Raw genomic sequence first — 72,089 nt, forward strand, 5'->3', positions numbered from 1 at the left:
CATGGAAATGCAATTATTTTAGTAAATATAAATAGCTAAATACCTTTTCTCATGAGCAGTTAGAGCAGTCTTGTGTCTTCTATCAGTGTCCAGCTAAGCACTGGTTAAAGCTTGTAGGATGAGTTTTCATTCTCCTCTCACTCTCCTATGAGACTGCAGGTCCCCTGACCCTCTGTCTGGGCAGTGCTGATTGGCCCTGTGCTGATCACATGCACTCTCCCAAGAGAGAAAAACTCTCTAGCAGTACACACCAAAATGAGCATGTGCAGAGTGTCCCCGAGGCTGTGTTCAGGAGATGAAATGGGGAATGTGGAAGAAGGGGAGACAGTATCAAACAACCTTTTTACACAATGCAGAGGATTAACCCCTTAGGTTCCACAGTGAGTATAACCAGCATGCTTTACTGCATATACAGACTGATTTTACTGTTGTGAGTTCAGTAAAACTTTAATTGAAGAATGAGTGCATACTTTCAATTTTAAGAAACATAAAAATAAGAAAAATAAAGAAAACATATAGTGGCAATTGTAATTAACCACCAAGTAAGATTGGATGTTGAAAGGATAAGGGAAATGGAAGAAACAAAAGAGGGGAAAAAAGGAGCAGGAGAGGGGTGAGGAGAAAAGGATAGACAAAAGGATGGACCCCACCAACTCAGGTCCAAAAAAACATGTAAGAGAGGGTAGTCCAATTTATGTTTTTATATTCATTAGACTATAGGAATTCATGCCAATAGAACCATTTTTTCAGCAACTTTTCATGAGAACCCTTCTCATTAAAGACAAGGTCTTCCATTTTACTTGTCTCATTTACCTTGACAATAGAAGGATCTGGCGTTGTTTCCAACAGTCATGAGTCTTAACAAATGTGGCAAGACAGACTGTTTGTAAGGCATAATAGGTATAATATGATGGTGTAAGAGCAGGCCCAGACTGGGACGAAAAATAGGCCCACACATTTTTGACTGAGCAGCCCCAAGCCCGGGGACCCTTTACTCGGAGTCCGGTAGTGGAACACCAAGGTCTGGTCGCAAGAGCAACCTTTGTGACCCTGGCAGTTCAGCCACTAGTATCAGTAGGTTTTTATTTTTATTTTATTTTTTACAATTTTATAATTTTTTAAATTTTTTTGTTCCCTCAAATCTTTGGTGGGTGGGGGGGGAACTGTCAACACTGGGCACAGTCTTTCCTGACAGATACTCCGCAGCAGCCACAGGGAGGGGGGAACCCGTGGCAGCGCTGCAGGAGATGAGAAGGGGCCAGCCGCAGGGGGGAGGGGGCAGCATACAGGACCCCATGGCAGCAGGAGATGGATAGAAGGGGCAGGCGGGAGGCACATAGAGGAACCAGCATTTCTGTCCTGCTGCCACTGAGTGCCTGTAGGAGGGAGAGCAGGAGAAGCGGGTATTCAGTGGCTGCAGGAGAGAAATGCACGGTCCAGTTACTCTATGTGCGTTATGGCCACCCCTCCTATCCAGGAGTCCCCTGCCCAGTGTGCCCTATGGCAAGGCCGGGCCTGTGTAAGAGAAAGAAGGCAGTGTAATGGTAACACGTACTCAGCCCTCACAAAGTTGGGTGAAAGGGCAAGTGCATTATGTTGTTCAGATTGCAGCCATGACAGTTTGTCACACATGGTGGTGAATAGCAGCATTAGTTCCCTTCCTACATTCCCCAGGAAGCCATCTGGAACAATAAACAACTGTTAACTGTTGCCAGGACTTGCTTATCAATCCACTGATCAGACACACAGACTTCTCCATTAGCTCAATCCCCCATTCCAGTTTGTAGACCCTAATAAATCTGTCATCCTCCAAGTATGAGCAATTAAGAGAACTCATAGATACACAGTCGTAAATAGCTCAGCAGAAGAAAAATAGCCAATACACATTGCTGATAGATAGTTTATAAGCCAAGATTCTAAGACTTCAGAATATTTTAAATTTCTGAAATTATGACAATCTAGCCGGAATAAAGTCATAGTCATCTTCATCAGCTATTGGGTAGCGATTTGAACCCACATATTCCTATACTAGGAGATTCCAGGGTAGATTAGGCCTCCACACCACTCCTGAAAAATAGATATCCAAAATCTGTCATATCTGTATCTGTTTCGAAGCTAAATTCACGCTGGAGAATAATCTGCATGGTAGAGTGTAAATGATCGATATCCAGAAATATGAATATGTAAAAGAAATTGTATTTGGAAATTGGTCATAAATGTGGTGGCCTCCCAGTACCCATCCCTTAAACCGGATTATTGGTCAAATGGTCTCAGGCGACACCCCTTTGATATCACAGAAAAGGGACTGATAGGACCTGTTAAGGAAGCTCTCAATTTAACATCAACTAAGAAATACCCAAGAGAGCCTCGGCAACGATTTTGCTTGGACAACTGGACTCTGCTAAAATCAAAGACAAGTATTCTTCCTTCTCAACTCCTTTCTTTTATTTCTCTGCTGCTTTATGGTTTCTTTATTTCTTTGTAACGTCTTTTCTGTAAATATTTTAATTGCACCATTTGACCTTTTCATTAATAAACCCTATTTTGAAAAGTGTTAAAATTGTCTCTAAAGCTTTTAATGAAAACAAAAAGAATCCCTGTCTCTGGAAGCATGCTACTGTAAAACAATAATCCTCTGAATATAATCAAATAATCAAATAAAATATTGTGAAACAATAAACTTCATACAACATGCATATTCACTATGAAGAGCCTCATGAAAAGCAATCAAAAACAATAAAGACAAATAAATAAATAAAATAGTATTGTGTAAATTTCACTAATCATATGCATACATATGAAGACACTCAGATCTGTGAAATGTGATCAAATGAAAAAAATAAAAAAAACAGTAACATATTGTCCATATAAACATATAGTAAAGTCCATATGAAGATGGAACTCCACAATCAGTGATAATGTTGTATATCAATGCTGCAGGTGCAATATGAGTAATCTTCCTTCAGATATTCACCAACGTGTACACCACCACCAAATGATTAAATGAAGGCTTACCAGAAATATAGACCCCTTAATTATAGGGGTCTCAACCATCATTGCAATGTAAGATATTAGCAGATTCTTCATGCCAAGCCCGGAGCAGAGATCTTCCAAACCTCCAAACCAAAATGTGAACTCCAAAACTATGCCAAATAATATCATGAAAGAAGAAACATGCCTCTCATAGTCTAATACATATCAAAATCCTTTATTTGCACAAGTAAAATCCTACTTGCAGACTGTAGAACAATTAAAAGCATTCAAGAAGACCACTTCCAAGATGTCCGACAGTGCGATGATGTCAGAGGGAGGCTCCGACCTGACGCGTTTCGTCATCAAAATATGTCTTCTAGGGGCCCTCTGAATATACCTGTCTGTGGCAACAGTGTGTGTCGCAGTCATAGTGTTATTGCTGAGATTGTGAGTTTCCTCCTTCTCTGTAAAAAAAGGCGGTGGTAGCAGTTTAAAGAGTTATTTGCTTAATTGATTAACTCAGTAATAATTGCTCTCAGGCTGCTGGCACATAGATTGTGGTCCCACGAGCTGGAAAATCTTTGTGCAGGGTGCAACTGAGAATGGCATTGTTATGCAAGTGACAGAACGGTGTAAGATTGGCTGGTCCTTTGTCACGAGTTCATGAGAAAGGAAGGGGTTGGGCACCACATTAATCACAGGCAGGATCTAGGGGAATCAGGAAGTCTGATTTTTTTTGGATTATATGTCGTACCGTAGACCATAAATTACGAGGTTTGTCACAAGTCCAGAAGATATGCAGGATGTCTCCTCTGAAATCACCACACTTCCAGCAAAGAACTAAGATATGTGGAAAAAGTTTGTGGAGTCTATGAGGGGTAAGATACAAGCTCATCATGATTTAAACATTTTATTCTTGATGTCTGGTACAAATTGAAGCCTTGTGGGTTAAAAAGAGTATTTTGTCAATCTGTCCGGTAGAGAAGGTTATTTGAAGGTCTTGTTCCCATTTGGATAGGCATGCTGGCTTGTAGGCCTCAGAGGGGGCATTAATTAAGTTGTACATAAGACAGACTGTATACCTGAGAGAAGTTGAAGGTCTGTGATACTGTTCAAATAGTGTGAAGTTACGAGTGAATGGAGGGAGACACGCAAGGAAATGCAAAAGGTGGCTTTCTGGCAAAAGCCCAGGGCATGTAACTTGGGTTGTGTGTGCAATTGCTTGGGCCAGAGATGACTGAGGGCAAAGTGATATGCTGTGAAAACCTTGCCTTTTTATTAACTTGTGGAAAAAAGGACCTCCCAGTCACAGTCTAAAAGAATGGTAACCTAAAATTGGGTAAAGGAGGAGATGGGGAACGCGAGATACCTGTATATGAAAAGAGTTTCATACACAGTTTCCAAGTGGGGTCAATGGTAGGATAATACACAGTGGGACATTGTTGAAGTAGCAAAGGAGAGCGGGAAATGGACCAGTGGAGCCTGCTTGTTCAACTGTTATTCACTGTTTTATAGAGCCATGACAGCCCCAATTGATAACCCTGGTTAGATGTCAAACTGCTTTATAGCAAAACAGGTCTCGGAGAGCCATACCTCCATGGATTTTGGCAAAGTGTTAAATCTTGTGAGGGAGTATTGGGGGTTTATGGGCCCAAAGAAATTGTGAAAACAGGCCTTCATGCAGGAAGAAGGAATGTGGATGGGTAAAGCTTGTAAAAAGTGCAGTATGCATGTCATGATGCTCATTTTCAAAAAATTGCATCTTCTAAACCTGAAGAAGGGGCCAACATGCCAGATCTTAACTATCACTAGTAGGGCAAACTGCTGAAATTTTGTTCATTTCTGAGGGTTACAGCATTTAATTATTTTTTACACAGTATTTAAAATGGGGTAATTGGAAACATATGGTAGTAATATAGTGGATGGCGGGTGGAACCACATTGCATCAAGGGCACAGGCATTGAACATACCTGGAACTGTGTGGAATGCTAAAATTCTTCACCTGTATAGCTCTGCAAGATAGCAAAGATCTGAGACACTTCTGTGGGACCGCTAAATATCATACTAATTTTTTTGCAGAGTGCATTTTTAAGGGCTAATGCACACTTTCAAGTTGGATTAACGTTGTGTCACTCACCAATGTATGTCGGGTTAAGGTAGCCCATTCATGTGAAAAAGGCTACCAACACACTGGAACAGACCAAAAAAAAATAGACTTAGCTGTTTCTGTCACAGCTCAGCACATCATGGGTTGTGGTGAACTGCAACATACAGTATGTACATTGGAGATGCATTGCTATACTGATACTATTGACTGAAAGGCCACTTTAGTGTGCTGTACAAAAGGGTGACCCGAGGTCAAATGAGGCATTGGTCCTTGGCTTCAGAGACACCCCCTGCTGGGGGACTACAAAATAGGCTGTCAGGCCTAAGAGAAGAAGTTGAAGAATTCTCCCGTTTAACATCAGAGCAAACTTGGGAGATGCGCCCTTTTGCTCTGAAACTTGATCTGCTTAACCCAAGGCTGATTGGCAAGTACTTTAAACCTTTAACCTCCTTTCTTTTACCTCTTTGCTGCGCTGTTGTTCTCTGTATATTTATATATATCTTGATTACATCTTTTTTCTGTAAATATTTTTATTGCACCCTTTTGACCTTTTAGTAATAAATCTTTCTTTCTGAAAGTGTTGAACTGTTTTTATAGCTCGTTAATGCAACTTACGAATTCCTGCCTCTAAAAGAGCGCTACTGTGTTTGTTTAACCCTCTGTATAACCTGTCTGCGGTGACAGTGCTATACAGACGATTATCTCAACCATCATAGTGTTATTGCTGAGTTTCCTCTTTCTCTGTATAAAAAGGAGGTGGTGGTAGTGTGAAGGGTTAATTGCGTAATTAACCTGACCCAGTAACAATCGCATTCAGGCTGCCGGTACATCGATTTGTGGTCCATTAGCTGGAAAATCGTTGTGCAGGGTGCAGCTGGGCGTGACATTGTTACGCACATGACATAGCGGCTTCAGATTGGCTAGTCCTTCCATCACGAGTTCGGTGAGAAGGTCAGGGGTCTGACGCGCAATCGTCACAGTCTGTGTTTCTGTTATGATAAATGTCTCTTTCTCTCATATATATATATATATATACACACACACATACACACAAAGTATTAGGACACCTGCATTTACACACTAATGAATTTTAACGGCATCCCAGTCTTAGTCTGTAGGGTTCATTACTGAGTTGACCCACCCTTTGCAGCTATAACAGCTTCAACTCTTTTGGGAAGGTTTAGGAGTGTGTCCATGGAAATGTTTGACCATTTTTCCAGAAGCGTATTTGTGCGTTCAGGCACTGATGTTGGATGAGAAGGCCTGGCTTGCAGTCTCTGCTCTAAGTCACAAATCGCGCGATTTCAGGTGCGATTTCTGAAGACTTTATATCTACTTGTGAAGATTTTCAACAATTTCTTCCAATTTGCAGTGCAATTCCCATTATATTCTTTATATGTGAAATTGCAACAAAACTGCATAAAAAGTAGTGCAAGAACTACTTTAGAAATCACACTGCACTAATTCAGCCCATAGGTGTTCTATCTGGTTGAGGTCAAAACTCTGTGCAGGCCAGTCAATTTCCTCCACCCCAAGCTCACTCATCCATGTCTTTATGGACCTTGCTTTGTGCACTGGTGCACAGTCATGTTGGAGCAAGAAGGGGCCATCCCCAAACTGGGAGCATGAAATTGTCCAAAATGTCTTTGTAAGCTGACGCCTTAAGAGTTCCCTTCACTGGAACTAAGGGGCCAAGCCCAACCGCTGAAAAACAACTGCACACCATAATCGCCCCTCCACCAAACTTAACACTTGGCACAATGCAGTCAGACAAGTACTGTTCTCCTGGCAACTGCCAAACCATACACATCCATTGGATTGCCAGACAGAGAAGCATGATTCGTCACTCCAGAGAACACGTCTCCACTGCTCTAGAGTCCAGTGGCTGCGTGCTTTACACCACTGAATCTGACACTTTGAATTGCACTTGGTGATGTAAGGCTTGGATGCAGCTGCTCGGTCATGGAAACCCATTCCATGAAGCTCTATACGCACTGTTGTGCTAATCGAAGTTTGGAGGTCTTTAGCTATTGGCTCTGCAGACAGTTGGTGACTGCTGTGCACTTCAGCATGTGCTGACCCCGCTCTGTCACTTTAGATGGCCTACCACTGCATGACTGAGTTGCTGTTGTTCTGAGCTGCTTCCACTTTGTTATAATAACACTAACAGTTGACCATGGAATATTTAGTAGCAAGGAAATTTCACGGATGGACTTATTGCACAGGTGGCAACCTATCACTGTACTACACTTAGGCTATGTTCACACTAGCCTTGTGTGCAGGCAGCAGAGAGGCGTTTGGAGTTTTTACCGCTTCCCAAACGCCTCTGCCAATTCTGCACATTGCAGCACATGGTGCTGTTCTAACGGGAGCGTTTGCGTCGCGGCAAAACGAACGCCTCTGGTCGAGTCAGGAGGCTTTGAAGCCTCCTATTCTCATCTATGGTGCCGCTCCGCAAACGCCCGGCTGGTGTTTGCGGTGCGGTTGCGACGCGTTTGCGGAGCGGTAACACCACTCAAACTGCATTATAGGCGTTTGTGGGGCGTTATTAACGCTCGCAAACACCTAGCAACTGCCGCTCATGTAACGCCCCTTGTTACCATAAAAGTACAATTGTAATATTAATGTGATACCTATGTAATCATGTGTATAAAAAACTTCAAACGAGCAGAATAAACAGAACAATGATTTGGAAAGATGCTGAGTGTATCTTTTTGTTCCCTACTGCAGTAATTATTATTAATTTGGAACCACTAATCAACATGAGGATAGGAGTTGCCTATCTATAAAATTTTCTGTATTAATGTCCAGAAAAAAAAAAAAAAAATATATATATATATATATATATTTAATACAATAGGTTGAAAATATACTTCTTGTAGAACCATGACTATTTAAATAAATACCCTGCCCCTAATAAAGTGCATTCTCCACATTTGATGGTTTGTTGGTCACATAGCAAAAAAACAGACATCATTTTTATGAAATGTTGGCAACTGTGCACTGGTCTCATGGCTGAAGGCAAATTGGGGTATTCAATTTGGTATCTAATTTTTAACAGAGAAACCAGCAAAATTGGTCAAACAGAAGTAACAGTCTGTCACATGATCATTCTGTTCTCGCAGTATCATTGGGACAGCAAACAGCACTGACTTCTGAATATTTCTGGGCTTACCCAGGGCTTTTTTTTCAGCGGGAACACAGGGGAACAAAGTGGCAAGGGGTGTTGGGGTGTGCTGGAAAGGTCTATTGATGTTGGCTTCTGGGGGAACTATTTTTGCATGGAGGCCTATTGTTGCTGGGGAGGTCTGTTGCTGCGGGAATCTATTTTATTGCTTTTCTTGTTATGATTAATAAATTCCATACTAGTTTCTTAGCACCACACAATGATACTTGACTCTGTATTCTCTAAAAGGAGCAATACAGGGAGGTGGGTAGGGGGTGGAACCAAGGGACGGTGCTCAGAGGTGGGGGGCAGACAAGAAGTGACTCAGAAGGGGGAAGGTCCTGTACCTATTCTCTGAGAAAAAAATCCCAGGGCTTGCCTGTAGGTACTAGACAAAAAAAACCTTTACTACCACTTTAACAACTCCAGTCTTTGTGCATCTTTGAGGCTTGTGTGTGTATGGACCACAAATGTACCAGTCACAAATACAGCAGGGCGTATCACGGCTGTTCTGACATTGGTGAGACATTTCTGTTGTCCCCAATCATCCTATAGCAAGTCTAACTGGCTTACTTGTTATGTAAATTACTGTATATTTACATGGACAATGCTATACCTTAAATCAGTAGCATCAAAATACACGGAAACAGATATCAATGAAATTAGTACCATCTGTATACACAAGTTGCTTTTCCAGGCAGCATCCATCCTGCCTAAGCAAGCCCAAACTATACCAGTTCCATAAATGTTATGTAATATGCAATGAGTGCATGCCTGGACATACATAAGCTACACAGTGCATCTTATAACGCAAAATAGTAAAATCACAATATGTATATAAGAAACTGCAAAAACAGTATTCTGTCAACGTATTCTGTCAAATGGTACGTGACTGGTTAAACTATGGGTTATTTTCGTGATTACAAGCCAAAAATCTACACAATACCAAAAAGTGTTCAGCACTGATGAAACAAAAGATAAAAAGGGTAAACACCCCCACCCACCACCAAATTCCCTAAACACACTGCATTTTGACACCTACGTGACATTCAGAAAGCATTTATATCTACTTTAACAGACAGACCTGAAATCCCTACCCTAATGTTTCTCTATACAGTCTCAGAAGCACTCCCTATGCTTTCCTTATTATATATAAAGCATATCAACAATACAGTTGTTGTTCCCTCACCCTTTTATCCAAAATCCACCTTATTGCCACTTCTAAGCCAACTGACCTAAGGTTAAAGGCCAGACAATACATTATGATTACAAAAATTCAATCTGGCAATTTTTTAATTCTCTAGTACCACAAAATTCAAACCCAGATGAACTCATGATAGCAGCAACCTAATCCTCATTCCTACTCTTCGGTATGAAACATTTCCAGGATTGTCGGATGCTGTGTACCCTTCCATGCATGGTGTTTCCATCCTCCAGCCACTACATGACTAGAGAACAAAGCATTGGTGTTGGGGTCAGAGAACTGAAACGCCACACGCGGCAATTACCAATTACAGTTAATGTTTTCCAAAGTGTTGATTATTGACACATGTCACTATTCTTCTTTAACAGTCATTTTATTGCTGAATCTGTATATGAATCAAATGATATATCAGCTAGTATATTTATTAGGTCCTGATTCGCTGCTAGGCATGACCATGCTGGCCAAAGCCCCCACCAGCCTCCTGCTTAGTAGTGAGATACACTAAGCACACACACTCCTGAAATGTACAAAATCTCTGCCATCTTTGGTCACTCACATGCTCCAGGCCTGAGGCCCACCTCTCGAAATAATGAATGTCTCCACATCCAGCTTTTTAACGTTTTACTGTAGCAGAAGAATAATGAGCAGTATACAACTTCCACCTCCTCTCTGTCAGTCCTGAAATCATGGGGTTTATTTACTAAAGCTGGAGAGTCCAAAATCAGACTCCCTTCTGCATAGAAACCAATCAGCTTCCAGGTTTCATTGCCAGAGCTTCATTGAACAAGCTGAGGTTAGAAGATGATTGGTTTCTATGCAGAAGGGAGTTTGATTTTGGACTCTCCAGCTTTAGTAAATAAACCCCCATAAGTCTGCACAAATCTAACAATAACAGGATAGCTGCTCAACACTTCTATGGTCATCACCGTAGGTACCTCATAAGTGAGTTCTCCAACTAAGCCTGTTACGGGCCTTCCCCAAAGGGTTCACTTCCTAAGGCTACAGATCAGTATACTAGGGGTAGCCTTGTCCCATCACCCTCTGCCCCAGGCTCGTTCTGGCTCAACATAATAAATGACAGCCTAGCCCCACCCACGAGGTCCACCCAGAGGTGGTGGAATTTACTTTAGCAGCACTAGTGATGCGAACTGCACTCTCAATGCATGGCCTGCTGTCCATTGAAAGAGCCGTCTTGCATTCACTTTGGTGGTAATCAGAATTTCACTCACTTTGGCATTATCTCTCATTTCCTGTTTTGGCTATGGAACAGAAAGTGAAGGGAAATCTACCTAAGAGGACACAGATGACAGATAAAAACTGACAGGGGTTATAACACTCCCTTACTCTATCCAAAATTTTTAATATTTTTTCTTTTAGTTCTACTTTAAAGGGTAACTCCACTTTTGTGGAACTTTCCTTTTCAGTCTGCAGCCGCATTCATTTCTGTAAAATGCAATGTAATATGGCTACCTGTAGGTGTTCTGTACACAGATGGTGTACATAATGCCCCCTGAAAATGTCATTTGCCTGTGTGATTGGCTTACTGATTTTCCCAGAAGTCTGCAATAAGATACAAGTCTGATTTTTGGCATCCCTGCAGCAAAAAATATCCTTTTTTGGTGAGATACTCCCTATAGGAATTCACATCTCAAGGGATGCAGACCCTGCATTTTCCTCATTAGAGCTCTGCAGGTGCTGATGGATAAATATAAAACCACTCCCATACGGATTCACTTTCCACATGGACACAGACCAACCAAACAGCTGTTTCTTCAGAATGACAAAAGGTAGGAATCTGAAACAAAGTTTGTTGAAATACTTGCAATGTACAGAGATCACCCAGAGGGGAATGTTTTTTCTCAACAAAAGTGTCTTTAAAGATCAACAACCTTAGCTGATAAAAGTGCTGTCTACATTAACCCCTTTGCGCTGGCAGCTCCCAGCCCTTTGAGGGGTTTGTGATGCTGGGAGGCGGGGTGGTGTTTAGGGTCATGTGACCGCCATGATTGGCTGTCACAGTCAGGGCTGCTGTTATAAACCACGGGGCCCCATACAGCCAACCTGACATGCCCCCCCCCCTCAAAAAGAAAACACAGTTACTATGCTAATCACTACCAATCGCTCATTGTGTTCATTCAGGAAAGAAAGGGGCTGGCAAATGTGACATATTTACCGGACTCTTTCCCCACTCTCCATCCTGATGGATCCTATTCTGCGCTTGCAGCTGCTAGTGGGAAGGAGAGGAGGAAAGCTGGCAGCACTGCGTGGGGGGGGGGGGAGGGGAGGACACTGGGGGGACCTGGACAGCAGGGGGAAATATATGAAGCACAGGGAGGGTGGTAGGTGCACCAGGGGGACAATTGCTAGAACTGATTCCCTGTATGGCTCCCGCTGCAGCAGCTGAAAGCCAGCAAGAGGGAGAGGAGAAGAAGCTAGCTTTCAGTTGCTGCAGAGAGAGCCATACAGTTCCAGTAATTGCCCCGCGCAAATGCCCACATTTGATTCACCCATCTGCCTGGGCCCCCCTGCTGGCCTGGGCCCCGTACAGGAGGACTGGTGGTACCCCCTTACCCACAGACCTGGTCACATGATAGGAAAGCTCCGATTGCAAATAGCGATCGATACCTTTCTGTGAAGCGCTGGAAATGTGTGTAGTGTGCAGGGCACATGCTCTCGGCACGTTGTTTATATTGGGTGCACAAATATGCGGCCTCTCTGCATCAAGGCCCAGCAGCTGAGAGGCTGCATATTTGCATACCGTCAGCGCCAAGGAGTTAACTTGGCATCTCAGCGCTGAATCCCTAATGTGAATGGCAATGCCTTATGATTACAAAGAATTTGGTCTGGCAAGTTTTTATCACCTGGACTGGGAATTTTGGATCCACAGGATCTGCCATGAACCCATTCTAGCAGTCAACCCAAGCTAGGGTTGCCATCTCATCCCTTTAATCACTTCCTGTCCGGACCATGTATATAAAGGGCTGCACAGGAGCAGTGCAGGGGTGGGTTGCCGTTCATAAACAGCGCCAGCCATTTTAGCCTGTGCATGCTCCCTGGGAGCGAGCGGCGCCGTGATCCAGTGCCCGCTGTGTCCAATCGCTGTACGGGACCTCTGCGTAAAGTCCCAATCATACGATCACTGATTAGCCAATCAGTGATCACATGAATAGTAGTACGCAAGATGTCACTTCTGACATCATTGCTTACTACGTGTGAAATCTGTGAATGATACCAGAGATCACATGGTACAAGGCTATTCACAAAAGTCTTGTACCATGTGACAAGCTGTGACCAATCACAACTCTCACAGTATTTCTCAATGGCTGCAAGAATGCAGCCAGAGAGAAAGAGAAATGATTTATTTTTACACCCTTTATGGGTGTAAAAGCAATCAGTGTAAAAAAAAAAAATCTTCATCACCACCCACAAGTAGTACAGTGTCGCTATGGTGACACTGTACTGCTAAGGTTACAGTATGTTAAAAAAAACATAAATAATGGTATAAAAAAAAAAAATGTAAACAAAATTTTTTAAACATAATTTTTGGTTCTAAACTAATTTGGGTTATTTTTTTTGCTAAAAAGATAACTGAATACATTTTGGCCAAGATTTATGAAGAAAGATTATTTATATGCAAAATTTTATAAGAAAAACACTTCTTTTCAAAATTGTTGGACTTTTTCATTTATATAGCAAAAAAATAAAAATCCCAGTGGTGAATAAATACCACCAAAATAAAGTTTTATCTGTCTCAGTGTTGCATGACTGTGCAATTGTCATTCAAAGTGTGACAGTGCTGAAAGCTTAAAATTGGCCTGGACAAGAAGGGGGTAAAAGTGTCTGGACTTGAAGTGGTTAAAACCGAACACATTACTGACACAGGTTCTGAGGCTGATTTAATACAGATAAAGCACTAAGTGAGTTTAATTACCACCTTAATCAGCCACAGAACCTGTGTAATTAATATGTGTTCAGGTTTAAAGGGATGAGGTGGCAACCCTAGCTTGGGTTTGCTGCTAGAATGGGTTCATGGCAGATCCCGTGGATCCAAAATTCCCAGTCCAGGTAGGGGAAAAACTTGCCAGACCAAATTCTTTGCAATCATAAGGCATTGCCATTCACATCAGGGAAGAGGTGGCAACCAGTGGTGTATTTAGGTTTCGTGCTGCCCTAGGCAACACAAAAATCATCCTCCCCACAGAGATACCCTGACACAGACCAACACCCCCTCCTCCACAGAGGGAGGCTGACATTGACCAACAACACCCCGACCCCATCCAAGAGAGCCTTCCACTACCACTGCCCCCCATACACTGGCAACCCCCCCCCCTCGGCAAGAGAGAAGACACTCACCTTCACAGCTCCGGACATCCCCGGGAACAAGAATCAGGCTCTGGATACACCAGCAAGCAGCCCGCAGCCTCTCTCAGATCCCAGCTGGTCTCCATGCTGCGTGTGTCCCTTCTTCCATCCCATCTTTCAGGGGGCGACACTGCCCCCCTGAAAAATGCTACCCTAGGCAAGTGCCTTGTTTGACTTGTGGTAAATACACCCCTGGTGGCAACCCTAACCCGAGCTCATCCCTACTCTACAGCATTGAACATTTCCGGGAGTGTCCTATGTAGTGTGCCCCACCATGCACTGTTTCCATTCTCCGACCCCTACATCAGTTCAAGACACAGTAGTGGTGTAGGGGGTCGGAGAATGCAACCATCACACAGGGCAATTGTGGATTACTGTGAATAAAGCAGTCAATATTTTCTAACTCATTGATTGAGAAATACATTATTGTTATTCTACAATCATTTTATTGCTGACTTTTTCTTAGCATCCCCTGACAAATCGGTAAACATATGGACAGGGGCGGACTGACCACTCATGGGGCCCCCGGGCAATTGGGGATCATGGGGCCCCTGTGTCCTTGCCCACACTCAAAACACACCCAAAAAAACCTATAAAAGGTACCAGGGGCATTTTATGGGGCCCCCCTAATGACCCCGGGCAGTGCCCGAGGGCTTCAATGGTCAGTCCGCCCCTGCATATGGACACCCTTAAAAGCCAACCACTGAGGTTGATAACATTGCTATCTTTACATTAACTTGGCACCTGTTAGATTGTAAGCTCCCAGGATCAGGGCCCTCCTAACCCTCTTTTATTGAACTGTGTTGTTGCTGTATTGTCTCCCTTTACATTGTTAAGCGCTGAGCAAACTGTTGGCACTATATAAATCCTGTATAATAATCTCAGCGATGAATTCCTGCTGTGAATGGCGAGGATTAAGAGGGATGTATAGGAGGAATGAGTGAATCAGCTGCTGCACAGGAGGAGCCCAGGGTGTGTTGGTGTGTTTGTGTGTGTGATGGGGATGGGGGGGGAGGAGATAGGTTTTGAGCAGTGGAAGTAGGGGAAAGGTTACCTCCCTCCTCTCTCATCTTGGATGTATTAGCAGGCTCAACACACCCAGAGAAGGATGCAGAGTGCACTGGAGTATGCCAATGTCTTATCACCCAGGGCTCTAATAAGGTGAGATTCTCAATGACAGCAATCTAGAAGCTGTACTTTGGAACATTTGCAATGGTGTTCCTTATTACAGCCATGATTATTTTATCGGGTTAAATATATTACGTTAACTATACCTGATATTATGGTCCTGATGACCATTTTTATGCATTGCATCTTGCTGGTTCCTACTGATAAACACAAATTAGGGGTGATGTATGAGATGTGCGCGGACTGCATAATCTCTTGTTGCTCATAGCAACCGATTGGAATATTTGTTTCATGCTTAAACCCCCCTAAGCAGCTTCGTCTGGGCAATAAGTTTCCCTTTTGTTTTTTTTTGTTTGTTTTCTTTTGCTACAGCAGCTTTTCATGCATGAGCCTCCATTGTGACCATTCCTAATGAGTCATTTAATACAAGAATGGAAGCTTTTCAGCAACATTTGAATGAGCTTTGTAAATATGCAGTCATATTTGCAGGACACACACAGGTGGAATGGCTTATTTAAAGTGAACACAGGTTTGCCTTATTTAATAATGTTCTCTATACTCTGTAAGGCTAGGTTTACACCTATGCAAGTTGCATTTGAGCCGTTTCTGCATTGCGTTGTGTTTTTGCAGCTTTTTTTAATGCGTTTTTTGGTTTTGTTTTTTCCTTGTTGCTAGGCAGATTTAAAATGCATAACAAAAAAAGCTGCAAAAACACAATACATGCTTTTTTGCAGCATTTCCATTGAAGTCTATAGAACCAAAAATGCAACTTTTTGCGTTCAAAAACCGCACCAGGTGAAACCGCACAGGTGTGAATGTGCCCCATAGGAAATCATGTTAAATGGACTGTACTGCGTTTTCTAAAAACGCTGCACCTAGGGTAAGTGCACTCTATTCCTTAGGAAATCAACTATACACAGAGTCTGATTTAAGAGCAGCTGTTCATTGCAGCCAGATGTATACAGTGAATGATTCCAGACCAATTTAACCTCCCTGGCGGTATGATTATTTCAGATTTTTGGTGCTGAAAGCGGTACCATTTTTTTGCATGGAAATATGTATTTTTTTTATTGTAGGCTGTAATTTTTAGGAAAAACTCACTGAAATCTGTCCGAACAAGAGTCTAGTAAACATCCCGGGTATGATAAAATTTGAAACACAAAATCATAAATTATAATTTAATAAATAATCATAAAAATAATATAAAAATAATAAAAAATTTAATTCAATAATATAATCAAACCAAAAACACTGAAATGTGAAATAGAGCGCCAAGTTCACACATTGCTGAGCTCAGTCGCAAAATCGTTTTCAGTTTCTGATGACAAATTTCCCCCACGAATCATTATCACTCAATTCTGTAAGTGGTTCTGATTTACCATCGCTTTTCTCTAGCTGATCTAAACTGCTTTTGACCTAAAGGGACACTTTTTGGACGCCATGGACATTTCTCAGTTTCCAGGCAGAAAGAACAGACAAAATGCAGGCAGGGCGCAGGACAAAGCACTAGGGACAATATGTATGTGAAATAGGTTGAAACAGCAATGTTTTACTGTGTAAAATGAAAAAAAAAAAAAAAATGACATTTTTTAAAATTTTTAAATTTCCCGCCGCCGGCGGCGCCCGTACGTCCCGACGTCACAGGGACAGGACACAGAAGCCGGATGCCGGCATCGGCCGGAGGAGATGGCCGGGGACGCTGCAGGGGACACATCGTGGGAGCGCAGGGTAAGGTAAGTGAAGAACACATGCCGGAGCAGCGCCGCATGGTATTCCCGAGTGTAGCTCGGGGTTACCGCTTTTGGTACTGAAATGTTACCCCGAGCTACACTCGGGAATACCGCCAGGGAGGTTAAAGAAGCTAAAATGTGATAGGTTGCTACAGGTTAAATCCCTGATTTTTATTTGATCCAGTTTTCATCAACCCATAATTGTACAGGTGTGTTCTCGGCTTGCTGTCTCTCATTGTATTATTATTATACAGGATCTATATAGCGCCAAAGGTTCACTCAGCGCTTTACAATATAACAGAAGACAATACAGTTCAATACAAGAGGGTTAGGAGGGCCCTGCTCCTTGGAGCTTACAATCTAAGAGGGAGGGGCTAGTGGTACAAAAGGTAATAACTGTGGGGGATGGGCTATACATTACATATTTACTGCAAATAGCAATGCAAATGACAATTGCCGTAGGTGTTGTTAATTACAGATGTCTTGATCAGCTGTTCTCAGTCCAGTACAGGTTCTTACTGGCTGGTAATAAGAAACCCTTTCCACTGAAGCCTCAGGGAAGAATTTACTGGTAGGATCGAACCATGACACAACCATAAAATTTAGCATACAGTAACCTATTTGCACACCTGTATTTAGGCCTGACTCTGCTCTAGATCCATCAATACAGAAAAATGCTATAGATGTATATTCAAAATCTGAAATACAAACATAGATTACCATATGTGCACTTGTTACTCTGGAGTCACCAAATCACAGGTATCTATAAATATCATATGCTGTCTTGAGTATTGTACCCACCAAACTTGGCTGTGACAGCCTCCGCATTGAAGGCTCAGTGATAAAATAAGGTCACCTATAAACCTACATGGGCATTTGGATATTCATACAATCCATTGACTCTTTGGCTACAGGTAAAGCCATTGGATCCATGCAGAACATTGCTAATTGTGTCAATAGAAGGGTGAGGGAATGGCCAATGGGGTGGTGGTGCAGGTAGGTTTTTTTAACCTATTTAATATATGGTCCAAATAGCAGACACTTTACAAGTGACAGCACATAACCCCAGTTCTTGCAAATTATATTCCCGATTTAAGCATGCTTGTAATTTGGAATATCTTCGATATCCTTAATGATGTTAATGTTACATGTACTGCTTCCATTGGGAGTTATACTACTGTCAATATGGCTGCTGGCTGGTTGCGGGTGCAGGAATTGCATCTGTTTCTGCAACCACGACGCATTTCTCTTGCGAGACACTGGGGGGTTGCCATTCATTCTGAATAGCACTCCCACACATCTCATTCTGCAGCTGTTTCCATGCATATGCGTTTTGGAAAAGGTGCATGCACTTTTTCCTTGCGTGAAACGCTGGCACAGCAGCCCATTCAAATGAATAGGCTGCTGTGCCCATGCAAATGCGGTCTGCACGACCTGCACTAGTATGAACCGGGCCTAAAGGTAAGGGAGTAACAATTGTGAGTGCTGCTAATTTCTGTCAGCAAAGTTGGTGAGCTGGCCTTACATGGATAGAAATTTGGCAGAATTCCTTACATGTATGGGCAGCATTGATCAGTGTATTCTGACAGTGGGTAAGTCTCTCTTCCATCAAAACACAATAGCTCATTGGCAGTGATTCCCTCATCCACCTTGAATGCGTGGATGGGGGAATTAGTCGTTTTAAAAAAAAATTACCAAATGTATGGGCTGCCAACTACCAGAGGCACTGGGATTCATTTGAGAATGTATTTCACAGGGAGACATCTGCCGGCCTATGACCAGCCTGAGGGTCTATGTACCCAGGCTTTTGTTCACATCAGAACTGCTTTTTATCAGAACAGCTCAATGAAACGAGCATACTACTTCAAATGAGGTCAGAAGGGTCTCAAAAGTGTCTGACACCTATTTCAAATTCAAGCATAAATATCCCTACAAATGTCATGTATTTGCCGATCTGCATAAACATATAGAACCTGGCCATAGATGGGTTGCAATTCAGTCAGTTCTGCAGGGACTGGACAAATTTCAATCCATCTATGGCCTATCCCATTCCTGAGACGTCAGTCTAATGACTAACTTCCCATGAATGGGCTTGCTTGAAATTTTTTTTGTTCAATCAGTTCTGCAGTGCCTTCCGACAGCGGTGTAGTCCCCACTGTCAGAATACAAAAACCATGCAGGGAGTATTCCTATGTCCACCTCACTTGTGTGGATGAGGAATCCGTTCAGGATTTTTATTCGGCGCACTGGCTGATCGAAAAAAACAAAATAACAAACTGTTGTATGGCCAGCTTAAAAGAGAAGTATGACCAAAGCTACTGTGGCCATACTTCTCCTGTGGATCACAGTAGTGCACTCCTATGACGCAGATATATCAACAGCAATCTAAAGTCCACTGTCTGCTGACTACAAACAGGGGCGGACTGACAACTCATGAGGCCCCCGAGCAATAGGGGATCATGGGGCCCCTGTGTCCTTGCCCAAACTCAAAGCCTATGAAAAAGGTACCAGGGGCATCTCATGGGGCCCCCTACTGACCCCGGGCCCTCGGGCAGTGCCCAAGTTTCCAAATGGTCAGTCCGCCCCTGACTACAAAGCAGTTCCAGGCTCTGCAGGGATCCCGACAATAATGCTCAATCTCCAACCTGGCACTCCAGTAATTTTGTGGAGCAGAGAACCAATGACTGACAGTCACCTCTCTATGCTCAGAGTGGACCTGAGAACTTAGCAATCATTGGTCTTTGGTCAGTTCTTGGTGTAGAGCCAGTGGGTGACAGTTGCAGCATTGGATTGATGCTGAAGCCGTCTAGGTGAGTATATATGGGTTTTTTTTGTTTTTTTTTTTTTTACATTCCTGCACTTATCTTTTAGGTTTCATTCACACTTCTTGATTTATAATCGCGTTGTAGATTCCAAATCGCGTGGCAATTGCAGTACAATGCACGGCACGCTTTTGGTTGCTAGTATCCTTCAATGGCACCCCAAATGAGAAACGATTCTGCTGCAATTGTCACATGAAATGATTGCTCGGCAAACCACACCTTTAAAAAACAAAAAATATACTGCAGTTTACCAGTTCTTAAATGTGTTGGCTACTTTTGTTTTGCATTGCCGGTCTGAGAAGAGGGTTTTCTTAGATTCACTAAGAGATATACAGTATATGGGCTTGACTAGCAAATTAAAGTAGAGCTGCTAATGCTTTTTAAACAGTTACAGCAACAGTTTTTTTCCTTTTGAAATAAAGATTTTACATAAAAGAAAAAAAAGCTGACCATAGTGGGTACCCAGTCAGTATTAAAAAATTTGTTTCAAACCTCTAACTGCTAATTTTCCTGGACAGCTTGGTCTCTTTACAGGACATTGAAAAATAAGAAACCTACTGGCTGGATCACCGGGTGAAAAAAAGAAAATAAAAGCAGCCAACACATTTAAGAATTGATAAGCTGCAATATCATTTAACAGTGCTAATAGGCATAGATGTGATCAATATTGCTGTCCAGGGATAGTAACACATTTCACTTTTCTCTATTTCTGATATGCATACTGTGCATCTTTATGGTAATAGCATCTTTCTGAAAAACAGACAGATGGTAATTTTGAAGATTTTGCTGGGAGAGATAGCTAAGAAGATTACACTTTTCTGATCTGGAATATTGTCCTTGGGTTACTGAATAATGCTTCAAAATTGAGTGGTATAAGCGATGGCCTCATTGACCCTCATGCAGAATAATTATTTATTTCAGGTACTTATATTGCGCTGTCAATTTACGTAGCACTTTACATATATATATATATATATATATATATAATTAGTACATTCACATCAATCCCTAACCCTCAAGGGGCTTACAATCTAAGGTCCCTAATTCACATTCATGTATACACATACTAGGGCCAATTTAGACGGGAACCAATTAACCTACCAGCATGTCTTTGGAGTGTGGGAGGAAACCGGAGTACCCGGAGGAAGCCCACGCTGGCACAGAGAGAACATGCAAGCTCCAGGCAGGTGGTGCCGTGGCAATGACCCTAGTACCGCCAGGCGGAAGTGCTAACCATTTAGCCACTGTGCTGCCTCCACCTCCTCCCTCCTTCATCTCCATAGCACCTACTACATGGATAAAGGCACACTTTACACATAAGATAATTCTTGTTCTAGGGACCTGATCATATCTTGGAAATGCTGTTTGTGTACCCAATACTCATAGGGCCTTATTTACTTAAATGAGAGGTGAACCTAAAAGTGTAAAGTCACTTGGAAGTGACCCAGGGGTTGCCTTGCCAGGTCTGATTTTCCACAGAGGCATGTATCATGATGTAACCAACAATGATATTAACTTGTACAAAAAATCTTGGCTTACATAGGGAAACAATCTCTCGCGTGCACAATTTTCTTGCCACCTTCTTCCGGGTAGTTCTTTTGCTTCTGATCATGCATGTTTTTTCTTTTTCTATTCGATTACTTCCATATGATTACAGTACACCATTGAATGAAAATCAGACATGGTGTTCACATACAATAAAAATTTTCTAGCTTTTTTTTTTTTTTTTTCATCCAAATGGTCAGAATCAGCTGTCGAATGCACTATACTAATGATCAGATAATCAACTGATCATTACTCATATGGAAATTTTGGTACTGTTTTTCTATCTTGTGTACGGTCCTTTAGTCAAACCCAATTCCTTCCTAATATAGGAGCATCCTAAAGAGTACATATCACCATACCATTCATTAAAGGTTATGGGGTGGGGGGTGTAAAGGAGCTTGGCCAGCACGAATAGTAATTGGGTACTTCCAGAAAAGGAGAGGGCTAAGGGGGGGCTGTATGAAGGTATTCACTCTTCCTGAAGTCGTTCAATTTGTTAGCGAGTTCAGTGGCACATTGCAAGTTAACAAAAAAAATTGATAGACATTAAAAAAAATTCTTGATTCCACCCCCCCCCCCCCCCAACTCCTCAATAGCCAAGCTAAAGATTAAAATCCTAACCCTCAGTGGTTTACCCTGATTGAGATACAGAATTTTTCTAATCCAAAATCGGAGCACTTCCCTTGATTACTTCTGGAATACCAAAGAATATTTTCCACATACCTTCTGTTTACGGTCTGTCATGAAACAAGATTTAAGTCCTTCTCTATGTGATCACTTAATTAGTTTGTGTCCATTAAAGTGACTCCAAGAATTAGATTATGGGATTAAAATTAAACCTGGAATGAGATGTAGTGAGGATTATCTAATTGCAATGCAACTCCATTAAAAAGCCACTGTTATTTTCTAAAGTAAACAATGGGGAGGAACCAAAACCTATATTTAGCAATGTAAGTATAATGTAGCATTTTTCATTTATTTTTAGTACCTAACTTGTGTTTTACCAGCTGTTTTTCTGCACATTTGACTGAAGCTCATCACTGACAAATAAGGAGTGCAGATCTAATGTGTAGTTTCTCCTTTTGCAGTTTCTCTTTATAGGTGTGTGTGTTTAGCCTTGTGAGTTGTAGATTATTATTATTCTTAAAAATACAAATATATATATTCATTTTTTTAATGTTTTTTTTCTCTTTAAATTGTAGATCAGTTACTACTGCAAGTGCTTCGTTGACACGAAAAGTCCTGTTCCCACCTCTTCTTCCTCCACAGCGACCCTTTCGGGTATCTAACAGTGATAGGAGCCGACGGAAAGGTGTTGTAGCAAGTACATTAAAGGAACTTGTCGATAAGGTGTGAGTTTAGTGTGTTCTTTTCCATAAAAGCTACATTTTGACATTTGCTAATTGTAGATGTTGAAATGTACTTGCAGCTCATCTTGTTCTAAAAATTATCTGATTATGGTATATTCAGTTGTTGTTTATTTTATGATTCCACCCAGTATTTCATACACATTGTTTGTTTCATCATTTCCTTTTCCTTTTTTCACTTTTCAGTTGTCAGGTCATTTGTTGTTACCCAACAATATTTGCTATAATCTATTTTGTGGTCCACTGGCACTGTTTTTACAATACACTTATGGTGACAGCCAGTGTTCACCTGTTGCCAAGTGATGGTTTGCGATCCCATTGGACTGCCTGGGGAAGAAATGACATTTGGCCGATGCACAGTCATCCATTTCCAATTTTGTTGAAGAGTAAGCCACAACAATGCCTCTGGCTAACAAAGCGCATGATGCTAATATGTATGTCTCCATTTTCTTTCCTGATTCCAGGGCTTTCGCGGGTTAGGACAAGGATTCCTTCTCTTCCTTAACAGAGGTCTCATATTTCTTACAATTCTCCCAATTCTAGTGTTCCCAAGAGATTGAGTGAGTTTTTCAGTTATTTAGAAGATGGTGAGCTGGGATGTGCCTATAATAGACTGAGGTCAGATTAGGGCAGTACATTTATGATTAGGAGCCATGGGTTCCATTGTCACCAAAATTGTTTGTTTCAGGATTAGATGGGCTTTTGCAGACATTCATTTGTATGTGGTATGGCCATTTAGTATTTGGATAACTATTAATAGGGATGGGATTTCCTTTCACTTTCATCATCTCTCATGATAATCTAGCTGCTATGAAAATGTTGGTTATGACGGATTGGTACTCGGTGGGCCATCTATCAATCTCTATACCCGTTTAGCAAGTCTGGAATTAGGTGTATTGGAAATATAAGTGACAGAGGCAATAAACCAAAAATTGTCTTTCCAGAAAATGACCAGATGTGGACAAATATGTGGTATTAAGGTTCTAGTGTGTTCCTTGTCTTCCACTTGGCATAGATGGCCAACAGGATAATTTTGTCTCATCCCAAGCAAACTCTTGTAATACTTAGAAAAGTATTGGCAAGCTTCTTCTAAGCTTGTGTACATTCAGATGACCAATTTGAGAGTCCCAGATATGAGAGTTTACATTTTTATTGCTTGTGGTATTATTATTATTATTTATACAAGTATATGCATGTAAATTGCCCTCTCTGGGCACTAAAAAAAGCAATTTTAGTACACTGCCATTTTAGACCCAAGAGCTGACAATTTATTTCCAATATCAAAGTATTTTGTAATCACAAACTTAATTTTTTAACAAAAAATACTGCTTTTAGCAATTGAAAAATGGCAGCATACTAGATAGAATGTAATATCCTCAAGCAGCTTGATTAACAGGTTTGCATGACTCTTATGTAAGGCTTCATGCACACTAGGGGTTTTTTTTTTTTTTTTAAGTTCTAAAAACACTGGATAAAAAAAGCTGGTAATAGCGTTTTATAGTAGCATTTAGGAGCGTTAGCATTTTTACAGTACATGTAGGAAAAAGAGTTTAGTAGCATTTAGGAGTGTTCAGCTTTCTGCTCCTAGAAGCTGAAGCTTACAAAACACTTCTAGCCTACAATCTAGGATAACACCAGGCCTAGGCATTTTAGACTGAGCAGCACTTTTTGTAATTTATTTATTTATTTTTGTGGCTGGTGAGCTATGAGCTCACCAGCACCCTTGCAGTTCATTGAGGACTTCAAGACGTCTGCCGCAGTTGTAGTCCATTGGAGCCTATTCACTCACAGTTCGCTGTGAATAAATGGCATGGCTGTTCTGGTTGACAGTGGGTGCAAGGTGAAGAATGCCCACCTGCTGTCTTCGGGAGGAATGGGAAGGAGGGGGGGTTGGGAGACTGTGTTACACTCTAAATATGGGTATAAGGTTTAACATTCTCCCAAAGGTGAACGTATCCTTTTAAATGCAGACATTTTCCTATCAGATTCTATTTGATCTAAGTATTTTCAAGTTTAAGCTTCTTTAACACAGGCAGACTGATTGGGTCCATCTGTCAGTTTTTCAGATGGACCTGATCGGACCACCCATTGCCCTCTATCGAGCGGCGGATGTCAACAGAGATGTACGTGGATACCCACCAACGTCTAATCCAATCTGCTAAAGAACAAGATGGATGGGGATCTGTTTCCCATCTGTCTGGCGGATTGGATCACAGACAGGCAGTCTGTTTCCATCCAACTGGCCATAGTGGAAAGTGAGCTGCGTCCGTGTTCGCTAGTTGCTCATCTGGAGGGACATGTAATGATAGTTAGTTAGAAAGCCACCTACATCAGCACATACATTCCTCCTAACTCTCCAGCCTCACTTCCTCATCTTCCACCCATACTCACCTGCTGCTGAGCAGGCTCAATTACTCTTAAAGGCTGTCTTGGCTCCTTGCCAAGTCTCCTGCTGGGGATTGGTCAGGATCCTCTAAGAGTACAGACCAGCCACTCCTCACCTCCGCCCACTGCTTCTGGATCTTTCTCCAAAGTCCTAAAGCAGGGGCAAGTCTCAGAGAGCTGATCTGCAGAACCTCTCAGCTCTGACCACAATTTGACCCACCTGGCTATCGCACCCAGGGTGCTACTCAGTCCTCCTCTAACAATTATTTAGAGCCCACCCCTAGCTGACTAGGACCGTGCTACATGAACAAAGCAATGTTTTTGTGAAAACAAACCTTCTTTTCAAACTTTTAGAATACTGAAACCGCGATCTCTATCTTAATAAAACAGGCTTTTATTTATTTTATTTTTTTTTGTTACAAAAATACAAGTAGTCAGAGTAGGAAAAGATTGCCGATCTGTCACTGAAAGGGATTAATGGCAGAAAAAGGTTCTTGACAAGTAGGGACAGGCTAGAGACCCTCAATCCTTCACAGAAGCCTCCCCACTGGGACTGGATTGACCAGGCCATAGTCCGCCCTCTAAGATAGATACTGTCTGTGCATCTTCCCCGCTGCCTCTGCACTGAACTGTGTGTTTTTTACTCAAATGGTTGTTTCCCGCTCAGATTTTGTAGTTGAGCATACTCTTCAATACAAGTTTTGAGATACTGTGTATGCAACTGGGCTTTGTGTCATCACTGCTGCCACCTACCCACAAGTACATGTAGAGCCAAACTATATATTTTTTTCATTTTGCATAGAGTAGGGGAGGGTTAAAACTGCTTTTATTTCTCATCACGTCCTGTCCTGTAAATTTAACAGGAAGTGAGAGGATATCTTTACAATGCTAGGGAAATCCCAGTTGTCTCAAGGACAAGTGGGCCCCTTTGGATGACTTCCCATCTATTCCTGTTCTGGTGTCAACTCAAAAAATTGGATTTACTGTATCCTCACTTTTATTCCTAGTGACATTGGTGATCAAGACAATTAAAGAGAGCAAATCTCCCTAACGGATACACAGAAATAGAAACCTGGCGGGCTGAATTCCCCTAAAATTCTATCCAAATCCCTTAAAAAAAAAAAAAAAAAAAATGTTTTGACTATAAAACTTTAAAACGGCAAACCTCTTTTTCTCTAAATAGACACTGGATTGGAAATAGTCTGTCAACTTTAGGAGCTTGAATCCCTGGGCTTTTTTCTCACTTAATCTTCTTTGAGTTCCAGTGTTTATACCATTTTGTTTTTGATTTTGTAGTCTATCCAAATGTATTAAACCGTATAGTGTGTTTGTTGTGGTGTGGGTTTTTTTTTTGTTTGTTTTTTTTCCTTCAGAACAGATATGACTTTAATTTTTCTAGCAGATTTTGATACATATATAGAATAGACTTTTTTTTTTTCTGAACGTGCAGTTAAAGTTTTGAAAACCGTTAAAAATTAAACTTCGTACCAACACAGCATGTACGTAATCTGTTTATTCCCAAATATTTATCCCAAAATATAACCAACACAGACTGCCGAGTATAATTATATCCACAAAGCATGATTCTTGTGTAACACATACTAATAAAGCTCAAAGTTAACATTTTGCATTTTACTTTGAGACCTGCATTTCCCCCTCCACGCGACATTGCAACAATTTAAAAAAAAATAGTTTGTTTAAATTGTGAGAGAAACATGAAGATGAAATCATGTTGGATTGGGGAGGACACAAATTGGTATGCAGCCACTAAACACCTAAAGAACATTGCATTCTCTAATGTGTGCATTTGACGCCTGCGTAGTAAATGTTAGTCCCTTTTTTTTTTTTTTTTTTTTTTTTTTTTTTTTTTCTCCCTTTGTATGGGGGTCTAGATCAAAGTCAGTGAAGACCTGATCTAGACCCTCCCCCATACATCTCCGCAGCAACAGATCACAGCTAACATTGATCTATTACTGGCTGCAATCAACCAGCAATAGATTAATATCAGAGTGATCTGCTGCTATAGGGAGAGTCAAGTAAGGGATGCTTCAGCTCTGCCCAAACCTCCAAAATAGGAGCAAGTGCTGTAATGTCATTTACGTCGACCTCAGCCTAAACCAGGAGTAGGCAACCTTACCCCTTCATGCTGGCGCCTCCTGGCCCTTTAAGAGTTTCAGAAGCCAGGAGGCGGGACGGGGTTTAGGGATAATGTGACGCGTCATCACGGCAGTCACATGATCGGGAAAGGTCCCGATCAAAAGAAGAGACCGGGACCTTGTGTGCTGGGAGCGCGAAGGGCACACGCTCCCAGCGCATGTTTTTATTTTTATTAGAACGCAAATATGCGCCTGCTCGGTGTCTAGGCCCAGGCGCCGGGAGGCCGCACATTTGAGTGCGGCCGGAGTGAAGAGGTGGAGATCTACCTGAACAAAATGGCAGAAGTCAAAGATCACCGGGCACATTGCTGCCTCCTCATATTTGATTTAAACTTCTAAATGCCATACTACTGTGTCACAATCGTGCATTGCACAGCAATCATGGGTTTAAATCAGGTGTTAAAGAGGCAACATATTGCCTCCTCATCATCTGTCAAACACACTCTGATTGCTTTTCAGAGGAGCAGCAGTGTCTGCTGCACTTGTGAATGAGCCCTTAGTTGCATTCGGCAGTGGCACTTTTAGGGCTCGCTAACACACAAAGCTGGGGGGTGCAAAACCTTGCGTTTGAGTCGTGGTTTTACCACCCTCAATCCCTACCCTCTCTAGCTTCTACCTAGTAAACCGCCATTTATTTCCTCCATCAGCTCATCCACCCCACAGCTATTACCTTTTGTATCACTCAACCCTTCCTCCTAGATTGTAAGCTCTAACAAGCAGGGCCCTCTGTCTCCTCTTGTACCAAATTGTATTATAACTTTAATGTCTACCTTCATTTTGTAAAGCGCTGCGCAAACTGTTGGCGTTGTATAAATCCTGTTTATAATAATTTTACATAGTGCTGTAATTAAAAGGTCTGTGTGACAGGTTTAATACAGTGTAACATTTTGGACCGTTAAAGTATTACCCCTACTCTATAGAGGTCCACACATCTTTCCAAAAAGAGGAACAACTGAGGTGAGAGAGGGATTTGGCTCCAAGAGGGGGACATTTTTCTGCAAATGGGGAACAGTTGGGAGAAATGTTTTTATATTATTATTATTATACAGGATTTATATAGTGCCAACAGTTTGCGCAGCGCTTTACAATATAAAGGAGAAACTAGTACAATTATAATACAATTTTAGTACAGAAGGAATGTGAGGGCCCAGCTCCTGGAGATTACAATCTTATATGGGTAAGGGCCATCTTTCCACCCCTCCTGACTACCTGCAGGAGACAGCGAAGCTGCTTTCAGGATCACGGGAAACCCTAGGAAATATGGGGAAGGCTGCCAATACAATGACATGCTCACGTGCTTTAAAAATGAGGGTCATGCAATTTAAAGATTGCTCAATCACAAAACACAAATCTTTGTGTAAAACAAAAATAAAACAGACTTGCATATGAACTCACAGAAGGCATGCCCTTCTTCTTTTTTTTTTTTTTTTAAAGGGCTGGAACGAATACATTCTATGTAATCATTAGGTTGTTTTTTGGTTTTGTCGTCCCCCCCCCCCCCCCCCCTTTTTTTTTTTTTTTTTTTTTCCCATGTAGGTTATCCCACAAATCAATTTTTTTTTTTTTTCTCCTTGTTAACAGGCCATTGATACATTATTGATAACTGCTGGCGTGGTAACACTTGTACTAGAGGAAGATGGCACTGTCGTTGACACGGAGGAGTTCTTCCAGTCTCTGGAGATTAACACAAACTTTCTACTCCTTGAAGGAGGTCAGAAGTGGACACAGGTGTGTTTTTCAGGTTTTAGGATTTGGGTAGTCAGTGGTGTACTATCTGATAACGTAACAGATGGTGATAGTATATTGTGTGTCCATACACTTCCCTTGGTGTCTGCATTTGGACACCAGCATCTTCACCAAAGCTGTGCAAAGAGCAATCGGACATGAGATGCAACTTTTTTTTGTTTGTTATGGGGGGTTTTTAGTCATGTGAAATGCTTTCTGTTTCTGCCTTTTAACTCTGCTTGCTGAAAATATTCATTATGGTGCCATTAATTTTATTACATTAGGAAATCCTCTAGATTCATTAAATGATCTTGCAAAGAATTTTAGATTACTGCATTTGTTTTTTCATTACCTTTCTAAGCTGCTAGGTTTCAATCGCTTCTCCATTCTTCATGTCCTGTGTGCATCTCTTGTTGATCTGCCTTATGCATTTAGCGTATATAGACCCAAAAAACAGAAATTATGTTGTAGCTTACCAGGTGCTAGACTAGGTGGATGATTTAGTTTTTGTTTTTTTGTTTTTTTCTTTGTTTGCCTGGTGTTCCTACGCCTAAGGGTTCATGTGTACTGATAAACTCACGTTCAGGAGCTTTTCTGAATTTTTTTTCAGCAGCCCCTGAACTCTCCCTAATGTTTTCCTATGTATCCATGTACACTATGTTGTTTACAGGCAGTTGAGTTTACAGCCATATTTTTTGAACACCCCAAACTTGCGTTCAGGAGTAGATTTTATCAGCGTTTCAAATGCCAAATGCTTGTAAACACGGCTAACCGCATTTATAAGCGTTTGCATTTAGAAGCATTTTTTTTAACTGTTCCATACCCAGATGCTGTCCAGAGCCTTTTTCATCATCAGAAATGCATGCAAAGTGTTTTCCATGTATTCAAATGGACCTAGCACACCAGTGCAGTCAGTTCCAGGTTTTGTGTGAAGGAAAAAATGGTAGAACGTGCTTAATTATGCTCATGACCCATCATAGTGAATACAACCATAAAAGACAGGTAATCTCAACAAATACTGCTCTCTCTGCTTCTGCTCTCTCTTTCTCTCAAAATGTCTGAAATAGTTAATTTTTTACTGTTTTTCAGTGCATTCTGGGCATTTTGGAAGGTCCCCTGATGATGTTATTTTTAAAAAACGCTTCTAAACGCGGTATGCAAACACGGCTAAAAAGACGTTTTTTAACCTACGTTTTACAGCAGTCAGTTTCCATCGTTCAGAAGTGTTTTCCAAATGTCCCTTGTACATGGAGCCTAACAGGCTTCCTGTCCCTTTTTGTGGCTACACTCATTTCTCCATTGTATGTATGGAGACAGGGATGGTTGTCAGACTGGACTTTAAATGTGTCTGCCTTTGTTCATCTCTATTAAATGGTCAATAAATGTAACTACCTGTAGTTTTATTTTCTTGGATTGGAAGCTCCGTGAGCAGGGCCCTCCTATTCCTTCTGTATTGTAATTGTACTGTTCCACTTTACATTGTAAAGCACTATGCAAACTGTTGGCGCTATATAAATCCTGTATAATCATAATATTTCTTTGTGATTTTGTTTAAACTCACAAAGTGACAAGGACACTACATTTATGGAAAGATCAGCAGGTATTTTCTTTACTTGCTGAAAATATGCTTAGCCTGAGAAAAGAAAATTAATGTAGCCACCGCTTCTGAGGACTGGTAAGCTTCAAAAAAATTTTTTTTTTTTTAGGTTTAGGTAAGCTATAAAGTTTTTGCTTCTTAATTTTTAAATGTTTGCCACTAGGTGGCAGAGAAAGACTAGTAAATATTTTCGCAGACTGTTACATTCATGAACATCCATAATTTATAGAGGACCATTAGCACAATTTCCATGCATTCCATCACGTTCTTTTTCATGACCTTTTTTTGCTTTTCTATAAAATGTATGTAATGGAGACGTATAGGCAAAACATGAAATTAATTACATATTGTGTTCATTAATAAGTAATGTAGACTGAACTTTGAGTAATGCTGTTTTTAAATCCATAGGAAAGAAAAGCTACACGTTCAACACCACAAACGCACAAAAAAGGAATCGCAAATGTTACCCTAGACTTATACAAGTTACATCCTAGGGATTTTATAGGCTGTTTGAATATAAAGGCAACATTTTATGAAATGTACACGGTGTCTTGTGATATCCAGTGCTTGGGAGCCAAGAAGGTTCTACGGTGAGTGGCTACATAATATCAGCTAACCTTTAATAGCAAAATGTAAGGAAGTCTGTACAATGGGCTTTACATGAGATATTGGCATTTTTTTTTCTTTTTCTGCAGGGCTAAATAAATATTATAAGGGCCTTTTCAAACCTGTCCACTCTGGTGTGCGTACCATAACGTGTTCTGTATCGTGTATTGGGTGTTGTATTAAAGCAGCCCATTCATTTTGAATGGACTTTCAACTCACTAGAGCATACAGAAAAACATACCTGCCCCTTTTTTTCCCAACACAGCTCACCACAATGCTTGCTAGTGGGTCTACTCGTGTTGCAGTGCGCTGTGGTAGTTCATAAGGCCACCATCCAACATGTATAAGTTGCAGTTACACGCACTTTATAACATAATGGTGTAAATCCAACCCAATCCAATACAAATGTGCACCCATGTAGAAATATTTCAAACAAATGAGAAGTGGCTTATAAACTGTCATTCCGTGTTAGAAAGGTAACCTTCTGTGGACACCAATTTTGCTGGCTGTCATGCTGACCCAGTAATGTCCATACCTTCTGAGCCACAGACTTGCAACAAGCATGCAGATAATGAATTCTGATGTCATGGTCAGTTTTCTGGTCCATATCTGTGTTCCAGGTTTCTGTTTCAAAAGTACGAAAGCCAGAGACAGTCAGGCATCTAGTATTTCCAGAAACGTGCCAGCATTTGTAGCCCCATTATTTTTCAGAGTACAAGTTTCAAAAACCATCTACTTGCTTGATTTTATAAGAACAACACTTTCAATGGTATATTGGTTGTGTTTTTTTTTTTTTTCTTGTCATTTTTACTTTTGCAGTTTTTTCCTGGCTAGAACTTATTCATATTCGCTTATGAGAAAGTTTTACTGACAGGTTGACAATCAACAGAAGTGAATAGAACAGATTTGTACAAACTGAAGGGAAACAAAAGATGTCTGAGCTGACTTTAACTTGAGTAAAAAAAAATACACTTGTACACCAATGGTTCAGCTGCTAGAAGAAGAGGGAAATATACTTACATGTATATACGCACCAATCAGTCATAGCATTATGACCACTGACAGGTAAAGTGAAAAACTTTGATTATCTCATTACAATGGCACCTGGAAGTGGGTAGGATATATTAGGCACTAAATAGACATGTTGTCCATTAAGTTAATTATGTGTTGAAAGCCAAAAAATGGGCAAGCATAAAGATTTTAATAAGTTTGACAAGGATGAAATTGTAATGCCTAGATGACTGGGTCAGAACATTTCCAAAACTACAGCTTCTGTGGGATGTTTCAAGGAATGAAGACTGGGATGCGGGGAGTGAAAGTTGGCCTATGTAGTATGATCCAATAGAAGAGCTACTGTAGCTCAAATTGCTGAAAATGTTAATGCTGGTTCTGAAACAAAGATGTCAGAACACACAGTGCATTGCAATTTGTTGTGTATGGGGCTGTGTAGCTGCAGACCGCTCAGGGTGTCCATGCTGACCATGGCCAAATGTGCCTACAATGGGCATGTGAGCATCCAAACTGGACCATGAAACCATGTGGAGGAAGTTGGCCTGGTCTGATGGATTAAAAAATGGTCGGAGGAACACAACAGTGCTCTGCTGCATAGTAACCATAGCTCAGCACATGTGCCATACATAGAACACATTGCATTCCTATCTCTTTAATTATTCGAAGTGAAGATCTGCCCCATCTCTTCTCCCTGTTTAGTCAGATGTTGCCTTTTGATTCTTTGATTTCTATAAAATCCGTAGTTCAAATTCAGCTTTAATATACACTATATTGCCAAAAGTATTAAGACACCTGCCTTTACATGCACATGAAATTTAATGGCATCCCAGTCTTAGTCCGTAGGGTTCAGTATCGAGTAGGCCCACCCTTTGCAGCTATAACAGCTTCAACTCCTCTGGGAAGGCTGTCCCTAAGGTTTAGGAATGTGTCTATGGGAATATTTGACCATTCTTCCAGAAGTGCATTTGCGAGGTCAGGCATAGACCAGAAGGCCTGGCTTGAAGTCTCCGCTCTAATTTATCCTAAAGGTGTTCTATAGAGTTGAGGTCAGGGCTCTGTGCAGGCCAGTCAAGTTCCTCCACCCCACACTCACTCCACCATGTCTTTATGGACCTTGCTTTGTGCACTGGTGTGCAGTCATTTTGGAACAGAAAGGGGACATCCTCAAACTGTTCCCACGAAGTTGGGAGCATGAAATTTGTCTGAAATGTCTTGGTATGCTGACGCCTCAAGAGTTCCCCTCACTGGAACTAAGCCCAACCCCTGAAAAACAACCCCACAACATAATCCTCCACCCCTTCACCAAAATTTAAACTTGGTACAATGCAGTTGGGCAAGTACCGATCTCATGTCAACTGCCAAACCCAGACACGTCCATCGGATTGCCAGACAGAGAAGTGTGATTAGTCACCCCACAGAACACATCTCCACTGCTCTAGAGTCCAGTGGCAGTTTGCTTTACACCACTGCATGCGACTTGGCTATGGCTATGGAAACCCATTCCATGAAGCTCTATACGCAATGTTGTGCTAATCTGAAGGCCGCATGAAGTTTGGAGGTCTTTAGCTATTGACTCTGCAGACAGCGACTTCTGCACACTGTGCGCTTCAGTATGCACTGCCCCCTCTGTCATTTTTCGTGGCCTACCACTTCGTGACTGAGTTGCTACAGTTCCTAGTTGCTTCCACTTTGTTATAATACCACTAACAGCTGACTGTAGAGTATTTAGTATCAAGGAAATTTCATGGATGGATTTTACACAGGTGGCAAATTATGGTACCACGCTTGAATCATTAGGCTCCTGAGAGCGACCCATTCTTTCACAAATGTTTGTAGAAGCAGTCTGACTGCCTAGGTGCTTGATTTTATACACCTGTGGCCATGGAGGTGATTGGAACACCAATCCAATAACTGGAATCCAATGATTTGGAGGGGTGTCCCAATACTTTTGGCAATATAGTGTATATGCATGGTTATCAAGACAACATAATAAAAATTATCTATATCTCGAAAAAAAGTCTAAGCATTCTAAGATAAATTTTATATTATATTCTTCCAGTCTTTAAAATATTGCATAGCGCACTCAATCTATTTTTCAAATAAATCAGCCTTGGAGGTGGGGAGTAATGCTGATACGTGCTTCCTCTAGAGTACTACAGTTCTCATTATTTCCAACAGCAGTGCCATCTTGTTTAAGGCACGGTATGCTGTGGCATATCTGTAATGTCTTCACTTCCATTGATCCCTGAGGAGGGACATGACTGGATGAGGTCAAAGAAAGTAACCCACTCCAAAACGTTCATATTTTTTTAACTATTCCGTTTCTTGTATTGCCCCCCCCCCCCCTCTATTGTACAGCGCTGTGTAAACCCTTTGGCGCTATATAAACTCGATGTAATAATAATAACTAGCACGGTTTGTCATTTTACTCGCTCATCCTTCACACATGGCTGTGTGTTCAGAGAACCCCCCTTGAGTAGAGTAAAATCATCCTTAACAGATACACGTCTTGACTTACACTAAGAAGCAGCTGTTGTGTAAAGCGCAGCTGTTGTGTGTCCAGTTGTGTCCAAAAAGAGACCGACCGCACCTGCCAGCATATCCTGCTTTCAGTCTCCTTGTCTGGCGGTTTCTCATTACTCAACTGAGAGTTAAAGCAGCACACACACACGTAAATTCTTTAAACTAGCCAAGCGAGGTTGTCCAAGTGAAGTTTAGTTCAGTGTGTTTTTATTCATGACTGATTTAGCAGTACAGCGCAAAGATCTCTTTTTGTAATTGTTCCAGTTTGTGTTCACGTATATGGCATCAAAAGTTTAAGCCTCCATCCAATTAACAAACTCTAGTGATCAAAAGTTTAAGAACCATATTCTTCCCATTTTTATTGAAGTGGTTCAAAATCCATGAATAACATGAACTGGTACAAGGATATGGGTGGTAAACTGCTAGAACTTAGAAGATGAGGTTAGGTTACCAAAAACAGGAAAAAAATTATGTAAATTTCTGCACTATAAACCTTAATTTAGGCCTATCCTTTAGAGAAATTGCAGAAAGAAAATTCCAGGGTGTCAGTGAGTATAGTTTCCTAAGCCATTAAGATGGTGTGTTTTGTAACTTGAGTTAAAGCTGGATATAGACATGATCATTTTCTGTCCACTTCAATCACCTTTTTAAGTCACTGGGAAACACAAATGATTGTAAATTCTCACCAGATCCAAATCAATCTACCTCTCAGGAATCCAACTTCCAAATGGCGTTCAAACTGGGCAATAAGTGTAGCGCACCTCCTAAGTGAGCCACTATAATAAACTGGTCTCTTTCCCCAAATTTAATGCAGAGGCAGCCAGGTGAGCAGCATTTTATCTCTGGCTCAGTAAACAGTCTGGGTGTATTTTATTGCAGTTTAAACCTGAATGGAGTAAGGGGAGCATGGGATACCCCTAAAGAAAAACAGAGTAACTAAAGGTCACTTCTTCCTGCTGATCTGTCTGTGTCACAAAGCGAAGGTAGTGGATAAGATTACGTTCCCACAAAGATCTATACTGACTAATAAGTACGGTATTTTGAAGAGCAGAGAACTAAGGCTCTGAATTCAGATCAGTACTCACAATGCCACAGGGTCATCGGTTGCCTCCTTCCGATATCCAGTGGGCACTCTTCAGTGAGAGAAAAACAAACTTGCAATACCACAGGACAGCTGGACACCATCCTCCAACTCCCACCGTGTACTGTTCAACAAGCTCTCCAGACCAAAATCCCAGTCCAGACTTTGAAATAGGCCCCCAGCTATGCTGCAGCTGGGACCTTGATAGCATTTCAGCAACCGCCCTTAGGGCAGTTCCCCCTCAGGTCAGGGGTCATCCTGCAGGATGGGACCCAGGACCAACTCAACTCCCACTTCAGACTATTTATGAACTCCCCAATCACCTACGTGGCACCCCCCCACCTCCCCATACCCCAGAGTTTGGCTGGGTTTCCATAAATATTCAGACTGCCTTTCCTCCCACTACAATTCTAGAACCCTCCAGAATGCAGGAGGAAATATTCAGACCAGCAACCTGTGAAACACCAAGCAGGCTAAATTAATCAATCACTGCTCCACAGGCTACAGAGGAGCCGAACTAAGTTTTCTTAACATCCTATACCCTAACTAGTAGGTTGCTACAGAAGTTTACAGCTTCAATGCAGTTTACTGAAAGATTGAATTGAGATGTAGTGGAAATAGGGAAAAGTTGCATCGATCAGACAAACTTTGATCCCATCTCTTTGCAGTCAATTAAAACAATAATTTCAGGTCCTTAATTGCTTTGCAATTTTGGCACAAAATGGAATTGAAAGTTTGATTGCTATGGCAGATTCTGGCAGTGCATTTGGAAGCTTGTAGTCCAACTCAGAAAAGGGCAGCAATGCTGCATCTTAATTAAAGAATTCTACTTGTTGACATTATAGAAAGCCTTGCAATGACAAATTTGATGTAAGTGTTTTGGTTTGGATGCACTTTAACCACTTGCCCTCCAGAGGATTAACCCCCCTCTTGACCAGGCCATTTTTGGCAATACGGCGCGGTTTCTTTAGCAATTGCGCAGTCATGCAATGCTTCACCCAAATTAAATTATGTACTTTCCCACAAATGGAGCTTTTATTTCGGTGGTATTTGATTGCCTGTGCGGTTTTTATTTTTTGCGTTCTTAACAAAAAAGCTGTCCAGCTGAGCACTGGTTAAAGGTTGCAGGAAGAGTTTTCATTCTCCTTTTGACTGCCGTAAGGGGCTGCATAACCCCTGACCCTCTGTCTGGACAGTGCTGATTGGCCCTGTGCTGATCAAATGCATCCTCCCAAAGATAAAGAAAACACTCTAGCACATACACACTGAGCACGTGTAGAGTGACTTTGAAGATTATCAGGAGATGAGTTGGGGACACTGTAAGAAGGGCAGGATCAGAGAAGCCAGAATCAGTCTTTTTACACAATGCACAGGATTAACCCCTTAGGTTCCCCAGTATAAAAAGCGTGCTAGACTGCATATACAGACTGATTTACTATTGTGGGTTTAGTAATACTTTAAGTGCTGTCCTTTGAAAAATTGCTACATGTGTTTCCTCTTGTAAATCCCTGGGCGTGCTGATGTACTCACACTGTCCTCCTTGCTCCCACTGCTCCCAGGACTTGATCCTGTTCATACCATGATGCTGAATGGATCCTCAGCCAGCCCGGGCTGAAGGCCAGCCACCCCCTAGACCTAAGGGACCCCTCCCCAGTCACCGACTGCCTTCTACTCCATTTTCCACCTGACTTCCTTACCAACCTGATTTTCCAATATTTATGGGTTGGTCTCACCCCTCTACCAGGGCCTCCAAACCTGTGATTGGTTAGACTGCCATAAACATGCAGATTAGGTGTCCACCAATTCCGCCCATTGTCTTCTGGAAGCTTCCATGGTCCAACCTGTTAAGCCATCCAGCCTGGCCTGCAGTAACTTGACCTAATTACAGACTCACACAATTACCAAGAGTCATGCACAATATATTTACCTACACTACTCTAGTAACATGGTAGAGGGTACTACGCTATTATAAATTACAATACATCCTTGCTTGACATTTTACTGTGTTGTCAACTGCTGTTCGCATAAGAGATGTAGCAGTCAACAGAGAATGAAAAAACAAAAGTCAGAGGATATCTGACCATTTCATATGTATTCAAAGTAAGTAACCTAAGGAAGACCTATAGAGGGTTATTTTACTAAAAGTGGAGAGCGCAAAATCTGGTGCAACTCTACATTGAATCCAATCAGCTTCCAGGTTTTATTGTCAAAGTTTAATTGAACAAGCTGAAGTTAGAAGCTGACTACCATGCATAGCTGAATGCTCCAGTTTTGTTAAATCTACACTACGTTCTGGAATAGCATCCTGATCTATATATTATATTATATTTCACATCCAGAACATGGCCAGCGAGGCCAAAAAGGACAAAGAATGCATCAATACGTTCAATATACTGCATTTTAATTGCTGTTTTATGTATATAGTCTCATTCAAGTATACCTTTCTGTAACTTGAAAAGTCTACATAAATGTCTGCCATGCCCCAATATACAGTAACTATTTTATATAAAAAAGAAGCCTTATTATTATAAAAAAAAAAACAGTGCTTGAGCTTGTCAAGTGCCTTTGCCTGGGCATGATGATGTTTCATAATGGGATGATGTCATCAGTCTGCTGTAGGCAGAAGGAAGCATTACTCTTCCCCAGTGATTAGACTGCAGTATTATAAATTTGTAGTTAGCCACAGTTGGACAAGCTGTAGCAGGTGGTTGAGCTTTGTGAAATTTTGGTGAGGGCAGCCAAGAACTGCACAGGCACCAGAATGACTGTCTCATCTCTGAGCCAAAATCTCAATGCAAGAAGTAGACGCTAACACTGAATAATGCCTTGAACAAAGATAGTGCTGGCCTTTTGGGGGCCAAAGCAGATGATTGTTTTTGGGGAGTACTGTGATTTCTGTGAGAAGTAAATATTACTAAATGTCAACCATGCACAAACAGTGCAGTGTATATTCCCAGCATCTGTAACTGTGTGCAAGAGTGACTCTACATTATTAGATGTTGCCATGTGGCTGAAGAGGTGCGACGTGTGACCTAAAAGAAGTGGTGCAGAAGACGGCATTGGGGTAGGAGGCAAAGCATTTACAAATGTGGACTTGTCAGTGCTAGAGTAGGGTATGCTAGGAAGCAAGTGTACTTGCACAAAGAGTCCACTCCCTCCTATCAGACGTTTTTGTTCAGCTTTAAGCTCTATGCACACTGGCTCAAAGTTCTGCTCCTAGAGGAGTTTAGTGTTTTGCCTGTAGAAGCAGCTAAAGTTGTCCTATGTGTCCATGCACATTAGGTAGTCTAGAGCAGTGGCTCCTATCCTTTTTTTCAGTCAAGGCACCTTTTAAAATTGTGGATAGACTTGAGGCACCCCATTCTAAAATGTGAAAAACTATTCTAATAGTTTTATGTAATGCAGCAACATCCACACATGTAGGACACCCAACATTAGAGGTGATTTATTCTTCCAAAGAAAATACACTTTTGCACACTGGTACTGACTAGTATTCCAGTGTTTCTCTTCTCCCTCAGTTTTTTTCCATCACTGAGCTAATGTGACCCCAGCACTGATGGAGAGGGGCAGAGGAGGGTCAAACTAGGTGCAGGCAGCCGACATCCTCCCTATCAACTGATAATGTCATTGGTTGTCAGGATGCCGGAGGATAGAAGGTTGTAATGGTGCACAATGAAAACCTGTGGCTTGGTGTAACTAAAAGGCAGGCTTGTTCCACCTGCTGACTTGTATACAAGTTTTGGGCAATTTTTAGACATTTTGCCAAGGCACCCTTGAAGAAACCTCAAGGCACTCCAGGGTGCGTGAGCACCCTGGTTGAGAGAGGCTGGTCTAGGGAGGATTTTTTAAGCTCAGCGTTTAGAGGCAGGAAAAAAGGCTTTTTTTTTTTTTTTTTTTTTGAGAAAAAGGCTAGTACAAAAAACACTCAAATTTAGCATGTTTTGTTTTGTTTGTTTTTTTCCTTCCAAGAGCACTGGCTGTTTTTTAAGCTAGTGTGCATGGCGCTTTAAAACAATGTTTTTACTGTATAAAATATTTTTACGATATTTATGGAAATCGTGGATTATTTCACAAAAATGTGTATCAGTCATGTACTGAGTTTTAGTGCATATATGCATTTTTAATATTGGTAATGTTTCTAGATCATCAAGCCCTGCTTTTTAGTCATTTCAGCAATATCAATTTTGATTGTGAAAACTGTTTTGAAAGGTGCCTACACAAACAGAATCGGTTCTTTTTTTTTTTTTTTTTTTTTAAATTGTCCAGACAGTAATGTCCTATTTCTATATCGAAGTGAAACTAATTCTTGAATTTTGCAAGACTGTTTCAATTTTATCGAGACAGAAATGAAACGAGCGCTGGACAAAGTACTTTTATTAGCCACAAGAGTAAAAGAACAAAACAGTAGATATGCTACTTTGAAAACGTGCAAGCGCACGAAACGCGTTAGGGGGTTGCCCCACGATTGCCTCATACTCTGTGACGTCACACCGCACGGCCCCTGTGGACGGCCGGCGGCCATTGCCTTCTTTTGATGATTCCTGGTATTCCCCATACACAGCTGCTTACTATACCATGTGAGTAGCATATCTACTGTTTTGTTCTTTTGCTCTTGTGGCTAATAAAAGTACTACACTATTGGATCCTCTTGTCGCTCTGGCTCGTTTTTTGCGAGCCCCCCCCCCCCCCCTTTTTCAAGGTTTGCTTGGGGACCATCTGGTGGCCACACTGGGAACGATTAATCTCCCCCTGCTGGTGAGATGAGTGTACACCCCCTGACATCTGGAGATCCTGTGGTTAGGATATTCTGCCCAGCGGATGCTAGCCTGATGACCCTCCCAGTGATCCAGCTTAAATAGACGGATGACCAGGAGTTGGTTAATACTCAAATGCGCATTTCTATTGCGCTTTCTGGTTAGTGCAATCTACACTCATTTCGGTGGGAGGAATATGGTCACGGAAGTCACCAATTTGTTCACCACTTCATTGTGATATTGTGCACTGTGTACCACAAGAACACTCTCATTGGAGATATTTATGGAGATATTTATGTCATTGCAATTTATGAACATTTTGATGGGCCATTACTTAGCAGCAGTCGCCTTATCACTCTTCTTATAATGTATTATTTTCTACATGTATGATTGATTTTTAACAGCGCTGCATGTTCTGTTCATATTTGTTTTAATTTTATGTTCGCTTAAACAGAAGTTAGTTTGGACAGCTAAACTAAATGTGAAGTAGACTCAATCTATTTTCAGATTTAACACACAATTCTACATTTTACCAATAAACATATCCTCTTAAACCCAGTAAAACATCCAATATGTAAGTAAGGAATACTTTTATATAAAGCTTTTGGGTTTTTATTGAGGGGTCTTCACTGGTGAACCAAACTTGTGCTATGTTACAGGTGAGTTGGAGGTGCTTTTTCTTCTTCACGTGGACTTTATAGCTTATTTGGACACTGATGATATATCCTAAAAAAAACCCTAATTCAATATACATTATAGCACATGTATTTAGAGAGGTTTTTATACACTTTGTTTTTTATCAGCGCAACTCCATATTGGATACAGGTTTAGATACTATATATTTCTCATAGTGGAGCTGCAGCTTTAGTTGAATTTGTTTTTGCACATAAGTGCAGTTTCTTCTAGCTTTTTTGAGGTGCTGCAACAGTGGAAAGAAACTGGCATCTGCAATGCCCAAAAGTGTTAGAATGGGGAGCAATATATTGTAGTAGTATCTGTAACTCTGAAAAATTGCAAGCCTTTGATTTACCAACGTGGCTAGTAGTGCATAAGACACTTGCATTTTGTTATGGAGTAATAGAATATAGAAGTTATAGGTGGTGACGGGATCCCTAGTTCTAGTTCTTAACAAAATAATTAAAGAAAAATTGGGCACATGTACCTTCAGACATCCTAAAAACACTTTCTTGTAGAGTTCAAGGCTGGCCTTCTGCCTTATACACCTCCATATTAACCCATCACTATGACTGTTGGCCTCACTGGCCAATAGAAATGTCCGGGAATGACTGGTCCAGCATATATTATGATTGTCAGGAAGAGTTGAGACCTACAGACTGGAGGACCTGGAGTTTCTAGAGTCCTGAGGCATTTTTCAAGGCGATAGAAGATATGCAGCTCCTGCAACTTATTTATTATTATTAATAATAATAATTTATTTTTTACCAGTGTAAAAGAGTCATACATTGTTACTCTAGCAGAGAAGAATAGTAAAGGGGACCATAAAGTAAAATGGAATGTGTGAGTTGGATAGATCATAGATTTTATTTTCCTTTTTAAGCCTAATTCTTTTCTTCTTCTTTTTTTCTCTTCTAAATTGTAGGAGTTTTCTGCGCCTCCTCTCACATCTGGTCCAGGTAGTTGGACATTTATTGCTCTACAGTGGATCATTTATGATGCAGTGGACTGAGGACCCTGAAGAACGAACTAGGAGGAGAGATAGTTCTTAACATAGAAATGTAACATTTTTGTTACATATTAACACTGGAAAAGAAAAACCGCATGAGCCTAAAACGAAGGGCACAAATGTTTTTTGGGCTTCTTAAAATAACCATGCACTGCTTTCCATTTATGTTATTGATGGCCACAATCTTCTCTTTAAAGCCTAAAACTGGCCATACACTGTTTGTTAGGTTTTTTTTGTTCAGCCATTGGATTTCCTCCATCCATATAAATGAGGTGGATGGAGGAATCATCACCACTGGGACATTGTATTCTGACAGTGGCTGCTGTCTGAATACACTCATCAGCAGGTGTAGTTGATTTGGCTGGTCGAGGAAAATTTTCCAACATGTCACTCCAACAGGAGTTGATTAAAAGATTGACTTCTGTTTGAGCTGGAACTGACAAACACAGATCAAAATTCATGTGTCCCTGCTGGCTCGATCAATGTAAGTCCAGCTTAAAGCTGATCTCCAGCTTTTAGTGAAGTTTAAATAATTTGTTTGGACCAAGCTTTTCCAAATTAACTAATACCTTCAATAACAGATGTGTCTGCTGTGTGTACTGTAAAAGCTATATGTAGCCAGCAGTGGGATGGAAACTTTGTCTCACTCCTGGAACTACATTTGAGTTGGGCTGAGCGCTGCTCAGCCATTCACAGGGCACTTTGTGTTCTCATGATTCCTGAAGCAGGAGAATGATCTCTAACTTGGCCTTTTCAGAGAAAACTTTGTATTTATTTATAAAATACAAATCTCCCTGTGAATGGATAAGCAACACTTAACCAGTTTTGATTTTGTTCCAGGATTGAGAAAAGAGACTCCTGTCTCGCTGCTGGAAGACAGGGCTGTATACAATGTGTAACTGGGGCTTACATACAGCTTCTACATCTGCTAGTGATAGTAATGGTTCATTTGGACCAACCTGGTCCAAATGAACTATTTAAACTTTCACTAAAAGCTGGAGATCAGCTTGAAGGACTTCTCTAAGTAGCCAACACATTTTAAGGTTTTGTTCACAACACAAATAAAAAAGGCTATTTTCCAAAATCCTAGCCCAGAGGAGGCTTCCAAAGATTTAGAGTTCAGTGGCCCTGACAAAGAACAGTGATATGCAGTTACTTAAAGCAGCCAATCGACAGCCATCTTTCAGCAGCTTAGCTTCGATAGGCCAACTCTAGCACATCTCAAATAGATTGCACGTGGATTTACTGCACACCATTATTCTTTGCTTTTAAGATGCTAAAGCAACCTTTTTTCATGGACTGAGGACAGACTGCAAGTACCGATATCTCTTAAATCAGACAATGTTCTCTTACAGTATATACACACTTTATTTAAAATGTTTACATTTCAATTGTATGTTTCAATGTTGAACGATAAAGCATCTCTTTACATATTTTTTTGTCTTTGTGCTGATAGATGACGTGCTTTGCATTAATAGACTGGATACATTTTTATTCAAGGTTTCTGCATACAAACATTTCTTTTTCAGAAGATTGATGTCACATCTGCTTTAGATTTTTCAATGTTATTTACAAGTTGCTATGACATGCTTCATAGTGCTAGGACAGTGTGTAAAGTTTTATACGTGTGGTAGAAGGTTATTTATTGATCTAGGTTTTATTGATTTGTTTTCTTATTAAGTTGGTGCTTCTGTAGTTTATGTAAGAAACGTTGACCTTTAATAAGTGAAAAGCAATGTGTATTGCTGTTACCCATACCAACCAGTCTGAAACCTTTCACTGGTCTAATAGTATTGAATTACTGAGTTTTTTTGGGGATATTATTATTGCTTTTGCATTTCAATGGTTTTTATGAATTTTGGTAAACAATTTAACAAAAAGGATTAGAGCAAAAGACATGTCCACACGGGCTCTCAATGGTACATAAAAAATAAAGAAATCCGTATTGTAACTCTAACAATACAAGAGGAGCGCCCACGTAGCACAATAGCACATAAAATACATTATTATTGCTTTTATATTAATAAATGCCTTTATGAAGATCTCTGACATTCTAATGGTAACTTATTCCATATCCGAATTCATGTCCATAAACAAACTTTAGTGTGTGAAAACGTTGACCAAAGTAATGAAATATCAAAGCCTAAGGAACTTGCTGACTTTCAGAGCTGCCACTTTACAGGTAATGTAGTCCATATAAAAGGCTTGGTGTTTTTCCTCTAAGCCTGTGCAGCAATGAGTAAAGGGCAACATTACTAGCTATTAATTGCATTCAGTTTTACTGGACCATTAGTTTAGGGAGACTTAATGTATACATTTGCCTGCATGATATTTTTAATATATGTGATCATTCTTTTAGGAGGGGACATTTGACTGTTATGACTGACCCTTGTGATAGGATCTTTCAATAACGAACATGTTTCAGTTTTTTCACTGCATATTCCTCACCTGCCCATTGCTCTTCTCCTGATGCTTAGAATGCAATTATAGGTAAGCAGAGTAGAGTTGTGTGAGTCTGCAGTATAAACCTCCCCCCAGTTTGTAAAGCACTGCATTTTTCTGAATTTGGACCTACACAAAATATCCCATCCCCATGCTGGACAAGGATGGAGTCAGTGTGCTTGGTCTGGGACCAAGAAATCTGGAACAAAGTAATAGAATATTTTACAGAGCAATCCTCTTCCTTTCAGCTGGTCTATGCAGTATAGGTGGTGGTGCTCAAAAAATAGTTCAAACTTACCTCCTACAAGGCACGTCTCCAGTAACAAGTGCTTAATCATTTTTTTTTTTTTTTCTTCAACAGTACCAATGTCTCCAATATCTAGCTGTACCATAGTACCTTAAAACATATTGTGGCACTATGTCTTAATGTTAGCTACAACATTTTAAACTGGTTTACAAGCTTAATGACATTTTTATTTTTTCGTGAAATGAAATACAGGTTTGTGAATTCTTAAAAAATTGCAAATTGGTTAACTGCTTCCTTTAGAGCAGAAAATGGACCATATGATAAGTTAAAAGCATATGGAAATAAAATGTTTGTTTTATTAAAAAAAACTTTATTGTTCTTTTGTGTTCTTCTGTTGGTTTTGTGTCTCTTAATAGCATCAGAAAGGAGGAAACCCAGTGTTTGGTAATGTCCATGGGTTCCAGACTTCAGGCAGTCATTGTCAGTAAAGGATTCTCAACAAAATATTATAAATGAACATTTTATTGATGATTATATTCAACTGTCCAGTTACTTTTGGTCCCTTGAAAAAGGGATTGTTACTCTTAAGAGCTGTAATTCCTAAACCCTCCCTCCAATTTGGATGAACATACCCTCAAATTAAACCTGAGAGTGTGCACTTTCATCCCATATCCATTATATAACTATAGCTTGAGTATATTTTGGTAAATGCCTGGAAAAAAAAAAACTAAAATTGTGCCTGTGTCCAAATATATATATGGACCTAAGTCTATGTGTGTAATATATTTATTTCTAGATCTAATTACTTTATTACTTACATTTTCTTTTTTATTGCAGAATATATAACATCAGAGAATCAGTCAAAAATAGATGCACTGACCGACAGAAATAAAACATACATGTTTTCTGATGAATAATACAGAGTATGTACTGATGGAAAGACAAAAAAATAAACTTCGTACACAAGTGCTGTATATAAAAAAGGAAAACACAATAAGTTGCAAAAATGGTAGACATTTAGAGACCAATGACATAATAAACTAAAAGAAAAAGTTGTCACTCTATCTGTATACAGAAGGCAGGAAAGATGGAAAATGAAGCCTCACTGAATGCATATTGTACTCTATATTCTGGGCTCTCAATGGAGTCCGGCATATGGATATAGTATTGCTGGTACGATACTCAAGGCAGAAATCACAATCGGCACAAATATCGTAAAGACAGACCAGGGGCGGACTGACAACTCATGGGGCCCCCGGGCAATAGGGGATCATGGGGCCCCTGTGTCCTCGTCCACACTCAAACCACACCCAAAAAAGCCTATGAAAGGTACCAGGGACATCTCATGGGGCCCCCTACTGACCCCGGGACTTCGGGCGGTGCCCAAGTTCCCCAATAGTCAGCCTGACCCTGAGACAGACTTAACAGAAGGAAAGAGAGGAACGAAGAGACAGGAGATTTATTACTTACATTTTATCTCAGACTTATTCTACCATGTTTAAATCAGTGCTATTATATAAAAAAAAAATTAATATTTTGATAAAGGGAGCAATGTCTTAAGATAATTTTAATTTGAAGTAATCATAACTACATTTATTAATAAAACTATATAAGAAGAGTTATCTATGTGTATATTATAATGGGACCATCAACTGTATGAGTATCGCATTATTTGCGTTTTTTTTCCATCAGAAATTCTATTTGCACCTCATTGTAACACAGTATACACTTTTGCCTTGCCAAACAGGTAAAAGTTAATTGTGGGAGTTTTTTTTTTTCTTTTTTCAATTAGTTTATGAAGCTCACATAAGGCTGGTATAGATTTACAGTATTTTATGTATCCTGACTGCACAGATAGTAATGGGAATCTGCACTTTAGTCCCACTCCCCAGTATTAATGTATTGGTAAGATCTGCACTCCAGAATGCACAGCTCACTCCCCAGTATTTCTGTAAATGGTGGGATCTGTGCTCTAGCTAGCACACACATGACTCACCAGTATCCATGTAATTGGTAAGAACTCCACTCCAGCATACATGGCTTACTCCCCAGTATCCTTGTAATTGGCAAGATCTGTACTCCAACACACACAAACATGCATTTTTGATGGGTTTTCAATGTATTTCAGGCCTGGTTCACATCAATGCAGTTTGTGTTTTTGTCTATTTTGCAGTGTATTTTGCGTTTTTGCACATGCGGTTTTTGATGCATTGTGTCTTTGTTTTGTTTTTTTGGGGGTTTTTTGGCCAAGTTCTTGCTGGTCAGATTCAAAATGCATCAAAACTGTGGTAAATGTGTCCAAAACGCACTACATGAGGTTTCTGCAGCATCTCCATTGAACCAAAAACGCAACATTTGCGTTTTAAAAAAGTCCCTGACCCTCTCCAAAAACCCAGCAGCTCAAAAAAGCATAGCTGTGAACGTGTCCCATAGGAAACCATGTTAAATTGACTGAAGTGCGTTTTTGCAAAAAGCCCTAAAAATGCATTGGTGTGCATCAGGCCTCAATGGGGAGGTGTGAGGTGGTGTGTTTTTTTTTTTGTTTATTTTTTTTAAGCAAAAGCTGCTCATTGTGAAAGCAGCCTATTGGCTGAAAAGTGCTGAAAATAAATTCATATTCATTTACATTTGTGATATTTGTTAAGTCGAATACAATTATTTATAAAAAATATATTTTTTAAAAAAACTGTCTATTATGGTTTTAGGTCAAATTGATCCTGAAGTTTCACTCCAATAATTTTCATTTTGGTGCATCACTAGTATTAATACCACACCTGCAGTAATGCCCTATAGCAGGGGTGGGCAACTGTGGCCCTCCAGCTGTTGTAGAACTACAAGTCCCATGAGCCATTGCAAAACTGACAGTTACAAGCATGACTCACAGAGGCATGATGGGACTTGTAGTTCACCAACAGCTGGAGTGCCCACCCCTGCCCTATAGCATTACAACCAGTACTAATATAACAGAACACTCTTCCTTCCCACATGCTGACTGTTAAAATAAGTTTCCACTTTCCAGTCTACCCCAGATGCTCTAATATGTTTTGGTTGGGGTGTAGGCAGGTTCAGTTAGCTACATTGCCACTTGGTGGCTCTGCACGAGATTACTGTCTGGTTACAGCAGCCAGTGTCATTAGGTGTTAGGCCCACTTCTAATTATATCCTATGGCCTGAGGTGATATCATGGGTGTGGCAGCACCCACATATAAACCAGGTTGCGATGGGGGCCTCTCTGACGTGGGGCATGGGAGACAAGCATCCAACACCAGCACAGATGTAACCAGCACATGGAGGCCCTGGACAGAGCAGGAGGCCGGGGAGGTGCAGACCTGCACCCAGGAGAGCTGGCTGTAAACTTTCTGACCCTTGTGGGGGCTAGGGCAGATTGCAAAAGGCCTATTAGGCCAGGCCAATAGTTCCCTGAGCAAGGTTATTTTCCTGGAGGTCTCAGGAGAGGTGTACCCAAGGAGGAGATGACTACCGAGAGCACAGTACTGTGAGTACTAATGACCCCAGATGGAAGGAGATACTGTTAGAGCAACATGGCTGCATATCCTTTCACATGTGACTACTGTGGACTGTCCACTAATTATGATTGACTATGTATTGTCAAGTGGCACTGGAATGTGCACTCATCAGCCACTTTATTAGCTACCCCTGTTCAATTGCTTGGTAACACAATATGGCTAATCAGCCAATCACATGGCTGATTAATTCAAAGTTCAAACCGAGCATCAGAATGGGGAAGAAAGGGTATTTAATTGACTATGAATGTGGCATAGTTGTTGGTGCCAGATGGGCTGGTCTGAGTATTTAAAAAACTGCTTATCTACTGGGATTTTAACGCACAACCATCTCTAGGGGAGAATAGTCCAAAAAAAGAGAAAATATCCAGTGAGCGGAATTTGTGTGGACGAAAATGGCTTGTTGATGTTGGACTTCAGAGGAGAGCTCCTTCCTTTTATGACTAGAGTGTACCCATCTTATGATGGCTTCTTAAAGCAGGATAATGCTTATAATAATTCCAACACCTTGTTGAATCTATGCCAAGAAGAATCAAGGCAGTTCTGAAGGCAAAAGGAGGTCCAACCCGGTACTAACAATGTGTACCTTATAAAGTGGCCGGTGAGTGTATGTTGATGTCCTGTGACTGTTCTGCCATTCTCTGAATTCCATCAGTAAAGTGCAGCAAATCTCATATGGACATTCCTTCCTTTAGATATAAAAGTCAATGGCTGGGAGTGTTGTGTGGAGGCCTCAAGCATGGAGAGGGCATGATATGGTGGTTTGGTCTCCATAGGAGGGATAGTGTTCTACCAAAAGGACAAGAGTGGGGCAGGGACTTTTAGGCAATTCTAGCCAACTGTAAAGCTCCTCTTACAGGGATGCTACAAATGTAACATATCCAAAACACCACTACAGAAACATAAGCGAGAATTAAAGTTGCTGTTTCCATGTTTTGTAGACTCACCTTCTGGACTTGTTCTATTGATTATTGTTGCTGGTGGGAGACCAACATTTTAGGAATATCTCCTAGAGGTAAAGTTAAATCTCCCAATGGAGACACTTGTTTTGGTAACAACTGGCTAAGCGTGGATTTCCTGTGATACTGTAGAGATTTCCACTTCCTGATGTATTCCTACTCTATCCAAAAATAAAATGGAAAACATACACTTTCTAAAAACACTCCAAAGTGAAATACTGCTTAAAGTGTGGCTTTACTGTCAGCAAGTGGATCCTGAAAACTAGAAAAAGAGGCATTTTTAATTTATTTTAAAGTATATGCTTTTTATTTGAGTTTTGGAAGATATACAAATAACACATAACATACACAGGGTGGAAGGCAGCCCCTCTTGCCAAAAAGGCATAAATATGATACAGGGCGCAGAATACGTCTAAAGAGAAAATACACTGTTACAGTAAGGAAAGTTTTAAAATACAATGTGGCGATGCTATTGTGATCAGCAGTAGCTAAGACGGGAGAGGAACCTCTTCACCCCCAACACAGACAGTTGGGGAGTCTGTCAAACAGTAAAGAGAGAAGTTGAGGGAAGGTGCCTCAGCTTGATGGGTCTGAAGTTTAACCTCCCTGGCGGTATTCCCGAGTGTAGCTCGGGGTAAAGTTTCAGCACCACAAGCGGTAACCCCGAGCTACACTTGGGAATACCCTGCAACGCTGCTCCGGGATCTCTTCTGCACTTACCTTGTCCTTCACTCCTGCAATGTCCCCCCTGCAGCGTCCCCGGCCATCTCCTCTGGCCGATGCCGGCATCTGTCTTCCGGGTTCCGTTCCCTGTGACGTCGGGACGCACAGGGACGTAACTGGTGGGAAATTTAAAAATGTCAAAAAGTGACATTCACTAAATACACTAAAATCACACAGTATAACATTACTGTATCAAACCATTTCACATACATTTTGTCCCTAGTGCTTTGTCCTGCGCTCTGCCTGCATTTTTACTGTTCTTTCTGCCTGAAAACTGAGAAATGTCCATGGTGTCCTAAAAGCGTCCCTTTAGGTCAAAAGCAGTTTTAGACCAGCTAGAGAACAGCGATAGTAAATTAGAACTACTTGCAGAATTGAGTGATGATTCGTGGGGAAATTCGTCATCAGACACTGAAAACGATTTTGCAACTTTGCTCAGTGATGTGCGAACTTGGCGCTCTATTTCAAATTTCAGTGTTTTTGGTTTGATTACATTATTGAATTAAATTTATTATTATATTATTTTTTATGATTATTTATTAAATTATAATTTATGATTTCGTGTTTCAAATTTTATCATACCCGGGATGTTTACTAGACTCTTGTTTGGACGGATTTCACTGTGTTATTCCTAAAAATTACAGGCCTACAATAAAAAAAACAACGTATTTCCATGCAAAAAAATGTATTGCTTAGAGCACAGAAATACTGACATAATCAGACAGCTAGGGAGGCTACACTGGCTTTAGTCATTTTCAGTAACAGGAGAGGCGGTGGGGAAAGACTGGATGTAGAAAGCGCAATCCATTTGCTCCAGGTGTTAGTAAAGTTGGAACAATCTGTCATGTAGTCTAGCTGTTAGTTCGTCCATTCCCATGATGAAATTCAGTTCAGCAGTCTACTCTTCTATACGAGGGATGGAAGTAGTACTCCCATGTCTAAGGATCAGTGTTGTATGTGCTGAGAGGAAATGTTTTAGTAGGACTTTTCTAGCCACAATAAGGAGGCCACAGATAATTGAGAGGAAGGCAACTGTTGGGGTTTCAGGGCAGATTACATCTGTGACTCTGGTATACAGGTTGAAAATAAACTGCCAAAAGGGTCAAATATGCCTGTACGTCCACCACATATGGTATCCAAACAAGAGAATATTATTTTATTTAACATTTTCTAATCTTCTGTAATGGAACTTCTAGAGGAAGATGTACATTGTGTCATTTACTTGATCAGGCAAAATGCATCTCACATATCTGGTCAAAAATTATTTTAAATTATTCTGTTTGTTCTAAGCTGACAAGGATCATTTCTTTTCTTGACTATTTTTGTTTTTTCGGGGGGGGATTTTTTTTTAAATAACTACTTCAACTAGGCTTGCCATGATTCAACAAGCTTGCAGTTAGCATTGCAACCGTCAATATAAACAGTTTTGAAATTCCAAGAGTGGCACCAAATGAATGTGCTCATGCATTATTTATACCAAGTCAAATGACTGCTTGAATCTCACCTCACGTGTATCACCTAATACACAAACTATGCAAGTTTCCTCAGTCAGGCTTGTCTCAGCATAAATATTGTGAGTGCTTGTGCCTACATGACTGTCTCTCTGGAATCCACAGATTTAAACATCACTTTTAAATAACAAAGTGTCGTCACCTTTCACCAAAGATTAGAGAACATTTCATCCCATCACCACCATGCAGCATCTCTCATATCTTTTTCTAAAGGAACCATGTCCATCTTTCTCATGTGAAGGCTTATATACTGCATGTTACATTCACAATATTCTAGTAGCATTTTAGTAAAAAGGAATTCAACAAATGTTAAGGCAATATTCTAAGGAAAACTAAGGAATACGCTTCAAATAACTTTGTAAGAGAGTATTTCCACTTTTGCAGTCAAATTGGGATAACTTGTATTTTTTTTTCATACCAATTTCCTATTCACATAACTAAAAATCATTTAAAAATTGAAGCTTGCATATTTACTGGCTTTGTACTTGCTGCCAAATCTTAAAGTGGAACTTTCCCCATAACAGTTTGATAACAATTATTGTTCTTTAACAAAAGAACATACCTTCTACAATAATATTTATGCTACCAAATTAATGTGTACTGTAAACTGTCTCCACCATTGTTCCTATTTCTTCTTGCTGGAAGCCGCCATTTTATTTAAGCCCAGCAATCACTTCCTTATTGGACCCCCCCTCCCCCTCCTCCTTGGTCTAAAAAAACGAAATGGCAAATTCTGTCATTTAAAATATGTACATTTGTAAATAAGCTTAACTAGCCAATAAGCGGACAGTTTAAATTAACAGATTTGGGCTCAATATGCTAAAATACTGTATATAAATATATATTTTATTATTGATTTTACAGCAAATGGGATTAGAAAATAACAGCCACATGGCTTAAACTAAATACCATTAAAGAGGAACTGAACTCCCCCCCCAAAAAAAAGAAGAAAAGAAAAAGCATATGCGTGCAATCAAGAAGGCAATGGGGTAAAGTGCACGGACATGGCGGATTCCACCTACTGTAGGTTAAAAAGAAATTAGACTCTGTGAGTGAACATGATGACTCTCATTCCACCTAAGATAGCCACAAAATGAAAGTTCAGAAGCCAAATTACCATATTACAATTATGATTTAAATTTTTATTTTTATTTGTTTTTTCTTTATTATAAATATTCCCACAGAGTGAAATATAGGAGGGATGGGGCTAAGAACTTTTTTCTAGATATGTGACAGATCACACAGTGGTTGCTTCCAGCTAAAATCACAGTTTATGTTTAAATACTTATTTTTTATTCTTCCTTCTGACCAAAGATGGGTTTGATACATCTTATTGCACAATAATTGACTTTATACCCCTGTACAGGAAAAGGGTTGTACACATATTGGTATAAATCACAAGGAGAAAATGACAAATTAATGTGAAACATTGGGAGTATTCAGATGTACTTTGGGTCAGTACCACCCTTCTTAGCAAAATATATTCGCATATAGAACAGAAAATAAAGAATTATTTTAAAATAATAGGTATAGCAAGAACAAGTTAAATGGTTTGTTGGAGACTTGAAAGCAATGGTACCTACCTAATTTGCAGTTGTTTGTGGAGCCATCTACCTAGGCTTGTGGCCATGGGCACTAGAGATAAGGGAGTAATAGCAGGTAGAGGAAACCAGAGAAAAAAGTGGATAAACAAGTGACAGACGAGAAGAAAGATAAAAATGTTGGGTGCACAGGCCAGGGAACCCCCTCCCCCCTAAATTGTGAAATTGCAGGTTATTTCACAAAATAATCGCTTTGAATTGTGAAGGGCCCGAGAAAGCAATCCAGATGCTCAATGTGGTATTATAATTACCATACCTGACATAACATTATGACATCGCCTTCATGGTGTGGTGGAAATGGTGGTAGATTTCCCATGTCTCAGGATCCCTTCTGGCATGGCACCCAGAAGAAAAAACAAAGCAGACCCGTTATGTGTCCATAACAGTGTCATTTGCTTCAGCAAAATTTGTTCCTATGGCTACATAGATGACATTTATACCAGCGATTCTGTAGATCTTTTCTGGATCTGTGGATGCCACACTGGCTTTACAAGTTATGTTAAACACCTACAGTATGTACTTCATCCACTGAAAAGCTACAGCCCAGATTTTTTTCTCAAGCAGAAATAGAGTATAGAGCACAGGGAAAAACATTGAGGAGTAGTATGGTGTACCAATCACTCATTATGTTCATTCAGGAAAGGAAGAGGCTGGTAAATGTGACATATTTACCGGACCCTTCCCCCACTCTCCATCCTGAAGGATCCTATTGCGTGCTTGTAGCTGGCGGTGGGAAGGACAAGGACGGAAGCCAGCAGCGCTGTGGGGATGGAGGCACACAGGGGCCCTGGGCAGTAGAGGGAAAGGTATGGTGCACAGGGAGGGTGATTGGTAAGGTGGGGGGCAATTACCCCCTGATCCCCTGTATGGCACTCTCTGCAGCAGCCAAAAGCCAGCAGGAGAGAGAGGAGAAGAAGCCAGTTTTCAGCTGCTGCAGAGAGTCATACAGGGGATCAGTTCCAGCAATTGCCCCCCCTGCCGTGCCAATCACCCAGCTGCCTGGGTCCCCCTGCTGGCCTGGGCCCCATACAGGAGGACAGGTGGTACCCCCTTATCCATGGCCCTGAGTGGATTGCTCCATTTGAAGGCACAAGAATTTTAAAGAGAGTCAAACGTCTGTTGTGGGACTGTGGATGGCCCCCCCAATACTTTATTTTTAAAACAAATTATTTAACCTTCCAAGTATTTAATCATTGAAATTACAGGCATGGCAATGTAACATGCAAGTGCTTCAGAAAAACATACAATATTTTTGCTACAAAAAAAGTTAAAAAAAAATTGTTTGAAAAGAAAATTATTTTGAGCACGTCTAGTCTCTAAATCTTGCATAAATGTTACAATAGCTTTTACTAGGCAATGACTTTCTTTGTGTAAAAAGTGTTCAGTGTAACTTAATCTACTAATGTGATGGGCATAGAGTTTAGCTAATGAACCATAAAAATTGATTATACATGGACAAATGAAGGCATGAGTCTGGATGTGGTCCACTTTGCTGTTTTGCCTATGAATTAACAGCAAAAGGATTCACTTGTCCTCATTGGCAGTGTGTTACTCTGTCATATTTACACAGAGCTGGGTATTTTGTCTGTTCACTACTATACTTACTACAATTGCCTAGAGGTAGATATTTATACATGTACTTTAACTAGAATATGAGATGAATATTATTTCCTGTTCAATGTTTTTTTTCATTATTTTAATAACAGCAAATACAGAGCTGTTATAAGACATAATAGAGACAAGTATGGCATCACATTCCAACAAGAAAGAATGACCATCCTTCAAACAGTTCAAGATGTTACAGCGTGTTCATAAGAGAACAATATATGATCTTGAGCCTATTACAAGTTTTCAACTTAAGTCTACAAAAGGGAAATTATAAAAGTGAATAGAAAAAAGGATGGGGGAAATAGGAAAGGGAGAAAGAGTTGAAAGGTGAAGAGGAGCATTACACTAATCGTAAAGGTGCTGTTTTGGCAACAAATGAGGAAAGTTGCTTCTCAGTCCAGTAGTCAATGGTCAAATTCATTTGGCATGAAGCTTGAGACCCAAGGATCCCAGGGTTTGTGAAAATTGCACGTGTTAGTGACTTTAGTGGTCAGCGTGTCATTAGCATCCACTGTACCAATACCTTGGTGAATGAATACTGTTTTAATTAAAAACATTAATTTCACCCAGGTTCACCTACATAGAGAAATATTTGTGAATGCATATGTACATCTGTAAAAATGTGTTTTTCTCAATCCACAAGAATCATGTGGTAACTGTATGAACTTATTTTTATCACTAGGATATTTCATTAAGAAAGCTATCACATCAGAAGGCTGAAACATCTTTTAACTTTTATAAAATCAGTTTCTGACTTCTAAACTGAAAATGATTGACTTGGAATATTTTTAAAGATCCTAAATTCCTTCTCAGTCAACAAATGCCATTTTTCCTGCTCTGTGTCCAGGGCCGATCACTCACGTGTGATCATTGCACGAGCGATTACATACAGGTGAAACACGAAAAATTAGAATATTGTGCAAAAGTTCATTTATTTAAGTAATGCAACTTAAAAGGTGAAACTAATATATGAGATAGACTCATTACATGCAAAGCAAGATAGGTCAAGCGGTGATTTGTCATAATTGTGAACAGCTCATGAAAACCCCAAATCCACAATCTCAGAAAATTAGAATATTGTGAAAAGGTGCAATATTCTAGGCTCAAAGTGTCCCACTCTAATCAGATAATTAAGCCATAACACCTGCAAAGGGTTCCTGAGCCTTTAAATGGTCTCTCAGTCTGGTTCAGTAGGAATCACAATCATGGGAAAGACTGCTGAGCTGGCAGTTGTGCAGAAAACCATCATTGACACCCTCTATAAGGAGGGAAAGCCTCAAAAGGTAATTGCAAAAGAAGTTGGATGTTCACAAAGTGCTGTATCAAAGCACATTAATAGAAAGTTATGTGGAAGGGAAAAGTGTGGAAGAAAAAGGTGCACAAGCAGCAGGGATGACCGTAGCCTGGAGAGTATTGTCAGGAAAAGGCCATTCAAAAGTGTTGGGGACTTTCATAAGGAGTGGACTGAGGCTGGAATCAGTGCATCAAGAGCCACCACACATAGACGAATCCTGGACATGGGCTTCAAATGTCATATTCCTTTTCCTGAACAACAAACAATGTCAGAAGCGTCTTACCTGGGCTAAAGAAAAACAGACCTGGTCTGTTGCTCAGTGGTCCAAAGTCCTCTTTTCTGATTAGAACAACTTTTGCATCTCATTTGGAAACCAAGGACCCATAGTATGGAGGAAGAATGGAGAGGCACACACTGCAAGCTGCTTGAAGTCCAGTGTGAAGTTTCCACAGTCTGTGTTGATTTGGGGAGCCATGTCATCTGCTGGTGTTGGTCCACTGTGCTTCATTAAGTCCAGGGTCACCGCAGCCGTCTACCAGGAGATTTTGGAGCACTTCATGCTTCCTTCCGCAGAGGAGCTTTATGGGGATGCTGACTTCATTTTCCAGCAGGGCTTGGCACCTGCCCACACTGCCAAAAGCACCAAAACCTGGTTCAATGACCGTGGGATTACTTTGCTTGATTGGCCAGCAAACTCGCCTGACCTGAACCCCATAGAGAATCTATGCCAAGAGAAAGATGAGAGATATGGAACCGAACAATGCAGAAGAGCTGAAAGCCGCTATTGAAGCATCCTGGTCTTCCATAACACCTCAGCAGTGCCACAGGCTGATAGCTTCCATGCCACGCCGCATTGAGGCAGTAATTGCTGCAAAAGAGGCCCAAACCAAGTACTGAGTACATATGCATGCTTATACTTTTCAGAGGTCCGATATTGTTCTATGTACAATCCTTGTTTTATTGATTGCATGTAATATTCTAATTTTCTGAGATTGTGGATTTGGGGTTTTCATGAGCTGTAAGCCATAATCATCACAATTATGACAAATCACGACTTGAACTATCTTACTTTGCATGTAATGAGTCTATCTCATATATTAGTTTCACCTTTTAAGTTGCATTACTGAAATAAATGAACTTTTGCACGATATTCTAATTTTTTGAGTTTTGAGTGCAACAATTATAGTTGAGGGAGCTGGCAGATTCCCATAGCTTTCAATGGGGCTGCCTCCCACAACTAATTACCCACTGGCATTCTTGCATGTAATTGGCATCTGGTGTGTATCTGCTAACTGGTTTAAGGAGGGCGCTAGAGAGTTCTGCTTACCAAAATTAACCCTGTCTGTATTGTAGTTGTAAACTACATGTGTACACTGTCTGTCCTAACGACAGGTAAAAGATCTCAGATCTTGTTGGTACATTGTATATGGATGCACTTTCAAAATATACCGACTGTGAGTTGAAATACACTTTAAGATCAGTTTTTAACATCTCAGAATTAACTTCATTTATCTACCAGTAATAAACAATACTTAAACTCAAATGTGTTGATGCTGTCTTTGACATTACAGCTCATTCATGGCAATTGTACGGAACTGCTTCCTTTATTGTCTGTATTTGTGAATAGCCAGAGTTAGTTGGGCACAGACTTGTACTTCATGTCCCTGCTAGCTGGGAACCCTGATTGGAGGACTGTGATGTTACATAAAAAGGAATTTCCAGGAAGTAGACACAGAACTGAGCCACATGACCTTATACACACTAGAGCTGCTGTATTTCACCCAGACCAAAAGTTGAGACTATTTGGCAATTATTCCTGTGTTCTAATAGATTAAATGCAGTTACCCATAGCTTCTTGAGTGTGTATCTGAATCCTTGTGACAGACGTATCTCTGTCCTGTTGTTATCGTCTCACATACACAGTGACAGCTAGGTCTGTGCTACTGTATGTGTGCAGTGTTCACCTATCAGTATCTTTGTAGGTGAACCTGTTTATTGTAAAAGAGTATTTATTATTTATATGCAGCTCCTATTATTTTAGTTTACCCTGTCCCTTCTGGTCTGGGATTCTACAGCTAGTTTTAACTATGGGGTTCACAAACCAGCATAGGCTGCAGCCAGGTTAGGCATCCTATGGCAGTTTCAGGCAGTTAGTGGTCAGATTGCATGACAGATTAGAAACTACTAGGGAGTAAGATGAGAGCAGTTGGGATGATTCTGATTTCAAGTGCCGCCCCACAGTTTCTGTGGGTGAGAATGTGCATTCCAGGCTGGCTGGACAACTGTTGGAGGATCTCCCCATCACCTCTGATCTTGTCATCAGGTCTCTGACACAAAGACAAACACCACATTCCAATCATCCTCAGGGGCCCCTGCAACTGAACTTTGCAACATTTATCTGGAGTTCTCTTTATTAATACCTATATATACCTGGGTATACATACAGTATATGTACACAATTCCTCCAGTACTCTTGTTGGACCTTTTGCTGACAATACCTGTTTGTACGTTGAATGTACTGCATGTACAATTTTTAATCTTTTTCTTATATAAAGCTTGTATTATTTCCATATTGGTGTGCATCTACAGTATACACCTATGGTTAATGTTATATACTCTTTGCAGTAGTTCATCTGCTCCCGATAAATTTAATTAGATAACTGGTTAACTCCCCAGTATAGGAACCCCCTCTGTTCACAGAGCCCCTGTCCTGAGTGGAGGCACTGCCAACTTAATCAAACCCACTCTTCCACTTAGCAAAGGTTTTGGTTCACTTATTTACCTATAGATTTACCGCACTATCCTGTTCGGGGAGAGTACTGTTTCATACCCCACCAAAATAAGGCTACACAATCATCAATGCAAAGTTAACCTTTGTGAATAGGGATTTAGTCATTCATTGCAAATGCTACATTAGAGTGATCAGCTAGACCTAACATGAATAGTATTTAGATATAACTAAAAATAGTACCTATACAAGGCTTATATGCTTTATTGACACATAGAAAATAGGCAGCACAGTGGCTAAGTGGTTGGCACTTCCACATGGCAGCACTAGGGTTGTTGGTTTGAATCCCAAGCGCGGCACTACCTGCACAGAGTTTGCATGTTCTCCCTGTGCCTGCATGGGTTTCCTCCAGGTACTCCAGTTTCCTCCCACACTCCAAAGACACGCTGGTAAGCTAATTGGCTCCTGTCTAAATTGGCCCTAGTATGTGTATGTATGAATGTGAGTTAGGGACCTTAGATTGTACACCCCTTGAGGGTTAGGGACTGATGTGAATGTATAATAATATGTAAAGCACTACATAAATTGACGGTACTATACAAGTACCTTTAATAATAAAATGTAGGGAACTCTTACCTAAAAACACCAGGAATGAAGTACTATTCTCTTAGGTGAGGAGGCCAACTGGATAGAACCATTGAGCGGAATGATTGCTGCAGTGTCAGCTTGGTCTGACAGTGCAGCTTTTATTTATTTAAGTCAAACTTATGCATAAATAACTCTTATACTATATATCCATTTGGCTTCATGCTCTGCTAGTACATCAGAATCTGGAGAGCTCGCAAGAATGCTTTGAACAGTCCATGGTATCCCTTATTTTTATTAATAACTTTTTCTGCATAAAATCATCCTGTTGTAAATGAGGTGCAACCCACCCTTGATGTTGTAGAATGGAGTATTAGTTCAGAAGAACGAAATGCATTCTTAATGAAAATGGTTTCATTGTACACAGAGATACTATGTTCTTTGGAAAGCCTGGTACTGCTAAAGGAATTGGAATAAAAAGGAATATTGTGTGTTGTAGTTTTTAAAAAGAAAAGGGGAGATAAGCAGTATGGTTACACCTGGTGTCATCTGTTAGCCATGGAATGTATTTCCCCTCCTCTGATGAGTTATTTTTTTAGCTTTGAAGGGTAGTGGGTGGTAAGAGCACATAGGCATAAAATTGGAATGGAAAAGCTCATGCAGGTGTACTTGAAAAGTGGTAATATGTAGTGATGAAATCCTGAGCAGATCAAAGCCACATGAGTGGTAGTGACATTGTAAGTGTAGACAAAATGCACTCCTCCTACTGAAGTCAGACAGTTAAAAAAAAATGTAAAGTCACTGTAACCACAAGTGTATCTTTTCATTTTTTTCTAGAACCTTATAAACAAGTCATACTTTCTGGTTCTATTCTCCGCTATATGTAACCTACAGCAACTATTTCCTAAAGTATAACTAAGCTGGCTATTACCATTTAAATTGAAAATTAACACTTATGAGTAATAACGGCAGAGATATTTGATCACAGGAACACTCAATTGCCATAGAGCAGGGGTGTCAAACTGGTGGGCCTCCAGCTGTTGGGAAACTACAAGTCCCATCATGCCTCTGCCTTTAGGAGTCATGCTTGTAACTGTCAATCTTGCAATGCCTCATGAGACTTGTAGTTTGGCAACAGCTGGAGGGCCGCCAGTTTGACACCCGTGCCTTTGAGGATCAGGAGGTATTTTTTCCCTAATGGAGCAAATTGGACCATGCTTTAGGGTCGTTTTGCCTTCCCCTGAATCAACAGTGTGTATAGGGTTTTGTATATGGTAGGTTTCCAATTTTTTTATTATATTAATTTTTTTTCTATGTTGAAATAGATGGACTTGGATCGTATTATAACCTGAATAACTGCAGTGCTGTGAAAAAGTATTTGCCACCTTCCTTATTATTTTTTAGCATATTTGTCACACTTAAGTAATTCAGATCATCAAACTAATTTTAATATTACACAAAGATAACCTAAGTAAATACAAAATACAGTTTTAAAATGTTGATTTAATTTATGAAGGGAAAAACTGTCCAAACCTGCCTGGCCCTATGTGAAAAAATAATTGCACCCTAAACCCCCTGCTGCATAACCAAAGTGTGCTTGAGCTTGAGGTCACAAACTGATGCCCAGACATTTTCCTTCAGGATTTTCTGGTAAAGAGCAGAATTTATTGTTCCATCAATTATGGCAAGTCATCAAGGTTCTGATGCTGCAAATCAGCCCCAGACCATCACACTACCAACACCATGCTTGACTGTTGGTAAGATGTTCTTTTTATAAAATGGTCTGTTAGTTTTATGCCAGCTGTAACAGAAAGCACACCTTCCAAACAGTTCAACTTTGGTCTCATCAGTCCACAGAATATTTGCCCAAAAGTCTTCGCGGAAATCTAGATTTTTTTGGAAAATGTGAGAAGTATCTTTGTGTTCTTTTTATTCAGCAGTGGCTTTCATCTTTGAAGTCTCCCATTGAGGCTGATTTTTCCCAGTCTTACTTATTGTTGAATCATGAACACTGACTTTAAGTGAGGCAAGGGAAGCCTGCAGTTCTTTAGATGTTTTCTGGGTTCTTTGATGACTTTCTGGATGAGTCATCGTATTGCTCCTGGAATAATTTTGGTAGTCTGGGCACCACTGTTCCAAGTCTTCTTCATTTGGGAATAATGGCTCTCACTGTGGTTTTCTGGAGTCCCAAAGCCTTAGAGATGGCTTTGTAACCCTTTCCAGACTGATACAGTTGTGTCCAAAATTATTCAACCCCCAATGCTGTAAAGGGGTTTAGGGACTATAGTGTACATTTGGAATTGTATTCAGAATCAAATCCTACAAGGACGTTGTAACTACCCAAATGCAACTAAAATGACATCAATTGTTTATGTAATACAGTAGTAAATGGTTCTTATGTGGTTTCTTCATTGCCACAATTATTCAACCCCTTAAAGACTACCACTCTGAAGAACAGAGGTTCATACAGGTGCTTTCCATCAGGTATTGAAAACACCTGTGGATGTCACCGAGCAGCAATCAAGCATAATAAGCACCAATTAGGCAGCTTTAAAATGACTGTGATACTCAGCTCCTTCTAGACATTTACTGGTGTGGTTACAAACATGGTGAAGGCAAGAGAATGGTCCAGGAAGACAAGAGAAGAGGTGATTTCTCTTCACAGGAAGGGCAATGGCTATAAGAAGATTGCAAAGATGTTAAACATACCAAGAGACACCTTAGGAAGCATCATTCGCAAATTCAAGGCAAAGGGCACTGTTGAAACGCTACCTGGTCGTGGCAGAAAGAAGATGCTGACTTCGACTGCTGTGCGCTACCTGAAGCGTAGAGTGGAGAGAAGTCCCCGTGTGACTGCTGAGGAACTGAGAAAAGATTTGTCAGATGTGGGTACAGAAGTTTCAGCCCAGACAATAAGACGCACACTGCGTAATGAAGGCCTCCGTGCCAGAACTCCCAGGCGTACCCCCTTGCTGTCTCCAAAGAATAAGAAGAGTCGACTGCAGTATGCCAAAAGCCATGTGGACAAACCACAAAAGTTGTGGGATAGTGTTCTGTGGACTGATGAAACAAAATTAGAACTGTTTGGGCCCATGGATCAACGCTATGTTTGGAGGAGGAAGAACAAGGCCTATGATGAAAAGAACACCTTGCCTACTGTGAAGCATGGTGGAGGGTCAATCATGCTTTGGGGCTGTTTTGCTTCTGCAGGTACAGGGAAGCTTCAGCGTGTGCAAGGTACCATGAATTCTCTTCAGTACCAGGAGATATTGGATGGAAACGTGATGCAGTCCGTCACACACCTGAGGCTTGGGAGACGTTGGACCTTTCAACAGGACAATGATCCCAAGCATACCTCCAAGTCCACTAGAGCATGGTTGCAGAGGAAAGGCTGGAACATTTTGGAGTGGCCATCGCAGTCACCAGACTTAAATCCGATTGAGAACCTCTGGTGGGACTTAAAGAAAGCAGTTGCAGTGCGCAAGCCTAAGAATGTGACTGAACTGGAGGCCTTTGCCCATGAAGAATGGGCGAAGATACCCGTAGATCGCTGCAAGACACTTGTGTCAAGCTATGCTTCACGTTTAAAAGCTGTTATAACTGTAAAAGGATGCTGTACTAAGTACTAAGATTGAATGTCACTTGGGGGTTGAATAAAACTGATAATGCTGTGAGCACAGAAAAGACATTTGTGGTTATTTCATTATAACTGTTATGTTATATTTGTCTGACCTACAAGTGCCTCTTTAATGTAAATGTAAGCAAGATGACTGAATGATCAAAAGCAATGTCAAACTGGCCAAAACACTCAATTTCAGTGGGGGTTGAATAATTTTGGACACAACTGTACATGTCAATTACTTTGTTTCTCATCTGTTCTTGAATCCTTTTAGATCACGGCATTACGTGTTGCTTTTTAAGATTCTTTAGTGTGCTTCACTTTGTCAGACAGCTTCTTTTTAAGTGATGTCTTGATTCAACAGGTCTGTCAGCAATCAGGCCTGAGTGTGGCAAGTGAAATGTAACTCCGCTTTCCAAAAAATGTGGCTAGTCACAAGTCATTCATGATTTAGCAAGAGGAAGGGGGGGAGGTCTCCATTACTTTTTCACATAGGGCATGGCAGGTTTGGAAAACTTTTTTCCCTTAATAAATGAAATCATCATTTAAAATATGCATTTTGTCTTTACATGGGTAATCTTTGTGTAAAATTAAAATTTGTTTGATCTCAACCATTTAAGTATGAAAAATATGCAATAAAACCTAAAAATCAGGAAGGGGGCAAATACATCTTCACAACACTGTATATATCTGTGACATCCAAGAAGAAAAATGCATTACATTGCAGCTTACCAACCCTTAGATGTGGAGACTGAAATATATTTTCTGCAAGTACAGAAAAATACCTATAGATCCAGTATCCTTTTAATTTCTTGTCTACTGAACTGAATCTCAAGCAACATAAGAATATCTCACCAGTTATCTTCAGTGGACTACAGAATATTTTCCCTATGTAGTTTACATGAGGAAAGAGAGGTGTTTGTAGTCCAAATCAGAATTGAAAGCTAGGGTGACAACACTGCTACTTGAAAGTTACAGTACAATGGGTGAGCATTGTCACCCTGAGTCAGGAAGTGTATTACTGGGGGGGGGCAGCAGGTGAACATAAGGAATAAAAGCCAGAGAAAATAAAACTAATGCAGTTATCACATCTAACAACTGGTAAGCTGTAAAATATTCATGTTTGTTCTTGGGTTAAGACACTTTATATTCTCCAACAGTAAATTGCCCAACAATCCTCCAGTCAGCTAAAAGTCAGAAATGTAATCAAGAGAGCTACAACAATGGATTTATTACAAGCAAGCAGTTTGAACATTGAGTATGCAGTAAGTAAATACACCTGAAGTTCATGATTTATAAATCAGCTTGGGAGACTTAAAAAGCTGTATATCGTTTGTTGTCAATTTACTTTTTTTGTTTTATAACTGAACTCTAGGCATAAATTTTAAAGCGGTTTTAGAAATGTAATTTCTTAATGCCAACAAAAAAATTATTTTGTGTAAATCCAATGCTACAGCCACAGCAAAATCCCTCCAGGAATGCTGCATAATCAGGGATCAGTGTCCCTTGTTTCTTGACCAGTGGCTTCTGTGCCAGCTCCTTCCTGAGCCACCAGTCGTGTAACATCCCTAATGTAGTTAAGCCAGTAACAGCGGAAACATAATAAATAAGAGTGGCCAGAAGGCCCTAGGTTTGTCACACATATTCACGTCTGCCCACCTATCTCAGATTTATATTTGAGTGTACTAATTCCCATTGCTTGATGGCAATTGCAGTTTTATTATAGCAGCATAGAACAGTAAAAGAAGGGTTATATTCCTACATCCAGTGAGGAGATCACAGACATTAAAAAGGTGATTTTAACGAAAACTATGTAAGTGTCCAAAAAAATACATGCTCATTATTACTTTGGCAAAAGACAAGTAATGCTGAAACTATCCAAGATTTCAACTTTAATTTGATATGTTTTAACCACTTGCCTACCAGGCACTTATACCCCCTTCCTTACCAGGCCAATTTTCAGCTTTCAGCGCTGCCGCACTTTGATTGACAATTGCGCGGTCATGCAACATTGTACCCATATGAAATTTTGATCATTTTTTTCTCACAAATAGAGCTTTCTTTTGGTGGTATTTAATCGCCACTGGGCGCTTTACTTTTTGCGCTATAAATTAAAAAAAGTGCAAAAAATTTGAAAAAAAAAAAAAAAGTTTATTTGTTTCTTTTATAAAATTTTTCAAACAGGTATTTTTTCTTCTTCACTGATTTGCGTTGATGAGGCGGCACTGATGGGCACTGATGGGCACTGATAGGCGGCACTGATGGGCACTGATAGGCAGCACTAAAGGGCACTGATAGGCAGTACTAATGAAGTGGCACGGATAGGCGGCACTGATAGACAGCACTAATTAGGGGTCACGGATAGGCGGCACTGATATGCAGCACTGATAGGCGGCACTGATAGGTGACACTGATGATGGGTACTGATAGACGGCACTGACTGGCATCACTTCTGGGCACTGACTGGCGGCACTGACTGGCACAACCCCTGGGCACTGACTGGCAGCACTGGTGGGTGGCACTGGTGGGTGGCACTGGTGGACAGCACTGGTGGGTGGGCACAGGTGGGTGGCACTGGTGGGCACAGGTGGGTGGCGCTGGTGGGCACAGGTGGGTGGGCACAGGTGGGTGGCACTGCTGGGCACATGTAGGTGGCACTGCTGGGCACAGGTAGGTGGCACTGCAGAGTGGCACAGGTGGGGGCACTGCTGGGCACAGGTGGGGGCACTGCTGGGCACAGGTGGGGGCACTGCTGGGAATGGGTGGGCGGGGCTAGTGGGCGCACAGCTGATCGGAACTTGCGGGGGTCACTGCTGGGAACCGATCATCAGGGCACTGATCATCAGTGCCCTGATGATCGGTGCCGATCCCCGCTCTGACAACTGCCGGTTCTCGGCAGTACTTTCCTCACGATCTGACAGCGTGAGGAAAGTGCAGCCGAGAACCGGCACTTGCATTTTCCTGTGATCAGCGTGTCATTGGACACCGCTGATCACGTGGTAAAAGGCCGGTGGGATCGGCCTTTCACCACATCTCGTGATCAGCTGTGTCCGTAGGACACAGCGATCACGGAGATCGCCGGGTGCGCGCCCCCTGGGACGCGCAGGAGAGCGCGTTCTGGGAGGACGTCATATGACGTCCACTCAGAACTGGCCGGCCGCGGTGAAGCCGTCATTCGGCTATGCGCGGTCGGCAAGTGGTTAAAAAAGATGTATTGTTTTATTATTTATATAATTTTTCATTACAAATAAGGGTGTGCCAAAAGTGTCACAGAACATTTTGCTTTAGGCTTGGTTCACATCTGTGCGGGTGGTGCCTCTGCAGGACTCAGGACCCGCAGAAATACATGCAGCTGCACCAGCCACACAGAGGAATGCGGGACCTACAGGCGTGTACCATTAATTCTAATGGCACGCCGCCACACTGGAAATTGCAACCGTAATGGGAACCTCGGTTCCCGTGCGGGCTACGATTTCTGAAGAAGTGCAGGGATTTCTTTCCTGCATGTCCCGGGACACAGGAGTCTATTCAAAATGAATGGGCTCTCGTGTCTGCGCAAATTACAACCTGCATGATCGCACATATGTGAACCTGGCCTTAAAGAGCATGCACTGCAAAGGCTGTTTACATTAAGGCTGCCTCTCTATGTGATTCCTATGACCAAAGCGGAAGGGGGAAGGGGGATAACTCCACTGATTCATCCTGCTGTTTGTATAGCTGAACTTGAGCTAATGAACCCTGTAAACCACGAGTCAAACAAGAGGCCTGCGAGCCAAATCCAGCCCGTCAGGCCATATCATGTGGTCCTTGCACCTCCCCTACAGCTCTACCCCCCTTGTCTCTGCCCCCATCTTAACTCAGCAGTCAGCAACAGAGAGTGAGACAGAATTTCTCTACCAGATTCTGGGCTTCTCTGTGCATTGGAGACTGCTCAGGTAGAACACCATGACAGAACCATGTTCTGTCTCAGCAGTCTCCAATAAAGTTTCTTGTGGATGAAACCAGCGGTGTGTGACCCTCTTTTTCAAACTCGGTACAGAAGTGTGAGTGGGATTCATGCCAGTCTCCACCTGCCCTTTGCAGCTTAAGTCTTAAATTATTACAGAAACCAGTAATATTCAAATGCAGAGGCAATTATTTAATATGATAAAGGGTAGATACAGTTATATAGTCTTACAGATACAACCGTCCCTTTGAGAGAAACCATAATGCTGATGTAGCACTCCTGCTGTAAACCATATCAGTTTTTCAGCAAAGCAGCTAAGATTAGCCTGGTAAACATGTAAAAGAATTTTAAAACTCTACATGCCAGCTGGAAATGTATAACGGGAATGCAAGAGTTAATATGTAGCATGTCCTGTCTTCTTCAAAGGACATGCAATGTTGAGGGTAGAAAAAATGAAGACATTGCACAAAGCAGCTAATCAGATTCCATTTTCTTCTCAAAGCTGGTTGTATAGGTAACAGCTCCAATTTATTTATTATCCAGCTGCAGTGAAATTACTTTGCCTTCCATCTGACATTGCAGAGTCTGATGCTTTACATTTTATTTTACTGACACAGATCTTCTAAATCCAGTTAACTGTATTCCTTCTCCTCAGATATGCATGTAAATTTGAAGCATAATTGCCTGGAAGTCATGCCTGGAAGAGTCATCTCAGCTGTTAACACTGGATCATAACATTCTGACACAAAAGTTTCGCAACCACTGGTATGCATATCCCTTTGGGTACTTTGTAAGGGCTTAAGGGGTACTTTTGGTTGTTAAGCCCAATTCAGAACAGCAAATACAGATTTCAGCAGGTGGCCAACTAGTATTTAAAATAAATGTATCAATTATGTTTAGTTATTTAGAAATATCCTGTATTTGTCTGTTTTTCATTTATCAAGGTCATAGTGTACCCAAAAGTATTTAGTCACATTCAGCTTGATGTGTGTTCTAATGTTAAGGACATTACGGCAGTTGTGTTATAAAGTAGAAGCCGCTCCAAATACAGGTGAAGTCTTCAGCATTAGAACGTCCATTAGAAGTCCAGGTAATGGGATTTATTAACTGCTACTTATGCTTGTCTCTTTTCAGTTAGACTTAAGCCTAGTACACATGATCAAAAAATCAAACGAAAAATACAGTTTTCATTGTGCAATAATCTGATTGTTAATACACAGCTTTCGTCTGGAATTACTGAAAGGGACAAGCACCCACATTTTCTCATACAATACCAGATCGTACAATTTTCCTTTTAATCAGCACAGATTTGTTCCAAAAACAGTACAATTGTTTGCATTATAATACACAACATCACTTCTGAATTTTTATTTTATCCTGCGAGAATTTTCATAACTTTAGTAACCTTTTCATTATTGATATGAGAATAGTATGCAAAAAAAAAAAAAAACCAATCATTCCTCAATATTCTCATGGTGTGTACGGGGCTTTACTCTCCTGGTGCCTTGCCTAAGATTAAAGATCCAGCATTATTTGTGTATTTCAGGTACTTATATAGCGCCATCAATTTACGCAGTGCTTTACATATATATTGTACATTCACATCAGTCCCTAACTCTCAAGGGGCGTACAATCTAAGGTCCCTAACTCACATTCATACATACACATACTGTACTAGGGCCAATTTAGACAGGATCCAATTAACCTACCAGCATGTCTTTGGAGTGTGGGAGGAAACCGGAGTACCCAGAGAAAACTCACGCAGGCACAGGGAGAACATGCAAGCTCAAGGAAGGAGGTGCCGTGGCTGGGATTCAAACCAACAACCCTAGTACTGCCAGGCGGAAGTGCTAACCATTTAGCCACTGTGCTGCCCATAGCATTATATTCTTGTCTTTATCTTGTATCCTGCCATAATGGGCATGGTATTGACACAGCCCAAGATGATTTACATTGGCACAACTGATATGATTCAGAAATATTTAGACAGAATGAAAGTGAATAAAGCACCTGGACTGGATGGTAAACACCCACGGGTTGTTTCAAAGCCATTGTTTCTAATTTTTAGGGACTCTTTAATGACTGGCATAGTACCACTGGATTGGCATAAGGCCAGTGTGGTGCCTATATTTAAAAAGAGGTCAGTTAGAGGAACTGAATTTATTCTCCCTTGAGAAGAGATTCAGGATGGATATGATCAACATGTATAAATACATCAGTGGTTCATATAATGAACTCATTGTAGAGTTATTTACCCTGAGGTCATCACAGAGGACAAGGGGGCACTCTTTACATCTGGAGGAAAAGAAATTTAATCTCCAAATACGGAAAGGTTTCTTCACAGTAAGAGCTGTGAAAATGTGGAACAGACTCCCTCAAGAGTTGGTTCTAGCCAGCTCAGTGGATTGCTTTAAAAAAGGCCTGGATTCTTTCCTAGATACACACAATATAACTGGATACTAACATTTATAGGTAAAGTTGATCCAGGGAATATCTGAGTTCCTCTCAGGGGATCAGGAAGGAATTTTTTTCCCCTGCAGGAGTAAATTGGATCATTATTTGCTGGGTTTTTTGCCTTCTTCTGGATCAACTGTGGGTACAGGATTATAACTTTTTTTTAATGGTTGAACTTGATGGACTTTTGTCTTTTATTAGCTGTAACCAATAATTAGTATAAACCTCCCCCATCCCCATCTTTCAAAGGGCATGGTCATTTTTATGTAAAGTATGTAAAGTGCTATTTTCTGTGCCAAGTGTATGGCACTTTTAATGCAGCACTTCAACTAAAGCCCCATACATGATGAGACTATTGGATGAAAGATCTTCTGGGGTTGTTTTTGCATGCTAGTCTCGTATTGAAAATGAAGAGGTTACTAAAATTATGAAATTCTTGTATGACAGAATAAAAATTTGAAGAGATGTAATGTATTGTATTGTATTTGTATTGTATTTTTAGACAAAAACTGTATTCATTAAATGAAAATCGTACAATCTGGTGACATACAAGAAAAATTTTCATACTTGTCCCTTTGAATAATTTTGGACGAAAGCTGTGCACTAACAATCAGATAATGGTACAATCGTTTCCAAAGTGGAATTTTTCATACAACTTTCTGATCGTGTGTACTAGGATTAACCTCCCCGGAGGTATTCCTGAGTGTAGCTCGGGGTAAAGTTTCAGCACTAGAAGCGGTAACCCCGAGCTACACTCAAGAATACCCTGCAGCGCTGCTCCTGGATCTCTTCTTCACTTACCTTGTTCTGCGCTCCCGCGATGTCCCTCCTGCAGACTTTGCTCAGTAATGTGCGAACTTGGCACTCTATTTCAAATTTCAGTGTTTTTGGTTTGATCATATTATTTAATTAAATGTATTATTATTATATTATTATTATTTTTTATGATTATTTATTAAATTATAATTTATGATTTTGTGTTTCAAATTTTAACATACCCGGGATGTTTACTGGACTCTTGTTCGGACAGATTTCAGTGAGTTATTCCTAAAAATTACAGGCCTACAATAAAAAAAATACATATTTCCATGCAAAAAAATGTACCGCTTTGAGCACAGAAATATGGACATAATCAGACCGCTAGGGAGGTTAAGGAACAATAAGACAAGTACAAACATCAGTGCTCCAATAAAAACAGTCTGTAAGTGCACTTTAATTTTGTTTGTCTAACTCTCTCAATCTGCTTTCCCCCTTTATCATTCTCTCACTAACCTTCCTTCTTGCAATAAACTCCTCTGTTCTCAAATTCTCATTTCTGTACCCCTCCTCTCCACCCCACTTCCTATACATATCACCCTCTCTTCTGTCTGCTCTCTATTATTGCACTTATCGGCTCCTGCTCTTTCTGGACTCGCACAATATCACAACTTCCATATCACTGAAGTATCTTCCCTCTTATAAATCCTGCTCTCACCTCACCTCCTTCACCCTCCTGCTAGTCCTAACCACTGTGGATATTGCCCCAATATCTACACCATCTCACCCCTGAAATGACACTCTTCTTTTTTGGGCAGCAGCTGCAACTATTACATTCTTACTTCAATTCCCCTGTTCCATGAGCCAGCCCCCCTTGATATGTGCCTTCTGGAATGCCTGCTCAGTCTCTAACAAACTCACCTCTGTCAATTACCTCTTCCACTGTAATTAACTCAACCTACTTGCTTTCACTGAAACCTGGCTTCAAGAATCTGACTCTGCCTCTCCAGATGCCCTCTCCCATCATGGCCTCCACTTGAGTCACTCACCCAGACCCAGTGGATGAAAAGGAGGTGGAGTTAAATTCTACTTTCACCGCAAAGCATCATACAGGTTCTTCTTACACCTCAATCTCTGTCCCTTTTGAAGCACACTGCATACATCTTTTTTCTCCAGTCCCCCTGGAGTGATTTTTAGGACTCCTGGGTCTGTGTCATGCTTTCTCAACAACTTCTTTGCTTGGCTACCCTATCTTCTCTCCTCTGAAGTACCCACCATTAATCTTGGTTACTTTAACATTTCCGTCAGTGTTAACACCTCAGCCACCTTTTGGCTACTCAACCTGACCTTTTCCTTTAACTTAACACCTCCACTCACTCTGACGGCAACATGCTCGACTTTGTATTTTCTCACCCCTGCCCCTTGTGATCACTCTAACACACCTTTTCTGCACTCTGATCACAACCTTATCAGTTTCACACTTTCCCTGTCTCCAGCCCCCTATGCCTCACTCCAGAAAGTAGTTATCTGTAGAAATCTCCACCATCTTAACCCCTCTCTTCTTCATTCTGCTAGTCACTGACTTTCTGAAAAAATCACACCCCTGTCCCACCCGGACCTAGAGGCTTCTGTATACAACAACTTAATCTTATCCTCCCTGGACACACTTACCCCCTGTCTATGTGCAGAACCAGGCCTCGCCCACCACAACCCAAATATATGCAAATAGAAATAGATGACACTAGGAATCTCAAAAGACACAGCTGTGCTTCAAAACCCCACCCTTTACAAATCTGCCATTCTCAAATACAACTCCTGCCTCCATGCTGCTAAACAAACCTACTTTGTCAGTCTCATCAATATTCTCTCATCAAGTCCTCATCAACTCTTTTTTTACCCTTAGCTCTACTTTGCCCCTCACTGCTCCCACCCACTATCTTACTTATTTCCCAGGAGATCACCAATAATTTAAAAAACAGGATTTGTGACAAGATCTCCACTGCCCAGCTTTCTTCGTCTGAAGTCCGGAAGTGCCGAAACGCGTTAAGGGTGTGACGTCGTGACGCACGCACGCAGACCGGAAGTGTCGCCGCGGCCATTTTGTGGGTTATCAACACATGGCTTACCGCATTTGTTTGGTAGAACTTGCATAGGAACCATGTGGGG

General features: G+C 40.8%; 1 protein-coding gene across 1 annotated transcript; it reads left to right on the forward strand.

The window, feature by feature from the left end:
- The first annotated feature begins 14,826 nt into the window (after positions 1-14,826).
- CIDEA (cell death inducing DFFA like effector a) lies at positions 14,827-44,993 on the forward strand. The gene is made up of 5 exons (XM_089671029.1): positions 14,827-14,973; positions 22,240-22,387; positions 28,527-28,673; positions 30,676-30,857; positions 41,843-44,993. The coding sequence occupies exons 1-5, from the start codon at positions 14,921-14,923 to the stop codon at positions 41,967-41,969; spliced, it is 657 nt and encodes a 218-aa protein (XP_089527155.1). The 5' UTR covers positions 14,827-14,920; the 3' UTR covers positions 41,970-44,993.
- Positions 44,994-72,089: the final 27,096 nt, after the last annotated feature.

This window comes from Staurois parvus, unplaced genomic scaffold (assembly GCF_062004578.1).
Source record: "Staurois parvus isolate SC_StPar_1 unplaced genomic scaffold, SC_StPar_1.0 ptg000097l, whole genome shotgun sequence".
Taxonomy (NCBI): domain Eukaryota; kingdom Metazoa; phylum Chordata; class Amphibia; order Anura; family Ranidae; genus Staurois; species Staurois parvus.

What these genes read in the sequence shown, in the direction of transcription:
- CIDEA (XM_089671029.1), top strand. Translation starts at nt 14,921, where the DNA reads ATGCAGAGTGCACTGGAGTATGCCAATGTCTTATCACCCAGGGCTCTA. An exon ending in GAGGTCAGAAGTGGACACAG is followed by an intron (nt 28,674 to 30,675) that starts GTGTGTTTTTCA and finishes TTAAATCCATAG; the next exon opens with GAAAGAAAAGCTACACGTTC. An exon ending in GGAGCCAAGAAGGTTCTACG is followed by an intron (nt 30,858 to 41,842) that starts GTGAGTGGCTAC and finishes TCTAAATTGTAG; the next exon opens with GAGTTTTCTGCGCCTCCTCT.